At 34.2% G+C, this 72,089-nt stretch overlaps 1 protein-coding gene across 1 annotated transcript; it reads left to right on the top strand.

Moving 5' to 3' along the window:
* Positions 1 to 23,138: 23,138 nt before the first annotated feature.
* LOC131160499 (thioredoxin domain-containing protein PLP3B-like) lies at positions 23,139 to 51,433 on the top strand. Its single transcript, XM_058116265.1, has 9 exons — positions 23,139 to 23,881; positions 24,980 to 25,075; positions 31,657 to 31,731; positions 31,828 to 31,875; positions 31,979 to 32,121; positions 50,342 to 50,414; positions 50,647 to 50,708; positions 50,919 to 51,016; positions 51,089 to 51,433. The coding sequence occupies exons 2-9, from the start codon at positions 24,992 to 24,994 to the stop codon at positions 51,196 to 51,198; spliced, it is 693 nt and encodes a 230-aa protein (XP_057972248.1). The 5' UTR covers positions 23,139 to 23,881; positions 24,980 to 24,991; the 3' UTR covers positions 51,199 to 51,433.
* Positions 51,434 to 72,089: the final 20,656 nt, after the last annotated feature.

The raw sequence follows: 72,089 nt of genomic DNA on the forward strand, positions 1-72,089 counted from the left end.
AGAGCCAAGTCCTTTGTACTTGGTAACCTATTGAACTTTTTTCCCTGTCTACAAATGCACTCTCGGGGATGGTTGTAAATATCGTCACTAATATACAACTACTTGCAATGGTCTTTCTCTTCAAGAACTCTACCTAAAAAAATATGGGTTGCTCGTTCTATTTTATCTTCAACTCATCCAGATTCTCATTTGTGGTGTCAAGTACACTAGCAAGGTCAGCCATAACATCACCGGATACATATCCGATTTTACTCCTTGGATAATATCAACATTTGTTTTTATTTGTCCATTGCTACGAAAATAGTCTCTTATTCTGCAAAAAATATACCCCGAGCCTTCATCGAACTCTTATCCATGTTCAATAATTACTCTATAACATATTCAAGTAAATGGTGTTGTTTATTCCCTCATTATGTTTATGAAGCATGCATCGTGAATTATAAAATCAACCATCTTCAGTCTAAAGGGTACAGATCCTATCCCATTCAGGAATGTTGCATTTACATAGCAGTCAATTGCTTAAATTCCTTTGTTATAGACATTTTAAATTTCGGTAGCATCTCCCTATGACTCTCCAAGTACATAAGATAGGAGAAGTGAACATGTTGTTAGTTTTCTATCACTAACAAATTGTCATGACACTACGTACCTAAATAACACAAGTGGAGACGCGTTCTTAATTAATTAACTGTCCAATTCGGGCATACGAGGTCCAAACTGAGTTGGGTCAGTCCTGACACGTCTATCACATCGAACTGGACTATTATTTGGCAATGGACTTGGATGCATAAGGAACCCGTGATAAGTAGGATTTCCTTATGAAACTTTATTAACTTTACTAAAAAATGATTGAATTATATCACTTTAATATTGTTAGGAACAAATTTTCTCCTAGATAAAAAAAAAAAATTAAAACTACAAAGTTATTGATTTTCCGGGCACACAAAGTTTATACCTGGAAGTTTGACCTCCCATATTTAGTTGGTTCATGTACTATTCACTAAAAACTTCTAGACAACCATAAAATTTCTTATTATTAGTTTATATTTAACTAATTATTGGTAGAAGAAGAAGAAGATGTCAAAAAGAATTAAGTTCATGTGGGCACCTTGAATTATGCAATTAATGTCAATTAGTAGTTAATAAAATAGTAATTCAATTACTATTAATAGCTAAAAATCAAATTACAAATTTGATAAATTATTAATAATTCTTTTTAAAATCCCATGGAGTGAGCCTTTCTAGGCAATGACCCAAAACTCAGCTGCTAGATTGGTGTTAAAAGGTCACTTCATAAACAACAAATTCCTTTATCTTGTGTTTACAAGTTTGAAATTTGGATTTGTGTAGATTTGGATAAAATGCAATATAAACTTATGCTGAATTTTGTTCAAAACCTATACAAATTACAATCTAAAACTACAAATTCATACTCTCAAACACAATTTCACCAGCAGACTGGTGTGCTATACAATCGAAAATCAAATTACAAATTTCAATTACAACAAAATATAATCAAGTATTAATGAACCAAAATTATTAATTAAGACATTAATAAAGATTATTAATAAAATATTAACTCAACTATATTATCAATTTTAAAAAACAAATTACAAAATCATTGAACAGAATCATTTAGGTAAATTAAACCTAGCACAAAAAATTGATACACAACTAGCAATTAAATCTAAAGCGGCAATTGATACACAATATTTACAATCATGCATTAACAATCATATTTTTAATTAAATGTCTAATTATGTTCAATATTTTAACATTGCGCTATATTTATAATATTTGGGTTTTATTCAATAATTTATAAATTTTTGGTATTTTATTATCGCAAGGTAATTTATGGATATTAAAGCCGACATTACTTTGTAATCTAGGCATAATTCTCTCATCCGAGTTCCAATCAAGATGATTCAAAATGATATGGAAAGCAAATAAAATGCTCTACAACTTTCGTGTTTTGAGTTTTGAGAGCTATGAGCTATAAGAAGGTCAAAATCGATCTTGTACACTGGGAAAAAAAAAAAGAAACAAGAAAAGAAAAGGAAAAAAAAAAACACCTTTTGGGCCTCCGTGTGTGTGTGAGTGAGCTGGGTTGGGTTGATATGACTCGGCCATGCAGCTGTGGGTGTGTGTGCACTGGGATTGAAGCAAACGGAGGTAGCATAGGGTTTAGGGCTTCAATGGAGTCTTGGTTCTTTTATTTTCTTTTCTTCTGCTGGGTTTTCCAGTGCCTCACCCCTCTTCTCTCCTCATTCTTTCCCTCATTCTCTTCCTCTCAATCTCTCCCTGTCGGTTTCCTCTCTCTCTCTCTTTCTCTCTCTCTCTTTTTATTCTTTTCTTTTCTCTATCTCATCCTCTACTTCTCTCCCTCTCTTCTTTTTTGTTTTTTTCAACGTCTCTATCTCTCTCGTTTTCTCTCTTTCTTTGTTGTCTATTTCCCAGTCTCCTCTGTCTGCTGCTGCTCTTCCGTGTCCCTCCTGCTATGTGCCCCTACTACTGTCTCCACTGCCGCTGCTGCTTCATTCTACTGCAACCCAAGGCTCCTACTACCCCTCCTGACCCGAGAGCTGCTAGTACTGTTGGAGGAAAACCCGAGCACACGTCCTGCTATGCTGTTCCCATACCAGTTCTCCCACATACCCAAACTCAACCCACACGGCCAGCTGTTTACTTCTCGCTCCTTCTCTTTTATCTCTCTTCTTCACTATAAGTTATTTCAAAAGTTTAAACTTTTTTTTTTTTGAATATCATTAATTCCAAATTACTAAATTTTACTATTTAAGTTTATTTCATCTTGAACTTCTGCCATTTAAGTTTATTTTTTTATTTCTTGCATTAAAATAGTTGAGATGCTTAAATTTGTTGGGGATTGCTAAGTTGTTTTTTTTTTCTTCTTCTTCTTTAAATATTGTTTTAGGATTAACAATTTTCTTAGGTGTTTTATTAATAAAGTTGGTGCTTTTATTCCACTTATCTCGTCTATCCTAGTCTAGAATTTGGTATTTTCATTTAGTGCCTTTTATCTATTGTTTAGCTTAGTTGGTCTTTAGTTAGTTGGATGATTGCAAGGTTTAATTTTTTTCATCATTTTGATATTGAATCTAGTGTTTATTTAGTTATTTTATGCATGTTAAATTTTTAGTTAAAGTTTAAATTTCATTGCACAAATCTCAAAAAAATTCCAAGAACCCAAATCTGTACTGTGTTCAGTAATTTGTCTTTTCTTAAATTTCTTTGGAATTATACAAAATTTGGAATTAAACTGGATTCCCTGAGGAGACGATCTGACCCTTGGGCTAACGATTTTGCGACTGAACTCTTGTACTTGGGATACCTTCCGAGCTGCTCATTTTTAGAGTGAGTCAAATTTTTGGCATCATTGCCGGGGAGTGCCAGATGTAATTTTAAAATTTATGTTTAACCAATTATTTTTAATTTTTAAATAAAAATAAAAAATAAAAAATAAAAAAATAAAAAATAAAAAATAAAAATTTTGATCATGCTTGTTTGCTGCTATGTTGGTGAATTTATGCTATTTGCATTGATGTTTGATACCTTGGGTCCGAGATCTTTCGAATAGACTATCTAAAATCTCACTTAGCACTAGTAGTGACACACAGAGCACAAAATTTGATTGTTCTCCTGTTACTTTTACGAGTGATTCTAAAATTGATTTGAGTGATCTCTTTGGAGAAATTTTTTAGGGAGTTATGGCTACACCTGCACCATGTACACTTTAGGATTTTTTGTAGCCTACACGCACTTCTACACCTTCTTGCATTGTTTTACCACAAGATGCACCGAACTTCACAATTAAGTATGGTATGTTATCTGTGTAGTAGCCCAAACTCGAAAAATAAAGGAAAATGAATATAAAAGGGATAAATAAAATTAAACAAAAGAAAAAGAAGGAATTGAGGAAGTCAGAGCCAAAACTAGCAACGGTTTTCTAGACTGGAGGAAAAACGGCCACGATTTTGGGTCAACTAGGCCAGTCAACCACAAAATCGGCGACGGTTTTGTGGGAATAGAGTAAACCGGTGCCAATTTTCTGCTGGGCTGCTTACCTATAAATAGAAGTGAGCTTATTTTTTAAAAGAAACTCCAAAAACCCTCTTTTGGAGCTTTACTAGGATTTCGATATTTCTTCACCAAAAGGTTCCTATGGGCCCCCTAATGCTCCAGGATCCGTCTCTCTTCTTCCGGATCGCCAGATCTCGTACTTTCACCGGTTCGAAAAGCTAGGTTTTTTGGTTTTGCAGTTCATTTCGGTTTCTGTTTTGAATATAGGTAAGGGGATTATGTTAATGCATCATTTTTATGATTTTGAACCGAGGGGAATGTTTATAGGGTAGTTATATTTATGTTTTCAGTTGAGGTTTCTAAAACCAACCATTTAAAAGTCCCGTTTTCAAACCAAGGATATATGATATGATATTTTGAGTAGAAATGAAAGGTAGAAAGTTCGGTTTGAACCAAAAAACCGTTTATATGGTGTTCTTATGGCTTGCCTACGGGTTATTTTTTAAATATGGAAAATTATGTGGCGGGTGAATACTATTTTGAGAGATATGGAAATACCAGAAATGGGAGTGTTTGTGTAATACTGAACTGTTTGCAAAACATACTGGAACTATTTGATTAATGCAGGGATTTATATGATGGTCGCGAGGGCCAAGTTTTACCAAACAACCTAGGGCCGAAGTTTCATTCAGTAGCTGAGAGCGGAGTTGTAACAGAGGGCCAAGGCCCGAGTTTGTAGTAATTGACACGAGGTTGGGGTTTATAAAATGACAAATTTTATGTGAAATGAGTTTAAAGTACAATTTTAATTACTTAAATTGCATGATATGCTCTAGGAACCTTGAGAACCCAGTTGTTATGAGCACAGTACCATAGCTCGAGAGTGTTTCACCATTTGGTCATGTACGCCCACACTGTACTACGAAATTGGTGTTAGGTGGTCCTAGCCAATTGACCCAGGTAGAGGAGTTACCTTTGTTGACTCTATGAGTCCAATCCTATTTTGATAATGACAAATCACTTGGTATTTGACCTGTGCAATTGAGTTGGGAACAGGATCATGATTTAGAATGCACGAACGGTGATCTTGATGTGGAAGCCATAAGGAACCTAAAGTATATATCACTTGGCTTAATCCATGGATCTAGAAGAATAAAAGGATGGAGAAGCAAGCTTCAAGTTCGAGATCGTCAATGGGAATGGGTATTTAGAATTAAATGTATTTACATGTCATATGATATAATTTGAAGCACAAATATACCTTAGGACTCATGCTAACTCACTCGAAAAATGAACAGTTCGAAAGCTATCCTAAGTATAGGAGTTCAATCGTGTAATACTTAATCCAAGGGCCAGATCGTCTTCTCAAGGAATGCAATTTAGTTCCAAATCTTACGTAATTCCAACAGAAAATAAAAAACAAAAAGGTCACTAAACATAGTTTAGATTCAATTTCCTAGGATTTTTTAAATTTTGCAATGAAATTTAAATCCTAACTAAAAATTAAACACATGCAAAATAACTGTTTAAATACTATATTTAAATACCGGAATAACGAAATAAGTAAACCCTTCAATCATCCAACTAAATAAAAATATTAACTTTAAACGTAAACCCAAGCAAGAATACACTTTAAATAAAAACACCAAGTTTAATAATAAAAACACCCAAGAAAATAATTAAATCCCTATAAAAACTTTAAATAATAAGACAAATTGAAATTAACAATAATAATGCTCAAACAAGAATTTAAATACAAGAGAGAGAAAGAGGGATTTAAACAGAAATTTATTTAATAAAAAGAAAGTTCTTAAACTAAACAAACTATTTTTAAACAAAAGTTAATCCAAACTTTGAATAAATTAAAAACTTAACACTAAAATTAATTTTAACAAAATTGAGTTCAAAGAAAGAGAGAGAGATGGGAGAGTAAGGGAGAAGAGAGAAGAGAGAAGAGAGAGAGAGAGAGAGAGAGGGCAGGCCGTATGAAGGATTTTGCAGCCAAGTTGTTGTTGTTTCTTGCACAAAACTTGCTGCAGCCATGGCCTCCAAAGGCCCCCCTACGCTGCCTCCTTAAAAAAATACAATCCCAATCTAAAAGTTAAAAGTAACCCTACCTACTTGCTTCCTTTGACTTGTCAAAATAAATTCATAACTCCCCCTCTCTTTTTTACAATTGGCCCCTAGCACTAAAATGCCGCTTCCAGCGCCTCTTGTGTCCACTTGCATGGCCAGGTCACATCAAGACCCGGCCCACTTTATTTTTTTTATATATTTTCTTTTCTTGTTTTTTCTTCTTTTCTTTTTTTCGTTTCCCAAGGTACAAGTCTGATTTTGATAATACTGAAGCCTATATCTCTCAAAACTTAAAACATAAAAGTTGTAGAGCTCTTTCTCAGTTTTTCCCAAAATTTTGAATCGTCTCAATCGGAGCTCGGACAAGAAAGTTATGCCCAAAGTACAAAGTAGTGTTGATTTTAACTTCCAATAATTTTCCTACAATAAAAAATACCAAAAATTCATAAATTACTCAATAAAACTCAAATATTATAAATAGGACACAATGTTAAAATATTAAGAGTAAATAGACATTTAATTAAAAATATAATTCATAGTGCATGAATTAAAATACCTAATTATGCAATTTAAGCGCTTAATCACACCCCCTCCCCCAAAAAAAAACTAATATTTTGCTAGTCTCTAACTAATAACGTGAATGAATTTCAGGGCGGTACCCACAAATACTAATTCCAAGAAACATGAAATGAATGTACATGCAACACAACCATACCATTTCACAAACAGGAATATAACCAAATTTCACACAAGCTCATCATATACAATGCACGCAACTCCGAAGTAAGTCATTCATGCAAGTTTCATCTTTATATAGTCATTAAGAACAATATACTCACATAAAGTTAACTAGTAATTACAATTCATAGTTAATGTAGTCATATAAATCTGAGTATAAATGGGCTAAATCTCGAGGTATGCACAATGTGTATGACTTGTTACACCCAGGATACCAGTGGACACCTATAGAACGGTCATTTTGACTTGGTCTAACTAGTATACCCTAAAAAATACTCAAAAAGAATGGGTTCGCTCTTCATATGTGAGGAGGAGTGTCGCGATCAAACATGCCACATATTGTAAGGAACAAGCGCTAAATGTATGGAATGAACTAGTCTGAGAAGGATCTAGCCTATTTGTGAGGTGTCGAGTCCTTCACCCTAGCATCTTCTCACCTACTCGTCATATCCAATTAAGGCCACCCTAGATCAACTTATTCACAACTAGGCGTGGATACATCTGAGGTATTAAGTGGTTGAAGAGTCTTCATATGTGGAGAACATGTGGGATGTCCCTGACTTTTTGTAGTATTTATATGGAGCAGGTATTAATCTTTCACTTCATTTATGTGCATTTCTATTTCTTTTGTTCTTTTTTTTTTTTTTTTCTTTTTTTGCTCATTCTTCAATTTCTATCTTTTCATTGTCAATTAGGACAATCATTAGACTTTGTTTATTGTATTCATACCACCAATGGGAATTAAGATCGAATAGTAGTTCATGAACTAAGTCTATCTCTAGGGGTGGCTCGGCCTTCACATCTTGAGTAGGTTACAAGATCTAAGTTTTTATCTCCCCACTAGATGTCGCCTCTAGGCTAACAAGTCAAAAACAGAGACTAGTGTACAAAGAGTATCCAGAAAAGAAGGGAAAGTTGAGTTTCATGAATTCTGAACTGACGTCAAAAACTCAAAAGAACGATAAATGGCTCAATAGTACCTCACAAGGTGTCATAGTCGCAATGGGCACTCTCTTAGTGCTCACAAGGAACCCTAAGTGCTACAAGTCACGTGAACATGTATTTTTAGCCTTATGAGATACCATGTAAATACAAAAGTTTATATAACCAAATTAACACGAATGAACTACCAATCAACCTTCATGGAGTCACAAAGTCATATAAAGAGAAACTACCCATAAATTACTCAAATATGTAATTCTTTAATTATATGCAAGTGTGTGAAGAGTATACGTCAGTGTTAATCATCACATAATTGTCTATCCTCAATACCCTTTCTTTATTTCTTTATTTCTTTTTTCAATTAATTAATACAAAAATTAGCAAGTGGACGTGCACAGTGTCACATGTAAATTCTCACCCCCCCCCCCCAGCCCAAACTAAAGTCGAACATTGTCCTTATAGTGAAAGCATATGGGGGGAAATAGAAAAGATGTGCATAGGAGAAGTAGAGCGTACCTGGGTGTAGAAGTAATGGAAAAGAAAAACTGAAACTACAGAAAAATGTACTTGAAAATAAATTAAAAATAAAGTAAGGTAAAAAAAAATGAAAAGAAGGGAAAGAAAAACATCATAGTCTATCTAACGGAGGCTTTGGAGGAATTTCATCTGGTGGGTACAGGTCTACAAATTGAACCAGCGAGTCTCCAAATTTGAATTGCCATGATAAATCTGTCTTGTTACCTACACAAAAGTTAGCCTTAAATAAATCAATACATTTTAAGGTACCAGACAAAACATGTGCAGACTGTCTTCCTTGTTTTAACAAGAAAAGATCTTTATTCAGTATATTTTCCAGGAAATTCACTTCTTTAAGAATCGGTCTTTGAGGCAGAGTTGTCGAAGTAGTTACCTTTGGTTCTTTAGAAGCATTAACATTAAAATTTTTACCTGATTCTTTGAAAATTAAACTCTCACTAGTCTGCTCACCCTCTTTATCGAGCGTGCCCATCACCTTACCACTGCGGAGATTTACTTCACCATTGCACTCCTTGACATTTAATCCAGTAGAGAATGACGGTGCCACAGCTATCAATCTCTGAGGGTAAGGTACCACAGGTTGGTACTCCTTACTGGTCTCAGTATCCACATTAACTGACTTCTTCAATTCTGGGCTTACTTTCTCTAATTTTTCTTTGACCTCATCTATCTCAGTTGTACTTCAGGTGTCGGAACAACTATTGGTCTGTTAGTGAGTATCTCAGATTGGGGAACTTCTTTTCCACTTCTCGAAGTAATAACAACCTCTGTTGTCTCAAGAGAAACATTATATATTTGTTGCTATTGGTGCTGGTATTCTTGGGGATTAGGCTGAGGTTCTACTAGAAATTCCCCTTTTTCTAAGATATTCAACTGTCTGCTCATCTCATTAATGGTGTCCCGCAATTCATTTATGGCCTTAGTATACTGATTATGAGTTGTGACTTGAGTCTACATGAACTACTGAAAGGAATCCTCAAGAGACTTCTCCGATGGAGCAAGTGCTGCATTAAATTGAAATCCTGAAGGCGCATAGCTTTAAGAGATCTGTTGTGACTGATATTGATGCTGAAAGGCGTCTGGATAATATGTTGGCTCATATGTACCTCCACCACTGATTGTGCTGATAAGTTGTACTGCCATGGGTGTATTGTGTATTCCATTGTCGGACACTTTCAGCTAAGTAATCAAAGAATGATAATGTCTGATCTGACTCCTTACTGAAGAGTTCTCCATTGCACATAATTTGGACAAATTGTTTGCAATCAGGTGTAAAAGTTGTATAGAAATAATTGACTAACCTTCATATCATATCGTGTATTCCATTGTCGGACACTTTCAGCTAAGTAATCAAAGAATGATAGTGCCCGATCTGACCCCTTGCTGAAGAGTTCTCCATTGCATATAGTTTGGACAAATTGTTTGCAATCAAGTGTAAGAGTTGTATAGAAATAATTGACTAACCTCCATGATTCAAACCTGTGATGTGGACAAGTGCTTAACTGATCCTTGAACCTCTCCCAGCAAAATCGAAAAGTCTCGTCACCCTTCTATATAAACAGAATGATCTGTTCCTGTAAAAATTGAGTTCTCTGTGAGGGACAAAACTTGTGCAGAAATTCACGCTCCATATCAGCTCAATTAGAGATAGAGTGAGCTCTCAAAGAATTAAACCACATTTTTGCCCTATCTTTCAAAGAGGCAAGAAATAAACGAAGTCTAATAAATTCATTAGTTCTGGCACGAGAAAAAAAAAATATTGCAAGTCAACTCAGACTCCATCAGGTGCCGATAAGGACATTCAGATTTGTCCCGTAGAACTAAGGTATCATTGACTTCCTCCCGCGTTGCATCATGAAATTAAATTCATTATTATGTAAAGCAGTGTAAGATGGTGCAGTGGTGTATGTAGGCTGCAAAAATCCATAAGCATGCGTGGTGTAGGTGTAGCCATAACTCCTTCAAAGAATTCTTCAAATAGATTATTAAATCAATTTCAGAATCACTCATAAAAGTAATAGGAGAACAATTAGATTCTGTGCTATGTGTGTCACTACTGGTGCTAAGTAAAATTTTGGAGTCTATTTAGAAAGATCTCGAACCCAAGCCATCAAACATCAATGCAAATAGCAGGAATTCACTAACACGGTAGCAAACAAGCATGATCAATTTTTTTTATTATTTCTTTTTTTGTTTATTTTTTATTTTTTTATTATATCTTTTTCAATTAAAAATAAAAATAATTTAAAAAATACAAACTTTGAAATTAAAGCTGACATTTCCGGCAACAGTGCAAAAAACTTGACTCACTCGAAAAATGAGCAGCTTGAAAGCTATCCCAAGTATAGGAGTTTAGTCGTGTAATACTTAACCCAAGGGCCAGATCGTCTCCTCAGGGAATGCAGTTTAGTTCCAAATTTTACGTGATTCTAATAGAAAATAAAAATAAATAAAAAGGTCACTGAACACAGTTCAGATTCGGTTTCTTAAGATTTTTTAAATTTTGCAATGAAATTTAAACCCTAACTAAAAATTAAACATGCGCAAAATAACTGTTTAAATACTAGATTTAAATACCAGAATAACGAAATAAGTAAACCCTTCAATCATCCAACTGAATAAAAATATTAACTTTAAACATAAACCCAAGTAAGAAGACACTCTAAATAAAAACATCAACTTTAATAATAAAAACACCCAAGAAAATAATTAAATCCCTATAAAAACTTTAAATAAGAAGACAAATTGAAATTAACAATAATAATGCTCAAACAAGAATTTAAATGCAAGAGAGTGAGAGAGAGAGATTTAAATAGAAATTTATCTAGTAAAAAGAAAGTTCTTAAATTAAACAAACTATTTTTAAATAAAAATTAATTTAAATTTTGAATAAATTAAAAACTTAACAATAAAATTAATTTTAACAAAATTGAGTTCAAAGAAAGAGAGAGATGAGAGAGTAAGGGAGAAGAGAGAAGAGAGAGAGAGAGGGCAGGCCATATGAAGGATTTTGCAACCAAGCTGCTGTTGTGTCTTGTACAAAACTTGTTGCTACCATGGCCTCCAAAGGCCCCCCTACGCTACCTCCCTAAAAAAATACAACCCTAATCTAAAAGCTAAAAGTAACCCCACCTACTTGCTTCCTTTGACTTTTCAAAATAAATTCATAACTCCCCCTCTCCTTTTTACAATTTGCTCCTAGCACTAAAATGCCCCTTCCAGCACCTCTTGTGTCCACTTGCATGGCTGAGTCACATCAAGACCCGGCCAACTTTTTTTTTTTTCTTTTCTTGTTTCTTCTTCTTTTCTTTTTTTGTTTCCCGATGCACAAGTTTGATTTCGACCATGTTGAAGCATGTATCTCTCAAAGCTCAAAAAACAAAAGTTGTAGAGCTCTTTCTCAACTTTCCCTAGAATTTCTAATCGTCTCGATTGGAGCTCGTACGGGAGTGTTATGCCCAGAATATGAAGTAGTGTTAGTTTTAGCTTCCAATAATTGCCCTGCAATAAAAAATACCAAAAATTCATAAATTTCTCAATAAAACCCAAATATTATAAATAGAATACAATGTTAAAATAATGAAAGTAATTAGGCATTTAATTAAAAATATAATTCGTAATGCATGAAATAAAACATCTAATTACTCAATTTAAGTGTGTAATCACATGCATTCATGAAAAATTCATTTACATTAGTCCAGGTTGAATAAATTTTTCGAGGCAAATTTTAAAGGTCTCATCAATGAACCCAATGGCCTTGTTGATGAATGTATGAAGGCCAATCGGTGATGAATAATGTTGTCTTGTCGACAAACAAATACCGAGAGCCTAAAAAGTTCAAACAGTGCTCTCGTCGACGAACTTACCCACTCGTCGACGAAGATCGAGACGCTGATTCACGTTTCAACGTGAACACGGACGAAAACTTTTGTTTTTAACTTGATTCAATGGCCAGGATTAAATCTAGGGCTGAGAACACTTATAAAACTAACCTAAGAACCCTAGTGCCTCATTTTTTGCATATTATTGAGAGCCTTGAACATATACACATCTCTAGAAAGCATTGAACACATTGCTAAGCCCTTGCCTTTGATTTTAAAGCATTCACATCAAATCTAAGCTTGGGTTATGTTGATTCTCAAAAGGCATTCCTGCAAATATTGCGCAAACAACTTGGGTATTGAGGTTTGGTGATCAAACTACTTGTTGGTTTATTCTCAAAGATTTTTTTTTTACAAACGTATTCTTGAATATTTTTATTTAAGAGATTGATCTTGATTTATTAATTATATATACATTTTGTGAAAGATCATTATTTGAGAAAAGTTTTTGGGAATAGTATTCTAAGTGTTGAAACCTTGTGATATTCAAAAGTATATTTTTATTCAAAGAGACCTATTTTATTGGTGCAAAAAGTATTTGAGAAATATTGTTCAAATCTTTGAAAAACTATCAAGTTTATTGTTTACTCAAAGATTTAATCTTACGAGTTATTTGATAGCAAGAACTTAGATTTGCATAGTATTCAAGTCTATTTTTTTAAGGATCTTATTTGATATTCTTGCATAAAGTGATTCGAAATCAAACTCCAAGATCTCCAAAGTATTTATTTATAAAAAAACTATTTTTTGGGAGATATTGCTTGAAGGGTAGATTTGTAAGGCATATCATTCGACTTATAAAAGTCATATTTTTTACATACATACTAAGCTTCAAGTATTTATCATATGATTATGTGCTAGGTTTTATCTTGTACTCACAAGCTTTGTGTAGAAGCATTTGAGTGTATTTACAGAAATTCCAATTTTATATTGTAATCACAGTTCGGGTTGTGAACTGGGTGATGAGGAAGTTGTGCCTCTTGTAAGCAGCGGGTTATAAGGGAAGCTTCGTCCCAGTTAAAGGAGTGGATTATTTAGTGGAATCCTTGGGTGGATTACTCAAGGTGAAGACGTAGGCTGGGGTAGGCCGAACCTCGTAAAATCGAGTTTGCATCTCTCTTACCCTTATCTCTATTTAAATTCCCTATAATCATATTGTGTATGTGTTGATTAATAAAATTGATTGAAGTAGTAATTGGTAGCTTGCAAGTATAAAATTATCGTTTACAAAATTAGAACCTAAAGAACCTAGTTTTTAAAATACCCAATTCACCCCCCCTCTTAGGATAACACCGAAATTCACATTTGGTATTAGAGCTAGGTTTACTTAGACTTAACCATTTTTTTTTTTTTTTTTTTGTAAAAATATCACATGGCACATATTGGTGTAACCCTATTCGGTAAGGGACACTCGTCCACTAGACCACCAATTTTCTGTAGTGTAAATTACACCTACTGGAAACGAAGGATAAGTATATATCTTTTAAATGTAGATTGGAAAGTATGGAAAATAGTTTTTAAGGGAAACCAAGTTCCTATGAAATTAGTTGATAAAGTAAACGTACCTAAGACTAAAGATGAACATACTGAAGATGATTAATGAAAATTTGTTCAAATAAATGCCATTGCAATGAACCTTCTATTCTATGCACTAGATGTAAATGAGTTTAATAGGGTGATGGTCTATAACACTGCTAAAGAGATTTGGGAAAAATTAGAAGTTACATATGAAGGTACTAAGGAAGTAAAAGATAGTAGGATATACATGCTTACTAGTGAATATGAGGCATTTAAAATGATTGTTGATGAATCTATTCAATCCATGTACACTAAATTCACACATATCACGAATTCTTTAAATGCTCTTGGTAAATCTTACCTTACTTATGAGTTGATCAAGATAATACTCAGGGGACTACCGCCATTTGGGAAGCTAAGGCTACTGCAATAGTTGAAGGAAGGAATCTAAAGGAGATGTCAGTTGATGAACTGATCGGATCGCTCATCACTTATGAGCTAGTGATAAATGAGAGAGAAAATGAGCAAAATAAAGTAAGGAAAGTTACAACACTTAAGGCATTATCTAACAACTCCAATGAAGGAAGTGATTCAGAATCGGATGATAACATAGATCTTCTCACTAAGAAATTTGGAAAGTTCATGAGAAAGAACAAGAAATACACCAGAAAATTCAAGGGCTCAAAAACAGAAAAGGGAGAGACAAGCAAAAAGAAACAAAAGGAGGATCTTCCTATGTGCTATAATTGTAAAGAAGTTGGGCATATCAAGCCAGACTACCCCCAGCTGAAGAAAGCGTCTAAGAAGAAGAAGAAGGCACTAAAGGTCGGTTGGGATACTCATAGTACCAGTAGTTTAGAATCTGAATCCAGTGATGACGAGATTGCAAATCTGTTTCTGATGGCTCACGAAGACCACGAGATACAATCCTTTTGTTTTGCTTCATCTTATTATTCCAATGATTTAGAAAATGAAAATGGCATGCTCTCTTATGATGAACTGCAACAAGAATATTTGTATACACTTAAAATGCTTAAGAAAATGAATAAGAAAAGTTCTGTTTTGAAGTTGAAATTGAAGGAACTTATGCTTAAGAAAATGAATAAGAAAAGTTCTGTTTTGAAGTTGAAATTGAATGAACTTTCAAAGTAGGAAGAAAGTCAAAATGAATCTCATGCATCCTTAATGAGAGACAAGGATTTGAAAATTGAGGAGTTAGAAAAGAATTTGAAAGATAAATCTAAGATTATTTGTAAATTTACAGAAGGTCAAACTAATTTTGAAGAACTCCTTGGAGCTCAAAGAAATTCCCTAGATAAAGAATGACTTGGTTTTAATGGAAAAGAAAATTTAAAATAAAAAAACATCTTTACATGAGTTATTTTGTAAAAGAATCAAAAACTTATGTTCCATCAAAAGATTCTTATAAATATACCACATGCTTTAAATGTAAAAGGATGGGTCATATAAAATTTGATTGTCCTTTAAGAACAGAGATGTTAAGATGAAAGAGGTATGGAGAGTTAAAGGAGAGTCAAACACTAACTCTCGTGGACCCAAGAATATCTGGGTACCAAAAGTAGTTATCTGATTATGTCTTGCAGATGTGCTTGAGATTGTCCACTTCAAAAGATAGATGGTATATGGACAGTGGATGCTCACATCATATGACTGGGGATAAAACTAAATTTGCATCCATCACACCAAAGGATGGAGGATTTGTCACTTTTGGGGACAATGCAAAAGGAAGGATCACAGGTATAGGTAAAGTTGGTAGCGATTCATCACTTATTATAGAAGATGTTTTACTAGTTGATGGTTTAAAACATAATTTATTAAGTATAAGCCAACTATGCGATAAAGGTTATAAAGTATCTTTTGAACATGACAAATGCATTGTTGAACATAAAACTGATAACACAATTCTATTCACTGCTGAGTGTCATGAAAATGTATATACCACTAGCTTTGATAATCTTGCTTCTCAACACGTAACCTATTTTTTTGTTATGAATGAGATTAGTTGGATTTGGCGTAGGAGACTAGGACACGCAAACATGGACTTAATATCTAAACTAGTTAAGGAAGACTTAGTTAAGGGACTGCCTAAGACAAAATTCGTGAAAGACAAAATATGTGATGCATGACAATTAGGAAAACAAGTAAGATTCAATGTTAAAAAGAAGAAGAAAGTAATCTCTACGACTAGGCCACTTCAAATGTTATATTTAGATTTATTTGGTCCAAACCCAATTCAGAGTTTAGGAGAAAAATCATACGCATTTGTTATAGTTGATGATTATTCTAGATATACATGGGTGCTATTTTTAGGTCACAAAGATGAAGCGTGTGAACAATTCATTAAACTATGCAAGAAAATTCAAAATGCAAAAGGATATACAATCAAAAATATCCAGAGTGATAGGGGTGGAGAATTTAAAAATCAAGATATGGAAGAATATTGTAATTCAGTAGGAATATCCCATAACTTTTCAGCTCCTAGAACACCTCAATTGAACGATGTAGTTGAACGAAAGAATAGGTCTATACAAGAAATGACCATAACTATGTTTAATGAACATAAGTTTCCTAAGTACTTCTGGGCTAAGGCAATGAATACTGCCTGCTATGTTCTAAATAGAGTTTTGATTAGACCATCTCTAAATAAGACTCCATATGAATAATAGAATGGCTATAGACCAAACATCTCGTATTTTCATGTCTTTGGCTGTAAATGCTTTGTGCTTAGAGACAATGAACACTAAGGAAAGTTTGATATGAAATTAGATGAAGGTATTTTTCTAGGGTATGCCTTAGATAGTAAAGCCTACAGGGTATATAATAAACGAATATTAATAGTTGTAGAATCCATTCACGTTGTATTCAATGAATTCAATTCTTTTTCTAAAAAGACTGATGAGGATGAAATTGAGATAAATAAGAAGTTTGAAAAGCTGTCTATTGAAAATGATTCAAATAAGAGAAATGAAATTAAGGAACCATCTGTTGAAAACAATCAAATTGAAAATGAGGTAAATGAACTACCTAGAGAATGGAAGTACATAAAGAATCACCTCATTAATCAAATAATAGGTGAACCATCACGTGGATTAGCCACACAATCCTCACTTAGAAATATGATTAGTCATTGTGCTCAAGAAGAACCTAAGAATGTGAGTGAAGCAATTAAGGATGAATCTTTGGTGACGTCCATGAAAAAAGAGTTAAACCAGTTTGAGAGAAATAAAGTATGGACATTAGTTCCTAGACCTATGGATAAGACAGTTATTGGAACAAAATAAATATATAAGAACAAGAAAGATGAACATGGGGTAGTTGTTAGAAATAAGGCAAGACTAGTAGCTCAGGGATATAACTAGGAAGAAGAAATAGACTTTGAGGAAACCTTTGCACCTGTAGCTAGAATGGAAGCCATTCGTATGTTGTTAGCTTATACTACTTTCAAGGATTTCAAACTATATCAAATGGATGTCAAAAACGTATTTTTAAATGACTACATAAGTGAAGAGGTATATGTAGAACAACCCCAGGTTTTTGAAAACCATAAGTATCCAAAACATGTTTATAGACTAACTAAAGCCTTATATGGTTTAAAGCAAGCTCCTAGAGTTTGGTATGAAAGGCTAAGCGATTTTTTGCTGGGTAATGGATTTATTAGAGGAAAGATTGATACAACACTATTTATAAAATCGAAGAAAGAAAACATGCTCCTAGTTCAAGTATACGTAGATGATATAATTTTTAGAGCAACAAATGAAGAATTGTGTAATGAGTTTGCAAGTATTATGCAAAATGAATTTGAGATGAGCATGATGGGTGAACTCAATTTCTTCCTAGGACTTCAAATCAAATGAGCAAAACATTGAATTTTTATAAATCAATCAAAGTACATTAGAGACTTACTCAAAAAGGTTTAATATGGAAGATGGAAAAATACTAGGAACACCTATGAGTTCTTCTTTGAAATTAGACAAAGACGAACAAGGTATACTAGTAGATGTTAAGCTTTATTATGGGATGATTGGTAACTTAATATATCTGACTGCCAGCAGGCCTAACATAATGTTTAGTGTATGCTTGTGCACAAAATTTTAGGCTGCACCTAAAGAGTCTCATTTATTAGCTGTCAAAAGAATACTTAGATACCTGATTAGAACCATTGAACTTGGATTATGGTATCTTAAGTATACATCTTTTGAGATTATTAGCTATTCAGATGTTGATTTTGCCGAAAGTAAAGTGGATAGAAAGAGTACTAGTGGGACATGTCATTTGTTAGGACATTCGTTAGTATCTTGGTTTTTAAAGAAGCAAAATTCAGTTGCTCTGTCCACAGCTGAGGCTAAATACCTAGTGGCTAGAAGTTGTTGTGCTCAAACGCTATACATGATGCAACAACTTATGGATTTTGGATTAAGTTATGACATAGTTCCTATAAGATGCAATAATACGAGTGCAATAAACATCTCAAAGAATCCTATATCATATTCACGAACAAAACATATAGAAATTAGACATTATTTTCTTTGTGATCATGTGCAAAAAGGAGATGTGACACTTGAGAGTTTGTATGCACAAATGAATAATGGGCAGACATATTTACGAAACCACTTACGGAGGATAGGTTTATCCAAATTAGACGAGATTTAGGTCTGATGCATAGTCGAGAAGTTGCTTAGAATTACATTAGATTACATAATTAAGGGGGAGCAACTTACATTAACATTAATACTTGGTTAAACACTTCACATTTAGCGAATTTTTCTCACATTTGGTATTAAACTTAAAGCAGGTGATTACAAGTTTAATTTTTTTTTTTATAAATACATGACACATGTGGATGCTTAAATAAAAACTATTAGACTTTAATGGACTGATTTGCTTATCCATGTCTATGAAAATTGAAATATTGTGTATGTTTACAGTGACATTTAATTCAACTACACAGATACACATTAGAAAGGCGAAGAAGTAAATTAAATAACATAGGGAGATATATTTCACAATACAATTTTGAGATATAAAGGTAACATTTTTTTTACAAAGATGAGATATATTTTTGTTAGAACATTTTTATATTTGTACCTTTTTGTTGATGTCAAAAAGGGGGAGGAATTGAAACAAAAAAGATAAAATGATTTTTTTTGGAAAAGTTTGTAAGCAAAAATAAATTATGATTTTTCTTTTATCAAAAAGAGGGAGAAGTAAGCATCTTTTTTTTTTTTTAGAAGAGTATAGAATAGACATATATACTAGAAAAGATATTGCATATTCTACAATGTGTATGAACTTCATTGTGTGTAACCTATATTGCTGAATTCTAAATTATGCATTATCTTAGGGGGAGCCTTGTTAGGCGTAACCCATTTTTACTCTTATATTTGTCATCATAAAAAATGGGAGATTGTTGAATCTATGAGTCTAATCCTGTTTTGATAATGACAAATCACTTAATATTTGACCTGTGCAATTGAGTTGTGAACATGATCATGATTTAGAATGCATAAATGGTGATCTTGATGTGGACACCATGAGGAACCTAAAGTACATATCTCTTGGCTCAATCCATGGATCTAGAAGAATAAAAGGATGGAGAAGCAAGCTTCAAGTTTGAGATCGTCAATGGGAATGAGTATTTAGAATTAAATGTATTTACATATCATATGATATAATTTGAAGCTCAAATATACCTTAGGACTCATGCATTCATGAAAAATTCATTTACATTAGTCTAGGTTGAATAAATTTTTCGAGACAAATTTTAGAGGCCTCATCGACGAACCTAATGGCCTTGTCGATGAACGTACGAAGGCCACTCAGCGACGAACAGTGTTATCTTGTCGACGAACAAATATCGAGAGCCTAAAAATTTCAAACAATGCTCTCATCGATAAACTCATGGCCTCATCGACGAACGAATGCTATACACTTATCAACGAACTTACTCACTCGTTGGCAAAGATCGGGACGTTGATTAACATTTTAGCATGGACACGGACAAAAACTTTTGTTTTTAACTTGATCCAATCGCCAGGATTAAATCTAGGGCTGAGAACACTTATAAAACTAATCTAAGAACCCTAGTGCCTCTTTTTTTGCATATTATTGGGAGCCTTGAACGTATACATATCTCTGGAAAGCATTGAACACAGTACTAAGCCCTTGCCTATGATTTCAAAGTATTCACATCAAATCTAAGGTTGGGTTACATTGATTCTCAAAAGGCATTCCTGCGAATATTGTGCAAACAACTTGGGTATTGAGGTTTGGTGATCAAACTACTTGTTGGTTTATTCTCAAAGATTTTTTTTTTTACAAATGTATTCTTGAATATTTTTATTTGATAGATTGATCTAGTATAACAACAACATTACTACTTGGAGGAAGGACAACACATTTAAGATTTAAAATACCTCTTCGTCTTGATGCATCCTTGACTTGTTAAATAAGTAAGCAATCAGATTTAGCTAAGCTAAGGCATGCTTTAGTTATTATTTGAGATGAAACACCAATGACAAATTAACGTGCATTTGAAGTTTTGGATTTAACAATGAAGGATATCATTGATATTGATTTACCATTCAATGGAAAGATAGTGGTTCTTGGAGGAGAGTTTAGGAAAATATTTCCAATTGTCCTAGAAGGTATAAAAGTTGAAAAGTTAGATGCATGTATTATCAACTCCTCGTTATGGAGTGTAGTTAAAGTCCTTCATTTGAAGTAAAATATGAGATCAATTGAGGATTAACATTTTACAAAATTTTTAATGCATGTTGGGGATGGAACCGAAGCTACAATCAAATATGACATGATTAAAGCACCAAATTAATGAAATTGCTATACCATGGGAGGGATACAAATCATTATACATACCAATTGACAATGTATTTCAAAGTTACAAAACCATTTGAGTGATGCAAGATACATGGTTGAAAGAGCTTTACTAACAACTTTGAATGATGAAGTTGATCTCATTAGTGAAAAGATAATAAGTCAAATTTCAGACCATGATAACACTTTACATTCATATGATGAAGTAGAAGGAGATACGTACATGTCATCTATATCAATTAGGAATTTCTCAATTCAATATCTCCCAATGGTTTACCACCAGATGCATTGAAGTTAAAGAAGGGCGTCGTTGTAATGTTGTTAAGAAAATAAATCCAAAAGTTGGACTATGCAATGATGCAAGATTAATATGTCGTGGTCATTTTAATAATATGGTAAATGCATAAATTTTAACCAGCAAATTTGTTGGAACTAAAACCTTTTTTGCCTAGGATTCCTTTGAAGACCACAAAAAATGTTCATCTTCCATTTGTCATGATAAGGAGATAGTTTCCAATACATTTGAGTTTTACTATTACAATAAACAAATCATATGGGCAACCTATTAAAAAATGTTGGGTTTAGTTTCCACATCAAGTCTTCAATCATGGTCAATTATATGTAACATAGTCATGAGGAGTATTAAAATTGACCTCTAAAATTTTGATTAACAAAGACAACCTAAATGCAGAGGATGGAATCTATACACAAAAATGTAGCATATAAAGAAATGTTGTTACCTTCTAACTAGGTATATCTTTAATTTATTTTATTGCTTTAAACAACTATGTATACTACAAAATCTCCACTAATTGTTTAGAATTAAACTCTCTCAATGTCTTATCAATTTTATGCAGGACAACACCTTAATACGGTGTCTCACACCTTGAAGATATGTAAAGAAATAAAGGCAGTCAAAGTCCAACCATATGTAATTATCTATAATTTTTTACCTGGACATTCCATATTTACTTTTTAAACTTGATCATTCTTATATTTTTAAATATAATTTTATCATAGGTTTATTTAGATTTTCCATGCAAAAGAGATATTCGATTAAGTGATGTTATCATACCTCAACAAATAGTTCAAATAAAACAAGTTAGAAATAAAAATTCTCAAATTACTTCAAAAATGGCTTAAAAAAATTCATATATCATATTACTTATGTTTACAACTACTTTAGGTAAAACAATTTCAAATTTATATTTTTGGATGAATTTTCAGTGTTGGAATAGATAAAACACAACTTTAGAATATGATTAAACGAGTTACCATCTTAACGAAATACAATTTTCTAATGAGTCATCGAAAAGGTATAATACTCACTGACTATCATATTTAGTTTTTATATTCTAATTATTCAAAGTAACCAAGCTTACAAGATTACAAAAAATAGTTGAACAAAATATGTAAAAATGAAGATGCTTACATTAGAGGTATGCTTTCACAGTCTCATAATATGCCTAACTATATCTCTTAAATTTTAAATATTTTACTATGTCTTCTTGCATTTCATTTCTTCAAATCACAAAAAGAGTAGTAGAGAAAATGTTTGATGAACTATATAATACAATTACAAGGTATTATTTTCTCTACTATATTATGCAATACTAACTTATATTCACATATTTGTATTAATTTTTTGTGTATTTTTTAACAGGACGTTGCTAAAATTAGTAAGAAATAATTAGAAGCAGATTGAAAGATGTTTATATCTATATTGTATGATTGTTGAAAACTAAGTCATGAATATTATCCAATTTTTCTATCCATTAATCACAATAATTATATATCAATATCCCAATAATTATATTTTTACTCTAGTAATAATTACTATTATGAAAATAATAAAAACTAATAATCAAACATCAACAACAACAAATAGTAATATTAATTGTTATTATTATTATTATAAAAATAATAACAAAAAATAATAATTACAATAATAATAATAATAACAACAACAAATAATAATAATATTTATTTCTATTAAAATAATAGTAACAACAAGAACGATATTAATAAGTGAAAAAAAATAGTAATTATTATATATTTAAGGACAATAATTATTCTAAAAAATAGTGAAAAAAATATAATAGTACTAATAATTACAATGATGATAATATTTATTACCATTAAAATAATAATAACAAATAGAACAGTAATAATAAAAAGGAAAATATTATTAGTATTTTAAGGAGTATGAAAAACAAAAACTAATAATAACAACAATCAAAAAATAATATTAACACACAAAAATATTATATAAAATAAAAAAATTAATAAAAATTAAATAATTATGATTTAGGAGTTTTTATAGAAAATGACTTATTTTAATTTTATTATAAAAACCATTAAAGAATGTCAAATATGGAAAGAAATTTAAACTAAAATCCTATGATCATTGCATATTACTAAACAAAATGGAGTAATTATATTTCAAAAATGATTTTATTATTATTTTGATTTTATTTCTTGCTTGATTTTTTATTTTATTTTAATTTTATTCAGCAAATCAGACGATATATATATATCTACGATGATGTTACGTTTGACCCTATAGTTCGATCGATCCGACTAACACTGTGGTTTCAACGGGTTGGTTTTGGTCCGGTTTTAAAATCATTTTCCCTCTGAGATTTTCCTTAAGTTTCTGGGTCCAAAAACTAAATGCTGTAGGTTCGGTTCCTTCTACGAACAGGCCTGATTTTCCTTTGCTTTTCTTCATTTCTACGGCATCTTTCATTCTTTGATTTGATCGAATCTATTGCTAGGAAGCAATTGCTTGCGAGTTTGAATCGCTACCCTTCCATTGGGTTTTACAAATTCGTCCGGAATTTGCGAGACCTCGATCTGAGTCCGAATTGAGCATTTCGAAGGAGGCAAATCTTCGTCCCCTTTGCGATGGCTGTCTCAACTATGGCATTATATGCTAGTTATTGATTCCTTGTAGATGATTATAACCCTCAATTAATAACAAAATTCCAAAAAAGAAGAAGAAGGTGAAATCCGACTCAAGGATCAAACATCCCTCTCGTTCGAATTCCTAGTCCCTCTCAAGTTCAAATCTCAAACCCTAGCTACGGTTCTCCTCCCAATCCGACACCATCTCCTCCTCCGCTGCTGAGGGCGGGCCAAACGCTGCTAGGGCTGTGTGTTTCTCTTCCCGTTCCGCTAGTTTAACTGCACGAAGAGGAGGCTGTTCTGGTGGAACGCAGCAACCAAGTGATTGCCTTTGATTCCAGATCCATACTGCCAGGCTCCTAAATTCAGCCACACCGTCCGGAAGAATCAAGGTAAAGAGTTTTCCCATCCCACTTTACAGTCGGCATCATTTCATTCTTGTCTCAAATCTTCTCTTATGCCGTGATTGTGTGCACTCTCATGGTCTCTCTCGCGAAAGAACAATTTAGGAGTTATATTTCCGTTTTTACATAACGAATACGGTTGAGATTCTGTTGTTTTATGGCAATTACGACCACATTTGTTGAACTGGCTGTTTCTTACTCCTTTTTTCTCTCCCACCTTGATTTAGCTTCGGTTAATTCTGATCTGAAAATGAGAGGTTGCAAAAGTTTCTAATGTTGCGTTGGGAGCTTGAAGTTTGAAACTTGGCTTTGTAATTATGTTGATTTTGAACAAAATGCTATTTTGTATGGATCCAAATCTAAGCCTCAAATTCTATGCCGCTGTTGCCCCAGAGGCAGCAAGTATTGCAAGTTATCAGGCTTTGATATTTACGAGGCATTTTAGTTCTTAAAGTTAATTCAAGCTATATTTTTAATGGAAAGGCGTAAGGGTGTTCAGGACTCAGAACTGGGGTATATCAGACCAGTGTATATTCAAATTTGAAATGTACCCTCGAACTTTGTTGATTATCCTTTATTCCCTGGGACCCCGACTTGCAAGTACTTTTCCTTCAAAAAAATTTTTGTAAGTGTTTTTATATATGTTAATTCATTCATTTAATTGACTTTTAATACCCACCTGGTTTAGGATATTACCTGCTCAAGAATCCTATTCCTTGGAATGAGATGCCATTCTGGGATTCTAATTATGGAAAAAATAAATGGGAATGTTTCATGGACATAATGAATTCATAGGAAATCCAAGATGCCTACCATGTAGGATTCTTGGGATGAACCAAATGCATGCATGAAAAACTTCCAACTCCCATTTCTGGAATCATCATTCATCAATGATTTCCTGAACCCGAAGAACTAGTGAGTACATGTCATGAAACTTCATTAACTTGATGATTATTAATGGAATTTTATATAAAATAAGTTCATTTGTTCCTCTTATATTTTTGGGAAAATATAGCTATTGTGAGATCTTATTGTTTACTTGATTTATTTGAGGTTATTCTGCCATATCCTATTATTTTTGTTCAGACACATAGAGAGATGGATCCTGATTCAGTTCGATCAAAACTATCTAATTTAGCATTTGGAAATGTCATGGCTGCAGCTGCTCGTGATTATCAAAAGGTGCGCCCTTTTGTTTCTCTCTTTGATATTCTTTGTGTGTGTATCACAACTATATATTTATGATAAATATATTGTGATACCCCAATTCTGCATTTAACATTGGTTGTGAAGGGAAGACTTGTATTATAGGCAAGCTTGGCAACCCAAGTAGGCAACTAATGAGTAACATAAAGCATTTTAGAGTTTGATTACAAATAAAAAAAGCATTTAGAGGTTGTCCAACATGTTCTTGGGCTAGGGCTTTTGACACAGGGTATTGCATATATATATATTTATTTATTTATTTTTTTATGTATGTATACATATGTATTACATCCACTGCCTTTGTTTCTTGAATCTTAGTAGGGACTTTACTAGTTCATCAAAAGATTTTGCTATCTCAGGAATTTCTGACAGATCTGCTTTTGTTATGTAATTCAACAAATGGATCTGGCATTTTAATATGGGTGAAGTGGGAAAGACATCGTGGGTAACAGTGTAACACATTAAAGGTGTCAAAAACGAACATTTGTAGTGTCATTTTTATGTTATAGATAGATGAAGTTGATTTGAATATTATTATTTTTTTAAATTTTTTTTATTTTTAGAAACGAAGAATTCTACTAAAGGAAGAAAGAAAGATTACAATAGAGAAAACAGAAAAAAAAGAAAAAGAAAAAAACCAGATAGAAGAAGATATACAACAAAAACAACAAAAAAACCAAGCCTTAAGTCTCACTAAGCAAAAAGTAAATACAAGACAAGTCAATAAAATAAAATCAGCCAATCCTGCTGCAATTCATCCAAAGAAACATGGCAGAATACTCCTTGCCGAACGCCAAAGTGACGCCAAAAAGACCATTGCTCCAAAGCTTATCACTGGAAGTGGCAACACCTTTAAAGATTATGGCATTTCTTTCCAACCAAATGCACCAAATAATAGCCTGGAAATTTGAAATACTGTTTTTGTATTAGGAAATGCTAATTTAGTTTGTATACATGTAATGATATTTCAAATATTCAGTTGTTTTGTGTAGATTTTCAAAGCATTGTCATCACTCTTCTTTGTAGGGAACCACTATTATTTTTTTTCCCGATGAAAGAAGGAATTTCATTAAGGGGGCAAAAAGACACTGTTTGGAAGACTAGATATCCTCCTAAAACATAAAAGAGAAGAACACCAAATGCCCTAGAAAAAATGCGAATGCAGCACAATTCAACAATCCATTAGCACTCTTACTGCTTCCAAATCCTCTAAAATAGGTATGCAAAAGAGTCCATATAAACCCAATTATGGATTATTTTCTCTCTCCTCTGTTTCTTCTCTCTCCATATCCCTCTCCTCATGTCACTTCTCGACTTTTTTATGTTTCTGTTCTTCGCTTCCATTCTTTTTCTTCTTCTTACTTTTTCTATCCCCCCATATTTCTCTTTGTATTTTTTCCTTCTCGTCTCTTTATCTTTCTTCTTACCCAATCCTCTTTCTCCTAGTTTCACTTTTTTATTTCTAAATCATGCAAAAAATTACTTGTTCTAAACAAGCAATTATAATTACAAAAAATAAAAACATCAAATAGATAAATCTTCTTTACTTTTCCTGAAATGACATCAAAGTAATCAGGGTGTTTATGATATAAATAAGGTACCAGATGCTCCTTTTCCAACAACCTCTCCTGCCTTGTAACGACCACCCTGCCCTAGTTCTTTGACTTAGAATCATACCAATGGGGCTTTGAGCTCGTAAGTGCAATAAACTCCACAATGGTCTATTGGTAATGTTTGAGGCCTACTCCTAGCCTGTGACTCTGTGGTTGGAACATATTTGTAACTACCAAACCACTATGCTAAAGAAGGTGTATAATCTCTACAAGGAAAAACAAGATTTATTTGTTAGACCTATTGAAAAATAAGTGAACATTAAAATTTTCATGTTTGATCTCCAAAACTAGTTCGTCAATGCTGAATGATTGTTAGTGTCAACACAAGTGTCAACATCTCGTGAAGAAACATAAACTTTACTTGAAAAGGAGCATGGTTATAAATAGCGGTAGCGGATAGCGTAACGTAACGGTAACGGGTGTAATCATAAGCGGGAGTAGCAGGTGTTACATAATTGAAAGTGAGTGTGACATTTGTGAATTTTTTTCAAGCATGCACAACCTTGTGCAAAGTATTTGCATGTTTTAAGCTTTTAACCCTTCTTATAAAAAAAGTTTTAGTGTATTTTGAAAAATTACATGTGTTTATGTATTTATACTTTATCATTATTCTTATGCATGATAAATAAAATACATTATTCATTCCATTAATTTATTAAACACATAAGACATACAATTATACGAATAATACAAATAGACAATGACTAGAAAAGAAAAGGAGGTTGAAGTTGAAAAATATAGAACATAAATATCAAATTGTTAATTTTACCAAAATAAAATATTTTCCTAACAAGTTAATATTTTCAAATTGTTAATTAATGCATCTCCTATGAGTATTTTAAAAAGTAGTAAATTTTGTATCATTATCATCCTCATTATAATCTTTTTCCTCTCTTGCTACATAGTATATTGAGAATGATTTATGGAAAAAAGGGAGGGGGGGGGGGGGGCAAAAATGAGAAGAAAAAGTAAAAAATAAAATAAATTTTTTTTGGGCATAACAGTCCTATAGCGGTTTTGTAACTGCTGTAGCAGCCTTTAAGTTACGGTCGTGGTCCATAGGGGCCGTGATTTTTCTTCTCACCGACTTCGCGGCGTGTAACGGATTGGAAACCCAAAAAATCGTTACCTAACGAAGTTACGTAATGGTCGCGACCATTATTTAAAACCATGAAAAGGAGAGACCCCTTACCACATTATGAACCTAAGGTTTGTGAAATAAATCAATTGGAAGGTCTAAACATTCAAGATCTAAAATCTATAGGGAACTTGACTTGGTCAACTTAAATTACCAAACACAAAACGCCAAACACCTCCCATCAGTTATCAACTTATCATAAGCTCTAACAATCTGGCAAGGAGTAAGATAAGAGGGCCCATAACCCAACTGGTAACATTTGAGGCCTAATCCCAGCATATGACTTAGAGGTTGGAACATTTTTGTAACCACCAAACCACTATGCGAATAAGAAGGCATTTAATGCCTACGAGGCAAAACAAGATTTATCTGTTAGACCTGCTGACAAATAAAGCCATTCAAGTGAACATTAAAGTCCTCATGTTTGATCTCCAAAACTAGTTTGTCAATGCTGAGTGACTGGCAGTTTCAACAACATATGTCAACATAACATCAACTTTACTTGAAAAGGAGAGACCCCTCACCACATTATCAACCAAAGGTTTATGAAACAAATTTATTGGAAGGATTAAACATTCAGGATCTAAAATCTAAGCTGACTGGGTCAACCTAAATACCCAAACACAAAACACCAAACACCTCCTGTCAGGTATTATAAACTCATCATAAGCTCTAAAAATTTGGCAAGTGGTAAGATTAGAGGGCCCATAACCCATCCTTTCGTATGCAAAGGCCTCACAGGTAGCTCCCTTGTAGGGAGATCAATGTCTGAAAAAGAGATAGTTGAAGCTTTCTTTGACATGAGAAGGTGCGCTACATCATCTGGTGAGGCATTTAGTGGAATCTGAATTTGATTTAGGGTTTGGACTAGGCAAAATTACCAAGACCAAATCTACTATTAGTCTTAGACCTACAAGCTACCTTCCAACTAAGTGATATCTGCTCTCCTCCACATCCAACCTATGAAAGTCCTTCATAATCCCCTCTAACTTGCTTGCCATCCCAACAAGAAAGACAATCTTGAATCAAAATAATATTTTCCCCGGGGGGGGGGGGAGGCGAGAGGGCTATTGGAGTGTGTGAGTTCTTTTGATTTTCATATTGGAGATTTTTTTTTTTGGGGGGGCGGGGGGTGGGCTCTCTTTGATTTTCGGATTTGCACAAGAAAGAAGGGACTTCGACATGGAAGGATCTTCGAAGTCCCTTTGAGAAAGCCCCTCTTTTCTCCGAGCATGGATTTTATTGTTAATTTAAAACATGATGAATTAAATTAAATAGCGTAATATCAATTAAATATATGAATTTAATTGCTAAGATTATCATTAACATCATAGCTGTCAAATTGAGATATGAATTGTGAATTGAACTTCCAATTTTGGGAATCGAGTATTGAATTGAATCATAAGATTCAGTAGAAATTTCCAGATATATTGATATACAAACAAGCGACACAATAGTAAAATACATTTAAGTTTTAACAATAAAAAAAATATGTTTCATGTGTATGCTTTCCCTAAACAAGTGAAAAGTAAGGCAATGAGTTGAGAAATAGTAATAGAAAAATGAACTTTATGCTGTTCAAGGGATGGGACAAGAAAAAATAATAAAAAACTGAACTTTGGTGGTTATCAACAATTAAAGAAAAAATATTTCATGCATATTCTTTTTCGAATTAAAAAGAAAAGATACAATTAACTTAAACAATGATAATAATTGAACAAAAGCAGCTTTTAAATCTTTAAAAAAAAAAACAATGAAACATGGGTACCACCTTAGCCAGTGAGTGTTCTTCCTCTTCTTCTCAATTACAAAAAATTATACTCTTCCAAGAGTGAAGAATGGTTTTGTGAGCAACATAAGACCAAAAATTCTATTTTCTCTCATTTCTTTAGCACAAAAATGACATAGACGAGGATGGAAGGTAATTGTATTTAAAAATAAAAGCAATACTAGTCAAGTCTGTCAATATATGATAGGTCTAGAATCGTGTGAATCAATGAGTTCAGATCGATTTGTTAGATTCACAAGTTGAATTGATAGATTTGGCAAAGATATATTTGTTTTTAGATCACTAGTAAGATTCTAATTGATTTGGTATGGAATTGATACAAATTGTATGAATCGAATCGTGAATTGTAAAATCTTAACAACTTTGTTAACATAAATTAAAATTTTGATATATGTATTATGCTAAGCACCTATAATAATATTATTTATAGCAATGTCTTAAAAGGCAAAGGCGTAAGGTGAGATGTTTTAATCCTTAAGAGGCGAGGCGTAAGCCTTTTTGAGAATTTTTTTTTTAGATAAAAATATGTTAAATAAATTATATATATTTAAAACAAAGTAAAATTTAAAAAATCACAAATATAATGTAAAAAAGAAAAGCTAGATGTACTTTGCAAAATAACTAGTTGGCCATTCAAAAATTGCTAACTTGAATACATGACATAAATCATGACAGGAGATAGCAATACTATTACAAAATTCAAAATATTTTCATGATGTAAGATACAACTCTCAGTTATTTTGGAAAGGTTGAGGTTCAAGAGTTTTAGAAATAAACTCATATTATGACATTCCTTTTATACAAACATGTAGTTAAAATTTTATAGCCAATCCTAACTTGAAAATCACACACCCAAAATGTGTGAGCCTTAACTAAAAAGGAGCAAAAGGCATGTTTTTTTTTTGGTAAAAATGCATAAGCCTCGGCATGTAATGCGTTAGCCTTTTTGGAATTTGGTATTTTTGATTGAGCGTCAAGGTGTTTTAGGCATGCCTTGCCTTGAGGCGAGCCTCAATTGAGTCCTTTAAAACACTGATTTATACTATAATAATAATATAGATTCATACAACACTTATAATAAGAATGAATATCTAACACTTGTTATTTTATTACACTTATGGTAAACTTTTATTTTTACATACAACCGAACAGCACTTATGATTTTCAGTGTTCTCTTTTTTTAATTCAACTCTTTTTCAGGAAAAAAAAATGCTTCTTCATAAGTGGTTCAAAATGATCCCTTAGCAACTATAGGATCCCAAAATGTGAAGACCGAGAATTTCATCCTTGAAGAACCCTTAAGATTTTTAAGTTAAAGACCAACTCTGAATCGTTCAGCCAACTAATGAAGCATGCTCAGAAACCCTAGCCAACTTCTAATTAAAAGTCGCAACCCATTCTTACCCATATCAAAATCCTCAGGCTAGAAACCTTTACAAAATTCTGAAGTGTAAGAATATGGCTTCTTGATATTAATCACTGGTTACCTTTTCTGGTTTTGTGGCTGGGTCACTAATTACTACCTGTCAGTCACTAAACTCCATTTGTTCTAACAAAAAAATGGAATTAGGATGTTGGCTGAGGTTTGTTTCTTAATGTTTTTGATGATCTGGTATGGGTTGAATGATGTGTTAAACACCCCATTTTTTGGAAATAAGTGACAACCCATCTCAAGTGTTCGAAGTCACTTTTTACAATCTTGGAACATCTTTTGTCTTTAGCTAAAAACTTACTTAAAATGGAGTTCATTAGATAAATTTTTGGCAATGGTATACTTTTCTTTGGGATTAAAACAAAGGAAAAAAAAATATTTTTTCATGATGTTTTACGCTTTTAAAAGGTTCTGTATAATGGTTAATGTTGGTATAATTTAGTTAAATATTTCCTTGTGCTGCAACAATCTGTAGGCTGCAATTTACATTAAAATTATTAATTTTTTCAGCTTGTAGCAACTAGCAACCTGTATCTTTATGCAACTTGTGTGGTGTTCCATCGTTCTGTTTGTCGATCTTAACAGGAATTGCTAACTCAAGAGAAGACACAAGCATCCGCTTCAACTAATCAGGAGGTTGATCTGGATGAGTTGCTGGAGGTAAATTAGTGCTTTGAGATTGCTTTTATGGATTATTTATTAATTTATTTATTTTTTTTCCGTCATGTGATTTTAATTGCATTTGGTTCATGCCAGGACCCTGAACTGGAAAAATTGCACGCAGAAAGGATTGCGGCCCTGAAGGTCAGAAACTGAAGATTTCTAGATGTTCCCATCTGCAGTTTATCATTTAATATAAAATTTAAGTTTTCCATATAAACCATAAGGTAGGATTTTAATTGAACAGAAAGAAGTTGAGAAACGACAAGCATTAAAGAAGCAAGGGCATGGAGAGTACAGAGAAGTAACAGAGGGCGACTTTTTGGGTGAAGTCACTGGGAGTGAAAAAGTGATTTGTCACTTCCATCATCGGGAATTTTACCGTTGCAAGTAAACTTTTTCATTCTCTCTCTCTCTCTCTCTCATGCGCACGTGCACAAACACAGATTTTAATAATATCTTTAGCTTTTAGTTCTATTTTTTCTTTTTTGTCAAAGGTCTGTTTTCATATGCATGGACCCATTGTGCTTAATAGTTTCAGATTTAATTGAGTTTTAATGTCCAATATATATAATAGATGGTTCTACCAATTTGTTGAATTTTTTATGCTGTACCCCCCAACTTTCCATTTACCTTGAGACCTGAGTTGTTGACTAATAATAAAAAGTAGTGCTAAATAGACAAAAGACAGAGGAACACAACTAAATTTTAGAAGTTTGACTAAACTCTGTGTTTGTGGTTTTGTTTGTACAAGTAGAGGGAGGTTACTAGTTCTCGTTTAGGTGGTTGTATTAGTTAATTACATGAATGATATGTTCGGTGTTTGTTGTGGGCATGTGCTTGAATTTCCTTCATCAAACCCTCAATCTTGAGGAGATTGAGATGGATGGCTGGATGCTTAATGGCTTAAGGATCTATGATGATCATCATGATAAGACAAACTAAGCAAGATGGATACAGTCTTCACATGAGTGGTTCTAATGAGCTTGTGTACAAGTTTCCCTCAAATAAAATGGCAATCAACTTCAATGTGCTTTGTCCGCTTATGAAAGACAGGGTTGGAGGCAATATGAGTAGCGACTCGATTATCACACATCAAATCCATAGACTGAGAATGTGGAAAACCTAGTTCTTTTAACATGTTCTTCAACTACATAAGTTCACATGTAGTGTGCGCCATAGCCTTGTATTATGATTCAACACTCGACCTGGCCGCCATAGTTTGTTTCTTATTTTCCTAGACACCAAATTACCACCGACAAAGATACAATACCCGGTTGTGGATCTTTGGTGCAAAGGTGACTTGACCCAATCTGCATCTGTATATCCCTAAATATGAGCGTGACCCCGATCCTGATATAAGAGACCTCTCCTTGGTGCGCCTTTGAGATATCTCAAAATGTGAATTACTACATACTAGTGACTTGTTCTAGGGGAATTGAAAAACTGACTCACAACACTTGTTGTGAAGGATATATCTAGTTGGGTGACTCTGAGATAATTCAACTTCCCAACAAGTATCCTATACCGACTTGGGTTAGGCAAAAAATCACCCATATCTGGCACTATCTTCCTATTCGGATCCATGGGTGTATCAACATGTTTGTATCCTAACAGCTCCGTCTCATCTAAAAGATCAAGAACATACTTTCTTTGTGACAATACAATTCCTATACGAGATCTCGATACTTCTATGCCCAAGTACTTCAATGGTCCCAAGTCCTTGGTTTGAAACTTACTTTGCAGGAAAAACTTTAGGTCTTGGATGCCTCGATCATCATCAACAATGATCACAATGTCATCCACATACACAATAAGCAAAGTCCTGCCAGATGGAGTATGATGATAAAAAACAGAGTGATCTACTGCACATTGATGAAGGCCAAACTCAAGTACTACAACACTTAAACGGCCAAACCATGCCCTTGTAGATTGTTTTAATCCATACAATGATTTCTTAAGTCAACATACTGAGCTTGATTCCGCTTGAGCAACAAACCCAGGTCGTTGTTCCATAAATACCACCCCCTCATGAAGATCACCCTATAGGAAAGCATTCTTCACATCTAACTAATGTGGAGGCCAATGACAAGTGGTGGCTAAAGAAATGAACAAAAGTATTGAGGCAAGTTTAGCAATCAGAGAGAATGTGCCCAAAAAATCCAAACCATATGCCTGAGTATACCCTTTAGCAACAAGGAGGACATTCAAACGAGCCACAAAATCATCAGGATTGACTTTTACAGTGTAGACCTAGCGACAACCAACCATAGACTTATTAGGAGGAAGAGGTACCAAATCCCAAGTATCATTATCATGTAGTGCACGCATCTCTTCAACCATTGCTGTCCACCTAGAATGGGATAGGGCTTCAAAAACAGATTTTGGAAGTGCAATGAAAACAGAGTACTAACAAAATAGTAATAAAAGGATGACAAAAAATCATAACAAACAAAATTAGAGATTGGATGTTGGGTATAAGTGCGTTTACCTTTTTGAACAATTGTAGGAGGATCAACATCATGGGAAATAAGATCATTCGACAAGGGAACTAGAGGCACAAGATGGAGGAGGCACTTCTCCTTTGAGTCGCTGTGTGTATTCCTACAAATTGGGATGATCCAAGCGACGAGAGGGACCCAAATTGGATGAAGACACACAACCGAATATACGAGGAGGAAGGGAGAACAAAGGAGCCTTAGGGAAGATAACTTAATATGGGATTTTACTGGCAAGGAGAGAGAGTGACATTTGTTGATGAGGGAGCAAGCTGTGAGCACAACATCACCCCAAAAAATTGAGGACATTCTTGAAGTATGACTAACTTCAAGAATATTGATGTTTTTATGCTCTGCAACCCCATTTTGTTGTGGATCATATAAGAGCTAGTCATATAAGTATTGAATTGGGTATTGAAGTACTTTTTGGTAGTATCACTATGAAGTGCCTTGACTGTCATATCAAATTGAGTTTTTATTTGGGACAAAAGGCACAAAAGATATCAAACAATTCGGAACAATCTTTCATTGAATATCAAGTCACCCTAAAGTAGTCATCAACAAGTGTAACAAAGTACCGACACCCCAACTTTGATGTGACACGACTAGGGCCTCAAATATTGGAATGGACTAACATGAGAGGACTAACCACTCGTTTGTTGACCCGGAAAGCAAAGGGAACATGATGATGCTTGCCCAATTGACAAGACTCACACTCAAGATTAGACACAGAACTGAATTAGCTATTTCAACTTGTCCAAGGACGAATGATCAAGGCGACAATGGATTTGAAGTGGTATAGCTGCGACTATGCAAGCAATGGGCGGAAAAGGCGACTCAAAGTAGTAAAGTTCACGAGCTGCACATCTTGTGCCAATTGTATTTTTTGTCTTCAGATCCTAAATAACCACAAAATCAGGAAATAATATGACAGAACAATTTAGTGACTTGTAACCTTACTAACTGACAATGAGATTGAAATGAGATTTAGGAATATATAAAGCAGACGAAAGAGAGATGGAAGGAGTAGGATTTACTATTCCTATCACCTTAAAACAATAGTGGACCGATCAGCAAGGGTAGCTTAAGGTAGATTTTAGGATATTGGAGATCTAAAAAGAAGTTGGTTGCACAGATTATTTGGTCAGTGGCAGCAAGATCGATAACCCAAGGACTAGTAGGAAGGATACCAGATGACATACAAACTGTAGGATTACTTTTCAGGGCAAAAGAAGCAATGTGAGAAGATGCTTGTTGAGATGACTGATACTGTATAAACCTTCAATACTCCTCTGATACAGTCATAGTACGTGGTTCACTCAAACAAGTGATTAGTGAAGGAACCATACTTTTGGGATTTGAAACTCCCTCCCAACATTCACAAACTCATACCAATGAGTCGATGACCATAAGATTAATTGTTGGAACAATTGGAACTACCACCAAGGTGACCAACCAAGAACAAGTCACAAATAAATCAGTGCAAGACTGTCACAGCACCAAGAAACTCAGAGACAGCCCCCCGAAAGCAACTCACAGCACTGAAACCATTGGAGAAGTGAACCATTGAAACTACCATGGAGAAATCACCAACTTATTTAACACTGCCATAACCTCACAAAAAACAGCTTATGAGCATTGTCACTGCTCCAAGAAAGTCACCAATGACTGTTACTAACACTGAACAACAACTGGCGAATTACCATGACTGCATGGTTAAACAAAGATGGGATCTTTGAGCAAAACACATGACCAACAGCTTGATATTTTGATACATGGAAGGAATTAGTTCATTGAATAAAAAAACACAGCAAATCCCAGTGTTTCAGACTCAATAAACTCAATAACCATTGTAAACTGCTTCACGAATTATCAAACAACCATCTCTTGGGTGCTGCACTTGAGCAATTAAAAAAGGTGAGATCTTTGGGCAAAAATAATCATGAAAAACTCCAAAAAGGTTTTAACAGAGAGATTGGATCACTGTTGGATCATTTCGGGTCAAAACCATGCCTGAAAGTGGCTTCACGCGCTGGCGCATGGGGTCGGCCCTGGCAGCCTTCGTCCAGCGCATGAGGGTGCACGAGACACTGCTTGGAGGTGAGGTTTCAGTGGGGGGCAGATCGGCAGTGTCTCTGGGTGACTATGGTGTTGGTTTTGACAAATCTATAGTGGATTTGTATGTTCTCAAACTGGCAGTTTTGCCCAGGAAATTCCACTGACTGGTCTGACTTTCTGCTGCTGCTGGCTGTTTTCTAGGGTTATAGTATCGCTGAAAAATCTTCTATGATGATAGACATGCGGCGGATTTTGGGTGTTGGGCTTCAGTTTGATGGTGGTGGTAACACTTAGGGTTTAGGTTTGAGAATCATGCTTCCATACTGTGTTGAATAATTGGGTAAAATGGAAGACCTAGACTCCATGATAGGTCTCTCCCTCTATTTATAATATATATGTTAAGTACAATGGTAATGACCAGAATGCCCTTACTAACATACATTTATTACAAACCAAACTTAACAATTAATAATAATGCTAAATGACTGAATAACCATTAATATATATATATATATATATATATATATATATATATATATATATAGTATTTTACTGTAATATAAATTAATAATTTGCTTGAAGTATCACAACTTAGAAGTTTATGAGGGTTGATTTTATCAAGTTAGACGGAAGTATACATATTGACATATTGTTTTGGAAGACCCATGGCTTTCACCACAAGCAATAATATTGGTTATAAAAATGAAGATCATGGCAATGGTTGTAGATTTATAGATGTAGTTGCTTGGGCCATTAGAAAATAATTGATTAGTGTGAAATTTATGATTCATGCCAATTAAAGATATCCAGTCTTAGGCTATATGAGATACGTTTGGCTGTTCCTCAATCTGAATGCTGGCAGGCCCTCAAAGCACAATCCGCATTGACAATACAAGATCCTATAGGATTAGTCAGTATATCTCAATGCCAATTCAAAATTTTGCGAAAAGAATTGAAGAATCATGGCTAAAATCAATCTATTGTGGTTCTAGAAGATGCAAGAGAATTTAGTTGTCTCCCAAATTCTTGATGCAATAGAATTTGCAAAAATCAATTTATCATTCATGATGCTTTTTCTCCCAACCTGTCCATTGTCTAGATAGTGAGCATGGTGAGCCTGTTCTCTCACCTTCTTCCTAAACCCTATCACTTGAAATTTCTTTCTATTGCTGCCCTAACCCAGAAACCTAACCCTATTTCTCTTCTATCCACAGCAACCATCCAAACCTTCCTTTTTTTTTATGTCGACCAGAAATCCTTTTCAACTGCTAGAATACTTCCTCACCAATCACTCGTGTTCTCTAACTGTAAATCTTACTTGGTCGTAAGAGCGTGTTCGATCTCCACCAATGACAGCATACATAGCATCAACAGACCATCTTGCCAACCACCAACTGCTTTTCAGTATTCTCTCGTGGAAACTCTTCCTTGGTCGTTTTGACCTCCACCAGCATGCAACGTCAGCAACAACATCATACATAGCATCTTCTAACCATCTCGTTGACCACCATTGTGTAGTAATGATTGATAATATCAACGAGTGAGACTTAGCAGTTGAAGGCAACCCTAAACCCGACTAGTGATATGTTTCAGCAGGCGAAGGTCCTTCACAGCCTGAAAATTTGAGTTTGCCTCAAATTGGAAAAATTATTTCTTGAATGGGAGAGATCAATTGTTCGTTAAGTAATAAGTGGTTCTCATTTGCAGACAATGGGGAATTTCTCAAAATTTGGAACATTGGAATTAGACCTTTCATACCTTTCTAACAAGAGAGGAAAGGAGCTGGCTTTCTGAACAAGTATGGGCCATCCTATTTAAAAATTATTGGGTCCCTGGGCTAAGATTTTAAGAACATCGAATGGTTGAGAGCCAACAACTTTGGTCGTTTCTTACCTCCAGAAAAGATTACAAACAAAGGTGTAATGAAGATGGTTTGCATACTAGAAGAGAAGGAGGCAAGGGGATGGATAAGGTTCTTTGATATTGTCAAGGTTTTTGAAGAACACAAGCAAAACACAAGCTTTGACTCTAGGGAGGGGCTGAGAATATGCTGTCTAGATTGTGGATCAACAAATGTAGGAGTAAAGGTATGCGGATCAGGATTTTCGCGAGAACACAACCCGTTAGGAGTGTTGGGAAAATTACAGATTAGAAGGTAGGAAGGAACTTTGACAAAGATCAGCAGAGAGGAAGAAATTTCGGTGAAAGAAATTATGAAAGGAAAGAACCTGCACAAGGTAAGTTTAATCCCCCTTTAAATGGGAGGGGGGAGTGTTTAAGGGGAGATTTTAGAGACAATATCCAAAGATTTTCTCTCATAATTATAGAGATATTAGGAAACAATTAGAGATTTTGGGGGGTTGGAGCTTCCAATTGGGCTAGAAAAAAGACTAAACAAGTAAAGTGACCCTCAACCGAGGATATGGGGTTTTTTCTCCGTGGGCATTTAAAACATACATATATTAACGAATCTTTTTTCGTCACTCGGCATAAAGTGACGAGCCTAGCATCTTACTTCTTTCTTCGATTTGAGGCCATCTTCATTAGCACCAGATTCAATGGCTGGGTTCTTCCGATCCATGTCATTTGGCATACTAGCTTTGACGATTAGTCTGACTAAATAATTGGGCCAGAAAGAGTAAATCATATGGGTCCATTTTTTCTAGGCTTCAAAATAGAGTGTCCCAAGCCCTTGTACGGAAGAACTATATACAACTAGGCCTTGAAGACTGAGCTAGAGAATTTGGGTTTAGAGGAGGCCCATTCAAAATGCAAAATGGCTCAGGAACAATTAGAATAGGAGGCATCCAAGCTTTTTTCTAGTTCAGTGGGCAGGAGCCCTCCTCTTCTAGAGAACTTTTTTTTTTTGGGGGGATAGGAAGAAAGAGAACAAGAGGACATCTATGGTGCAATTGGAGGAACTACATTCAGGTGAAGAGGGAGAAGGGGAATAGGGAGGCTGAGGGAAGTTCAAAGAAGCAAAACATATTGAACTCCAAGGAGGAAAGGCAAGGCCAGTGATGGAAATGCAGTGAACTCCCTCTCGTATACTGAATAGATTGCATGAAGTCTATGAACGCACAAAATATGGAGGTAGGTCTTTTGGATAAGAGGAAGGGTAAACAAGTTGTGGAATTTAAGCGTCAAGACGAAGCTAATTTTGAATATGCAGAAGATGGTGAAGAGTCCTTATCATTTGAGTTCAAGGATGATAATTTGCCAATCAAAAAGCTGAGAGAAGGTCGAAGAAAAGAGTGCTGTATCTATAGAGAATCATATTGGTCTAGGTATGAGTAATTAGATTACAGAAGAGGTAAGGATTTCGGGTGGTACTTTTATACTCACAGCAACTACGAAATCCCAATCCTTTGATAAACTCATTCATTTACTTTTTGTTATTAAATTTTGAAGAGAAGACAAGCAAATTGGCAAACAACTCCAAGGAAGCAAAATTGGGGAGTGATGCTATTTTTGAAGGTATGCCATTTAATTCTATGTTTTTTGATACGAACTCTGAACTACCAAGCTGCCATAAGGAATCAGGGATTGAAGGAAATCTATTGATCATTGACCTTTCAGGGGATGAGAGAAGTAGGAGGCCCAAGAAATTCTTTGACAACATGGGTCTTAGCTTGATAGCTCCTTTGAGTGATTTGGTTAGGCTTAAGAAAGCGGATTGAGGGGAAAGGAAAAAAGCTAATAAATTAAGCAAGTAACTAATTAGATTAGCTTCCTCAGTGAACTAAAGGGGGTTGGTTTTTAGGGGGTCGATAGTGTCTCCAAATGAAGATTTTGGAATTTTAGAGGTTGTGGGGGGATTAAACAAAAGGAAGGTGGTCAAGGATTTGGTGAATAAAATCAACCTTGATATTTTGTTTCTTCAAGAGACAAAATTAGGCGAGATTAATTCCAATGTCTTTAAGATTATTTGAGATAATAGATTTAAAGAGTGGGTTTTTTTTTTTTCCCAATCTGTAAGAGCATCGGGAGGTCAGTTAGTGGCATGGTGCACTAGGTAAGCTACGTCTAAAGATGTCATTTTTGGTTCTCTCTTTGTCTTATTGAGCTTAGGGGTGTAGGGACTGGTGGTTTACCTCCTTTTGTGGTCCTACTCAACATTCCTTGCTTGGAGATTTTATCATAGATCTGGCTAGTCTGTACGGGCTTTGCAACTCGTGTTGAGTGGTAGGGGGTGTCTTTAATGTTATTAGAACCTTTAGGGAAAAGTTTGGGGGCTCTAGGGTGACTAGTTGCATGAGACTTTTTGACTCTTTTATTAGTGATTGTGGTCTTAGGGATATTCCTTTGAACAATGGCTGTTCTACTTGAGTGGCTTCTAGGGATAGATAGGCCTCCGCTCACATAGATAGATTCCATTAGTCCAACGACCTTTTCCTTAATATAGTTTAGGAGACTCTGGTTAGGCCCAATTTTGACCACTATTTGATTCTTTTTGGAGTCCAACCCTTATAAAGTGGGATCCAACTACGTGCAGATTTGAGAACATGTGGCTTATGCACCCTTCTTGTTGCGATTCTATTAGAACTTGGCGGAGAGAATGCCATGTTCGCAGTTGGGAGGGCTTTAAGTTGATGAGAAAGTTGAAATTTATTAAAGAAAAATTGAAAGTTTGGAACAAAGAAGTGTTTGGGGATATTAGGGGAAAGAAAAATGATATTTTGATGGAGATTAGTGGTTTTGATAGATTTTAGGAGTGTGGTTTATTAGGGGAGGAAGATAAGAGTTTGAAGGGTTCATCATAGTAATGATTTGGAGGTGCTACTTATGAGGGAGAAGAGGAGTTGGCGTCTAAAGTCTAGAATTAATTGGGTTAGAGAAGGGTTGTAATTCTAGGCTCTTCCATAGGGCCGCTAATGTGAGGAGGAAGAGCTTCATTAAGGGGTTGGAGTTTGATTCTGGGGATGTGGTGAGAGATCATAGTCATATCATGTAGAGGCGGAGGTTACAAATTTCTATAAAGGGTTGTATTGAGATGAGTTTAGGAACAGATTAATGATGGAGGGGTTGGATTGGAAACCTATTGGGGAAGAGATGGCTATGCGGTTGGAGAGACGGATTGATTTGTGGGAAATTAGGAGGGCTGTGTTTGATAAGGATAGGGACAAAGCACTAGGCCCAAACAGTTTCACTATGGCTGTTTTTCAAGATAATTGGGAAGTGGTCAAAGGGGTTGTCTTGAATTTTTTAAAGGAATTTCTTAGAGTGGAGAGGTGTGCAAGAGCATGAATTCTACTTTCAATGCCTTGATTCCTAAAAAGTAAAATGGGATAGGTCTTGAAAAGTAAGGGACTTTAGGCCTATTAGCTTGGTGACCAGTAGTTATAAGTTGCTAGGAAAGGTTCTTTCAAAAAGGATTAGATAGGTGTTGGGAGACATGGTGTCTTTGGCGCATTCTGCTTTTGTTAAAGATATGCAGATTTTAGATGCTGTTATGGTAGCCAATGAGGTGGTCGAGCATGTGAAGCGGAGGGACAAAAAAGGAGTGATTTTTAAACTGGATTTTGAAAAAGCTTATGATATGGTTAGCTGGGGTTTCTTGATGAATGTGCTCAAGAGAAAAGGATTTGGGAGTCTTTAGTGTAAGTAGATAGGAGCGTGGCTCAATTTTGCCAATATCTCAGTGATTGTTAGTGGTCAACCTAGGGATTGGTTTAACATCTTGAGGGGGTTGAGACAAGGGGATCCGTTATCCCCTTTCTTGTTCACTCTGGTTGTGGATGTCTTGAGCATGTTGGTATCCCATGCTCAGGATTAGAAATTATTAGTGGTATATCTATAGGGAAAAAGGAAGTGGAGGCGTCTCAACTTTAGTTCGCAGTTGATACCATCTTTTTTCTTGAGAATGATGCAGCGAATTTTGTAAGATTATTGTGTTGCTTAGAATTTTAAAGAGAATTTCGGGCTTAAAAATTATCTTGTCTAAGAGTGGCCTAGCGGGTATCAATTTGTGCAGGCTAGTATGCCATGCTTAGGATTTGAGAATTATTAGCGGTCTTTATATAGGAAGAGAGGAAGTGGAGGTGTCTCATCTTCAGTACACAGATACCATTTTTTTTTTCTTGAGATTGATGCAACAAAATTTCATAAGATTGTTGTGTTTCTTAGAATTTTTGAGAGATCGGGCTTGAAAATCAACTTGTCTAAGAGTAGCCTAGCGGGTGTCAATCTCTGTAGTAGAGATTTTGAGACTCTTAGATCTTTAGCAGGTTGTGAATCTATTTCTTGGTCATTTTTATATCTTGGTCTTCCTCTTGGGTGGGAATCCTCTGACTGATACTTTTTGGGATTTGGTGATTAAGAGAGTGAGCAATAGATTGGAAGGTTGGAAAAAGGCTTCGTCTCTCCTTAGGAGGTAGAATTACGCTTATTAGTGCCTCCTTAACCACCGTTCCCATTTATTACCTATCCCCCTTCAAATTACCTCCTAGGGTGTCTAGGAAGTTGGAAAAGATGATGTGGAATTTTTTTATGGTTTGATGATGGAGAGTAAAAGGGATCACCTGATTGGTTGGGATGTTGTTAGGAAGCCTAAGTTTGAAAGGGGCTTGGATCTTGGTTATTTGGTTTCTAATAACATTTCTTTGATTGGGAAATGGTTATGGATGTTTCCTTTAGAACCTAATTCCTTGTGGCATTAAGTAGTGTTCGCACAGGAATGGGTGGGATTCAAAAGGAAGTGGCATTGCTACTCAAGCAAGTCCTTGGAAGTTTGTTTCACACGTAGCTTGCCTTTTCTTTCCTTTTACTTGTTTCAAAGTGGCAATTGGGGACAAAATTCGTTTCTAGGAGGATACTTGGTGAGTCTTCATTGGAGCTGTTGGTGCCGCACTTGTTTAGACTTTTCTCTACTTGTGAAGCACCAATTTCAGCTTTTTATTTCAATGAGGAGGGGCTCTTTTTCTTGGGATTTCCATTTTTTTAGGAGTCTTGAGTTACCTCGTTTGCTGATTGTGTTAGATTCTTTCTTGCCAAATTTGCAGGAGGATACAAGGCTTTGGATTGGGGACACTTTGGGGTCTTTCTCTCAAACTCTTTTGTCTCAAGTCGTACAAAATCCATAAACCATAGCCCTTTCTTGTTAAATAAAGTTTTTTGGAAAGCAAAGGTTCCATTTTAAAGTCTAGGCATTTGTTTGGACTCTCATACTCAACAAGATTAATACAAATGATGTGTTTCAGATAATAGTAATATTATTAATAATATGTGTATAATGTTAATAATTATTACATATAATAGTAAAAATAATAAGATTAATCATCATAATATTTTTTCTATCACTCAAGATTTCAACCTAGATGAGCCCTTCGAACCTTCTTAGGCGGCACCAAACTGGGGGAGGGCATGACCGGCCTATAGCTCCCTCTTGATAAATCAAGAATTAGCCTTTGTGCAGCCTGTCCATGTCCACTTGAACCAACCCTTGAGGGAAAGACGAATTACCATAATATTATTAATTAATAAGACTAGAAATTTACAAGTTGAATATCTCTACTATTAGAAAGGGATTCCCCCTTTCCTTGGTCTGGTTTTTAAGATCTCCAAAATACCCCTTTAACCCCATCCATAAACATTCCAAAAGTACCCCATTACCACCCATAACTATCCTAAAATAATATTTTCCTTAAAACTAGTAGTCTTCTATTAATTTCATATATTTAAATATACATCTCTACTATTAGAAAGGGGATTCCCTCTTTCTTGGTTTGATTTTTAAGATCTCGTATAACTACCCATAAATTTATATATCAATATATTCATAAATTGATGTATAAATATATTATTTTGTGAACAATTATTTATTTATTAATTTATTATTTTTTATTTGTAGGTAATAAATAATTATCACTCAAAAGCTGTGGAAACATGCATCATACATGCTCGCGGCTAGTTATAAAATGATGATAATAATATTATTATTACACAAATGCTTGTACCAAGGAACATGGAGGTTTTTTTTATTACCAAATTAGGGTTATTAATATTCTAGAGATATTATTAATAATAATATAGTTGTCTTTATTATTATGTTATTGTTGTATTTAACTTATAAATATTTATTATTAGTTAATATTATAAATTGTTTTTTTTTGTTATTATACTTATTATTATATACTTTCCCCTATATAATTCTCGATTATGTATGTCTAAATATGCTACTTCCTGATAAATATATGATATATATTATAGTGACACATTGTTGTTAGAATCTTACGATACAAAATTCAGTTCATATGATTCATATCAATTCCACACCATATCTATTTGAATCTTACTAGTGAATCTAAAAAAAAGAAAAAACCCTAAATCATTGCCAAATCTATCGATTCACCTCATGAATCTATCAAATCAATCTGAATCTATCAATTCACACTATTCTAGACTTTTTATATCATGACAAATCGGACTAGATTAAAACTTCAAAGACAACATTATTTTCTTTTTTTTAATTGCTTTTATGTTTACACAATTTCCTTCCTTGTCTACATTAGTTTTGTGCTTAAAAAGAGGAGAAATAGAACTTTAGGTTGTATGATACCTTCACAAAGCCATTCTTCACTATGGGAGTGTGGTGTTTTGCCATTAAGAAGAAGGGCCGTGTCATGAGTTCAATACTTCACACCTTGTGAAGGGCCATGTAGCAGTAGCAAAAGCACTTTAGCTTAATTAGTTTGCCAAAGATCACCATGGTTTACCATAGAAATACATCTGCAGCAGCATTAAGCAATTCATGAAAACAAACGGCAAACGACTTAATTCATTAGCCACCACCTCTATAAGCAACGTGTGTTTAGGGAGGGAGGCAAGTAGGCTAAACACAATTAACAAATGCTAGTGAGTTTTGCAAACTGATGTATACTCACCCTCCCCTAAAGAGCTTTATATGCTATTTTAGCTTTGGCACTAGGAAACATCAAATTGTCCGTGGAGTCATGCTTCCCTTTTATCACAAGTCTTACACCTAGTCAAAACACAAAACTTATATTAGTATTTACATGGTGATAATCCATCCCTTGTACACAAGGCAAGCGGTTATATGCAAGCATAATGCCTTGAACAAGCTTGGCTTGGCTGGTGATAGGGCGAAACACTCACCAACTAAGGTGGTACTTATGTTTCTTTGTGTTGTTAAGATTCAAAAGCTAGTTTTTTAGTAGTTTGTTCAATTATCTTCATTTTTGTAGGTTCAGTATTTTTTTTAATTTTTAATTTGAGAAAGAATATATATATATATATATATTCACGGTCTTAAATTTCCACGAAATTGTCAAAATTTCTGGTTTCTGTTACCCTCAAAATCAAAATGGCAATCGAGTTCTGTCTTGCATAATATCTGTTGAAATCTCAACGAATAATCTAAAATTTATCGAAATCTCGAAATTTTAGCAAAATTTACCAAAATTTTAACTATACAACGAAATTTCCTCGAAATTCAAATGAAAGATTTAGGAGTGAAGTGAAATTTCTCTCTTAATTTATTTTATTTATTTTTATCAAAACAGAAGATTATTACAAGTGCTTTTGATATTATAGGAAAAATAAACTTACAGCAAAATTTTATTTAATCATTCATGTCTAAGTTATCATTAGTGCTTTTGAAATTATATGAAAAATAAACTTATAGCAACATTTTATCTGATCATTCATGTCTAAATTATCATTATTTGTATAATAAATAATATTTAAATGATTTATGAATTTCATTTATATTACTCAAATATGTTTAGTGTGCATCATCTTACAAATATGTTTGATACACATACTATATTATAACTTTTCCAGCTCATACACAACATAGATGTTTTTAACTTATAATATATTAGTCCAAAGACTCATTATTATGCTTAACAAAGAATTCCATGCTTTACTATTGATTTCAGTTATTTTTTTCGAATCGAAATCAAAATTGACATCGAATCGAAATTTCTGTTCTTTTGGAGCTTTGAAATTTGAGTCAAAATTGAAATTTAAGACCCTGTATATATATATATATATATATATATGATTATCTGAACCCTAGAGCAACCAACCTAGCACTGACACGCGGTGCTGGGTTTTTTTTTTTGCACCCAAGATTTTCCTTTTTTTTTTTTCAACCGTTTGTCCTCTCTTGCTTTACTCTCTCTGCCACATGGACGGGCCCAGGTGGCTCCACAAGCTTTTTTTACATGTCCTTTTTTTCCCTCCTCCCCCAATATAGGTAGAATGCTCCATGTGGGCCCTATTATTTTTTTTAATCATTTCCAATTTTTTTTTAAAATTCCTCTCTTTGGCCCAATGTAGGCCCTAAAATTTTAAATTTTGTCTTTTCTTATTAGACAAAATAAAAAAAAGCCCAACATGAATGAATTTCACTATATAATTTTTTGAAAAATATTTCAACTCAACAACTTTCCATCACTTTCTTTTTCAATACTTTTACATTATACAATTAATTTAAATTGTTAGTTCCTACTTTCTTTATCATTGATTGATATTTACATCTACTAAAAGTCTAGAATTAATTTCAATTTATATTATTCAAAAATATAGATATATATATATATATATATATATATATATATACTGTATTACATTTATGTTTATATACATTAAAATTAGCATAAATGATTGGAATTATTTTTAAAATATTCAATATAGTATATACAATACAATAGAATTTTTCTCCACTAAAATTATAGATATGATTTTCAGATTCATGTGCAGCTGACACGTGGCACAAACAAAATTTTTTTTTTCTCTCACCCATTTTAATGTTTGATGCAGGTGGACCCATCTTCTACTCCCTATTTTCTTTTAGGTTTTCTTTTCATCTGTTTTTTTTTTCCAAAATACATGTCAGTTGAACCTCCAGCAGAAAAAGGGAGTCCTACTGCTGGCCTCCCTTTAGGAATCATCTTCGGCAATTGATGGTGAAAACTTTCCCCTTTGATTAAACAGATTTGATTATTTCTTTAAATAATTCCTTCCTATTGTTAAAATTGTCGGCTGGTCAAGGAAGCTAAGCTGTTCTATTTTTTAAGTGATTTTATTGGCAATTAATCACGCTAAAAACATACAGAAAAGTTATACTTAAATATTGCTTCTATTCTATGTATTTCAACGTAATATTTAATTCCATGCTAAAATGATATATTGTTGTAATTTTGTATTTTCCAAGTTCTTCGTTGACCGAGGAAGTTAGGTTGATCTGTTTTTGTTGTGATTTAATTGACAATCAATCTCACTAAAAGCACACGAAAAATTATTCTTGAATATTTTTGTCCTATATGTGTTTTAAAGGTACTATTTAACGAAATTGTCTATTTCATATATGCTTTTCTTATACACCTTTACTAATAGTAAGATTGTATTTATGTTCAAGCTCCATACTAATTATATATTATTGTGATTTGTATTGTTAACATTGGTCTTAATATTTAGATTTATTTTTTAACTTATTTCATATGTATTTTATTTGTTTTTTCTTTTATATTATCTTGTTGCAAAGCGCAGGTAGTCTTTCTAGTACACACGAAATATGATTTTTTATTATTATCAAAATTTAAATGTATTTTATTATTTTGCGTGCTGTTTGTATGTCAATATATGCATTCCATTTAGAATTGATGATTTTGGAAATTTTATCGAATCTTACAATTCAATTCGATTCTCAAATCTTGATTCCCAAAATTGAGATTTTGATTCATTGTTTGAATATTGATTTGACAACTACAATTTGTACCTACATAACTGTTTTTATTATAATTATATATATAATTATACATGGACATATTGTCGTTTATATATATATATATATATATATTATATTATGTGTTATTATTATTTATGTATATTTATAACTACATAATTATATATATGAATTGCATGTTATTACTATATCTATACATTGTATATTATGTGTTATTTTTATATGTACTATCCCTAAGCGCCCCACCCCCCTCTCCCCTCATGATTTGACCGGAAATGAGCCCCCACTGCCTTTTTTGTCTGAGATTTGAAAATGTGTACAAGAATCCGATCAATTGTGGGTCTCATTCTTGTTTGCATTTTCAAGATGGGAACAACCCTGGTTTTGTAATATGTTTTAGCTTAACCCTATTTTTGTATTTTTATTTTTTAATAACTCTAATTTGGTAAAAAAAAAACTAGAAATATGGTGTTCAAAACTTGGGGCCACGACTGTAATTTTCAGAAAAATTGCAGATTAACAATGCTTCTTTTTTATGTTTTTTCCTGGGATTTCTGAACTCCACGTTCAGCTCAAGCCTGTGGAAGTAAATTCCAGTTTGGCGGATGTGGTTTGATATTTTTGTATGATCCTTCGATGGAGATTATTGTAGAAGTTAGAACTTTGATGGATCAGTAAGGAACATTGTGGATGAATTGAAGAGGTAAATTGATGTAGTACAGAAGTAGAAATTGAAATCAGAGAGACTTTTGGGAGAGGATAGAAAAGAAGAGAAGAAGTGGAGGAGGTGAAGAACAGAGAAGAAGGGAAAGTAGGCTGTTGGAGGGCAGAGAACATGACAGAATAGAAAGAGAGAATAAGGAGGAGGAAGAAAAAAGGAGGAAGAAGAAGGAAGAAAAAGAAGGAGAGCAAAGGGAAGACTGCACAAGAGAGAGGGAAACTGACAGGGAATTCCGGATTCAAACTTGACAAGTAATGCAGTAGTACAAACAAGTACTTTATACACCCAACAACACAATTGAAACAAATAATTAGGAAATAATCCTAACTTAAGCTAATAATTATGAAGTACCCAAAGTACTTAAAATATAAAAAATAACCCTGAATTGACTAAAATTCTAGAACATCTAGATTTACTAATTTGTAACAAAATCCCTAATTTCTAGATCTTCAAGGAAAATATGATCGTTAAGAATTATTCATAAGTGATCCTCCATCAACATGCTTACATACATTCGTTAAAAAAAGCTTACCAAATTAAGATAGTAATGAGTGATTGATGGAAATGCGAGTGTTCCTTTTTTATAATGATGGGTTGGTGAATAAGTTTCGACATAGGGATGGAATTTTGCTCACACTGATGGAGGAGATTTCCAAGGAGGAGTTAGAAGCTCAAATTCTTATGGATAAAATAGAGCTGAGTGATATTGGAGAAAATGAAGTGTGTTTGGGTGGTGGTAAAAGTCAAAAGGTGAAGGATCAAAGGGAATTAGCAAATTTGAAGAGTTTGGTGAATTATGATGGGAAGAGTTTGAAAAGGGGGTTTCTTGGTTAATTTCATTTAATTCTATTTTGGGATCTTGTGTGTTTTTTGATTTCTATTTTTTTTTTTTTTGTTTCTCTGTTTATTGTGGACTTCTTGTCCCTGCACATTGTACCTTCTTTCTATTGAATATAATTTCGATTGTTATAAAAAAAAAATTGTGGGTGTTCCTTCCATTAAAATATATATATATATATATATATATATAAAGGAAACAAACTAATATTTGACCCGTGAATGTTAATTTCCTTCATTTTTAATTCATATTTACATGAAATTAGGTTTAAGGTTTTGAAGGCTAGAGAAGGCCTATCATTTTATTTTTGTTTTTTCATGTATAATTTGAAATAGCTTGTGGCCTTGGGCATAGTTCTCGATTCTAATTTTCACCAGTTTTCTACATGGTCGAGAAATTCTTAAAACTTGATGCGAGCAAATGACATTGCAATCTGTTTCCATTGACCAGTTACTAGTATGAAAGGGAGCTCATTCCGCTTTTAAAAATGTTGTCATACACAATGCAATATACTAAGGGTTAGTTTCTGGTAATTTATCTTGAAAAAACATATAATTAGTTGGTTACATTTGAAGCTATTATTTTTGAAAGACATGCACAAATCAGCCATTAGGGAGCCTGAAACTGCAAATTTTGCACCTTAATGCAAAGCTGAACCTTGCATTTTGAGATACGAGCTTGTATAATCCTCTGTGTAGGAACTTCTCTTGAATCTTTCTATGCTTGCACATAAATTACCCACATATACTTTTCCAAATCTAATATCATCACTTTGTTCTGTTCAGAATAATGGATAAGCATTTGAAATGCCTTGCGCCTAGGCATATTGACACGAAGTTCATCAAGTTGGATGCAGAGGTAAGTTTTTGTGAGCACTTTTTTTCTCTTCAGTTGAAGTTTGATTTTGGTTTAATTAACAGCGGATGATCATTTGTAATGTTATAATTTTGGGTTTAACTATGGTCTTTTGCAAAATAGAAATTCACTTATTTTAATGAAATGCAGAATGCTTTCTTCTTCGCTGCCAAACTAGGGTTTAAAACTTTGCCTTGTGTCATTGAGAAATTCACTTACTTTAAATGAAATGCAGAATGCTCCCTTCTTTGCCACCAAACTAGGGATTAAAACTTTGCCTTGTGTCATATTGTTCAGGTTAGTACCTATCTTGCCTTGTATCTCCTTCTCTTCCATTCTTTTACTTTATTTGTCAGCACTAAGCTCATAGAATGGTAAAAAATGAAGCGCAAGTATGTGACTTCTTGAAAAAAAAAAAAAAAAAAAAAAAAGGAAAAATCATGAAGGTGTCATGGTGGATATTTTGCATTTATTATTGAACTTAGAAAATTACGTTCTTCGTCGCAGAAAAGGAATTGCTGTGGATAGGCTGATTGGGTTCCAAGATGTGGGAGGAAAAGATGATTTCAACACAAAAACTCTTGAGGTTTTATTGATAAAAAAAGGTACTACTTTTTTACCGTGTCGTGTACATTGCTCACTGCAGTGCAGCCTTTCTAAAGCATGTAATTTTACAGGTATAATTAGTGAGAAGAAAGAGGGTGAAGAAGAGGACGAAGATGATAACAATGAAAGTAGACGTAGAACTGTTAGAGCCTCGGTTGATCCTAATTCTGATTCTGACTGAAGAGGAGAACTAAAGAGAAAAAGGAAAAAGAAATGCAGGTTTCTGCTTTCTTTGTCAGTTTCATTTTGTTTTTCAAATTAATTACTTGCTTGTATAATATTGTGACAGCTCTCTTTAGTTTTAGGGAGCCTGATTTTGCACAATGGATGTATTAATTAAGAATTTAATAACATTGTTTTGTTAAAAGAAATTTATTTGGATTATAGTAGTAATCTGATATTTTTACATTGTTTAATTATAACCCCTCCCACTTTCTCCATTTCTTGTTTCTTATTGAAAATTTTAATACTTTATTTTTCAATAGTAAGTTTTATAATTACAATTTTATAATTTAGAGCTCAGTGTTTACAACTAGTGTGCCTTTGGTTTGCAGGAAAAGTTAGGCTAGGCTAAGGATTCTTAGCCCATTTTTTATGCAACTTATTATAGAATAGCATTGGACAAGAAAATGGGCTTCAGCCCATTTATATCAAAATAAGACTAGCCAATCCACCCCCACCCCCCACCGGCCATTGTTGGCTAGCACATAGTGGACATTGTCCTCAATTCTCCTCTCCACCCCGACACACCTTGACACTGAGAGGTGTACTCCATCCACAGCACAGATCTCCTCCTTACTAGGGCTGATCATCTTCCACAACTCATCATTCTTCTCTAGTAAGGTTAGTCCCTCTTCTCTCTCTCTCTCTCTCTCTCTCTCTCTCTCTCTCTCTCTCTCTCTCGTTGTTTGTTTGTTTGGAATTTATCTCTTTTATCAACTCATTTTGATAAAAATCATGAAAAAAAAATCAAATTTATTTTGTTTAGTTATATAGTTCTCAAATATCAGAGTTCTTAGATTCAATATAGTTGCAAAAGGAAGTATATGATTGACTAATTGAAGTTTGGATATGTTCAGGGGATGAAGTATATGATAAACTAATCTATTCAACACTATTATAAAAACCAAGAAAATGACATAGGAATGAAGGAAAAACACATTAAAACCTTCATATACAAAAACAAAGGCATATTCAAAATTGCAATAACTATTGCTCAATTAAGATTACGAGTCATGTGGTGAAATTGTGGGAAGGGTAATTGTTCAAAGAACAAGACTAGAAACGAGGGTCAATTAATCAATTTGGTTTATGCTTGGGAGATCGACAATAAAAGCTATTTATCTTTTAAGAAGATTGATGAAAAAATTAGGGAAAATAAGATGGACTTGCATATAAATTTTAGTAACCTAGAAAAAGCTTATGATAGAGTGCTTAAGAAAGTTCTTTGGTGGGTTTTTTTAAAAAAAGGGAGAATGTTGTAAATAAACTAAGATCATTAAGGATATGTATGATAAAGTATTGACTAGCATTAGGATTGTAGGAGGAGAATCTAGAGAATTTCCAATCACAATAGTTGTACATCAAGGTTCCATTTTGAGCCCCTATATTTTTGCCTTAATGATTGATAAACTCACTAGGAATATCCAAAACCAGATCCCTTGATGTACGTTGTTTGTAGATGATATTCTCTTGATTGATGAAAGTAGGAGTGGATTGGAATCTGAGTTAAAATTTTGGAGAACTGCGTTAGAGTCTAAAGGTTTTAGGATAAGTATAAATAAGAAAATATGGAATGTGTTTTCAGTAATGTAAGGAGGAGTGTTGGAAAGAAGATTAATCTTGACAATCAAGAAACTAATAGCAGTAGTAGATTTCAATATCTTGGATCTATTATGCAAGCAGAAGGAGGAGAAATTGAAAGTGGAGGAGTTTGTCAAGTGTGTTGTGTGATTGACTGATCGTATAGTACCCTTAAAATTGAAAGGGAAGTTCTATAAGATGATTATGGGTTCAGCCATATTCTATGAAAATGTTGGGAAATTAAGAAACAACATGTACAAAAATTAAAAGTTGCGGAAATGCGAATGTTAAGGTGGATGAGTGGTATAATAGAAGAAATGTTAGTATTTCTATCAATCCAACTAGAGCTACTGGAATAAAAGAAATGACCAGAATTAAAAGATAAATTTAAGAATGAACATATTCAAAATAAACTAGGTATAACACCAGTCAAAGGCAAGATACGAGCGGGGCGGCTTAGATGGTTTGAGCATTTGAAATGCAGGCCAAGCAGCGCACTTATGAGAAAGAGTGAGTTATTGTTTCTGGTATTAAAAAATGTAGAGGTACACCTAAAATGACTTGGAATGAGATAGTGAGGAAAAACTTAATAGCTCTTAAGCTACGGAGGAAAGTGTTCTCAATTGGGTGAATTGGTGGAAAAGGATTTATGTAGCTGACTCCATCTAGCGAGACTTAAGGCTTGCTGTTTTTTTTTTTTTCGTTGCAAAATCCTTGTTTTAGGATATCAGAGCTTAATTTGTTATGTCTCAATGTTTGCAGATTTTTTTGGATGGGTTTAGAGGGGTCTTGGTGACTAATTAGTTGTTTGTTGAAGTTTGAGATAAATTTTTTATCAGAATGAGATGGGATTGACTCTACTAGTTTAAGGCAGAGTTTTAGATTTGGGGAGTTCTATTTTCTGTTGAGAATTACGAAATTCAATTCAAGTGTGCAGGTGTTCAAAACAATGGTGCTGTGGAGCTGAAGTTGTTTTCCTCTTAAACCTATTGTCACCATTCTCAGCTCTTGTTTATCCAGTGATGAATTCAGATTCAATTGTTCTAGTTGAAATTTAGGGTTCTGTGAAAAAGGTTGAGGGAGGGATGCAAGTGTGGAACAGCAGAAGCAGCGTGGTCGTGGCGATGGAAGGAACTGAGTGAGGAGAAGCCATATTGGGAGGTTGTTTTGTGTTTAGGTTGCTGGAGAGTGTCTACTAGATGAATGTGCATTGTTCTGGTGTGGGTTGCTGTACTCCTGCTGTGCGCTATTCCACATGCATTTCTTGTTCTCCCTCCCTCTCTCTTTCTGACCTACAGGAATATTTGCCAAGGAAGGATAGCTTTTATTCAACTAATGGATGATTGGTTTTACAAGTCATATTCATGATTTTCAAAAATGGGTAATTGCTTTTAGGAATTATGGAATCCGTCATAAACTTGAGATTTCACGTTCCATGAATTGCTTTTGGGTTTGATTGATTTATTTTCTTATAATTTTGTTTTCCACGAGTGCTTACTGTAACTTCCCTAGTATTGAGATACATTTATTCTTCTAATTATGTGTTTTTCAAGATGATCAATCCAATGAGTAGGCCGGCTAGTGTGTCCTCATTTGTACCAATCAATGTAGCCACAGGGAAAATCTTAACCACCCATTGTAGGCAACCTGGCACATGTCCACCATCAAAATGCATGCATCTTTCTCATCAGATATATTGTGAATTTGTGATCAAACCACCACAGCCTCATGTTTACCTTCTGCAGGAATCTCCAAAACCAGTATAATTTGGACTATGCATGGTGATTGTGATACGTTTGCCTGGCACATGGGGGAAGGAGCTAAAACCTGTTGGACCCACTCTATTTGTTGGCAGTAGAGTAGAGGGAACCATTTGGCCATGTGAGGATTGGGCAGTTTTAGGTGGTGGTTACACTTTGAATTTTCCTGCATGTGATACATTTCAGTGGGAAGCTTGCACCCCAGCTATTTTCTTTTTCTTCTCTCCATTCTCTTTGTTTGTTTGTTTCATTATCTGAATTCCATCCATCATCTTTAAATTTCAAAACTAGCTAAAGTTAAATAATAGACTCAAGTCACTAAAAACCCCAGAAAAAGAAACCCAGCAAAATGGACATAAAAAACCAAGTGTTGAGTTTTTAACAAACTGAAGATAACAAGGAAAAGAAATGGCTATATTTCCGCAAGTTGATGTTCTTTTTCTTGTTTTTGGAACCTTATTGCACCTATTGGATGTGAATGTGGTACATTGATTGCTTCCCTAATGTTTAAAATGAAGCTGTACAGTTTACCACGACTCTGATCTTTGGGGCTGAGTATAGGGCAGTCAATTACTTCCAAGTTGAGGTGGATAAGTGGAATTATTAGGTTGCACGAGCTTTGAAATAGTTTAGTTTGCCATTAGATTCTTTGGGTGTGAAGAAGTTTGGATATAGCTTCAATATCTGAATTTGAAAGTGCAGCAAGTGGTATTAGTTGTCATTTAGATTCTTTGAATATAGTTTAAATGAATGAAACTGTACGATTGCTTCATCTCCATCTCCCTTCTCCTTTGGGCAATATTCAATGAAAAAAAATATAGCCTTTTCCCCCTGAATTCAATTCCAAGAATATGAACAATGTTCCAGCTCAAATCAGGGACTAGCACAAATCTGTATCTGGCAGAAGTTTCTGGAATATTTTACAACCATGAAACCTTGTTTTCTAAATAGCCATCACAAAAAATTAAATTATCTAATAAGCTGAAAGGGCATGGGAGACATAATGCTGCAAGGGTGTGAAATGTTTTTTATGCATGTCAGGTGCTTCTGAGAAGAAACGTTGTTCCAGAAACCAAAGCTTTCTGGACAACTCGCATTGTTCCATGTTTTGTAGGAGCAGTTGTTTGATTTGTTTTGCGCCTTTGTGAAATTATATATTTAAGTGAATGGAAGTTGGTTTCAATCAATATAGATCTCATAACTGAACTTCAATAGGTCATAACAAAATATAAATGCCAAAAAACAAACAATATACTAATGAAATAAGCCAAAACTACCCATATGAAGGTAGGACTTGATGCAATGAACTATAATTTTTTTGCCCATTGTTTAATTAGTTTATTTAGGTTTCTATTTTTTATTTATTTGGAAAGTCTTAAATGATGTACAATGTGATTGTAAATTTAAACAATTGAATATTATGTGTATAGTACCAGGCCTCTACTCGTAAACAGACACTAGAAAATGTGGAGACCTAAGAAGCCTCAGACTCCCAACTCTAAGCTTCTATAGTTTTTTTACTTTTTGAATTTTTTGACCTAAAATTTGATTGGTTAGAATATTCTATTCTCGAAAACTATTAGTTACTTTTTTGTTAAATTGTGTTTTTTTAAAAAGTAATAAAGCATTTCATAATCCTATTGTGTTCATCTTGCTAGTTTCACCTCACTTTTCTATCTTTGATGAAAATCTCTGTAAGGATTACAAAAAATTTATTGGTTGATTGATTAGAATATTCTATTCTTGGATACTACTGACTACTTATTATTAAAAGATTTTTTTAAAAATATTAAAATAATTCACTGTTGTATATCGTTAATCTTGCATACCCCATTAAATATCTATTACTTTGGAAATTTAGAAGTCAAGAAGAAAATTTCTCTTATAAGGAAAAATTATTTACATCTTCAATAAACCAACCTCATTTATTTTTGCCAATGTCCCTGCAAAATTTTTACCAATCCTAAATGAAGTTCAAATTTAAAATATACATGTGATCAACATTCGTCTCTTCTATAGAATTGGTCATGTATTGTCTTGGCCTCATTGACCATTTATCACTATAGCAACGATGGCCAATCGACAAGCCTTTGAATTTGTGCCTAAATACATTGGTAAGTATGTTTTCTTACCTTAAGTTTTCGCTTAGGATGTTGAATTAGATGTTGATTAAGCTTCTAAAGATCTATGAGATGAGTTGCAGCATAAATGGGCGAAAGGATTCCTTGGGCATTGTCTATTTTTAAACAATCTTATTAGTAAAGACACCAGTAAAGTCATTATTCTTATTTAATTAATGTCATTCTTTCAACTCCTCTTAAATTAAAAAGGCCAAATGCTCAAAATTTGTGCAAAAGATTGATTGTTGATGAAATTTGTTATGGATTTCATTTTAATTTCTACATTCGTTATTCATATTGTAAACGAAAGTAATCTTATTCATATTTTATATTTAATTATTTGATTGTTTTATTACTCTTTTAAGGTTTTGTTATGATGATATTTTGAACTTTTTCTGGTTTGACTCCATGCGATCTCATGAGTATGCATGCATTTGAGAATAAGGGAGAGAATTGTGGATTGAAGTTTCTTTGGCCGTAAGGTAAAGAGTTTCAAACATTTTTTGACTTTATGTGGTATCTTAATTTTTTTTCAGTATTCTATTTAGTTGAGAAAGCCATCATACCAAAAGTTGTGTTAACTAAGATAAAGATTTAAAGGTGAAGAAGAAGAGGAAGGAGATAATTGTTAGGAAATTTAATAAAATAAATAATAATAAAATATAAATATAAATATAAACACAATTCACAAATAGTCCGATATATGAATATCTCGCCTCTTTAAAGAGATTTAAGTTTTTTGTCGTTTTTGGCTTACCCTATGAATTGAAGTAGCAGAACTTCTCGGTTTTTGGTTTCGAATCTTGGCCCTCCCCCATTTTGCTCAAGTAGTCTCATGTCCTGACCTTACTTCGAGAGTAAATGAGTTACAGCCAATGATTCCTACCCATGAGACTACTTTTTACTGCTGCAATGCCTTTTTTTTTTTTAATTTAAATATAATATAGTAAAATTAATTTTTATAAATTTATACAAAATTACAATTAAAGATATCGTCAAAATCTGTATTCCTAAATCAAACTTAGATACTTGATGGGAATTAAATATGCAATGAAAAAAAATATATTCATATTTAACTTGCACATGCTAATTTTTTTTTTTTTGGTAGAGTCAGAAATCAAAACAAACCGTTTATTCATATCTATTTGTATGTGTAGAACCTCCAAACCTAGTAGGGTTAAGGTGCTACTTCATGTAAATATTTAAAACGAAAATAAAATAATAACAACGAAAATAAATAAACCTAGAATATTATTATATTATTATATTTATATATTAGAATATGAAATTTTGCTTATTGACATACCTAATTTGAAAATTAATTATAGATCACGTTAATCTCATTTCTTCCAATGTTACTATCTTTAGGATTCATTTTTAAATAATAACCAAATGTTATTTTAAATTCATAAATCTATTGTTAACACATAATAATATAATAGGCTGAAAGAAAATATCTTAAACTACCCAGTCCTACCTAAATCATGATTTATGCCTAAATTCTGGTAAAATCTATATGATAGAGTATGCAAGACTTATGTCCTATGCTCTGTTACCAATTGCAAAGACCCGAACCCAAGTGGGTTCTTACATATAAATTTTTTAGCGGATGCAAATAAATCTCAATTATTTTTATTACCTAAGCATTAATTGACTTTATTACAAATATACGTCTCAAATATTAAAATTAAAATTTCTAAAATTCTAAAATACACGAATATATTTTAAATTGTATTATACTAAATTTTTATTCTACTACGCTCTTTCTACTCCCGCCCATGCACTTGTTACGCCAAATTTCTCATACTCTTCAAAATTATCTGAAATGTAAAATAATGATTGAGGTGAGATGATGCTTAGTACGTAAATAAGATTATTATTAGTATGTGGCCAAAATGAACTTTCATAATATTATAATTTCGTAAAATAATATTTAATACTATAATTTCAAAACTTCTTTTAAAATAAATGTAAATTTAAAATTTTCTACATAAAACTTTTACCATCAACTACAGCAGTAAAATTTTATAACCATGTAATTGTTAAATTAAACTTTTAACTTTAAGAATATTTAATTATATACATATATACTTTTCCTTATACGTTTCCTTTAAATTATAATCTAGACACAAAAATAATCATGTTCACATAAACATATACTTTTCTTTCAAATCATTAATAATTTTGTACACGTAATTAAATATGTATATATACACTGTAAAAACAACCTTTAGGCCTATTAATCGCAAGTCATATTTACTCCCATAACTGGATTGTATTGTCTGAAGACTAGACTTAACTGACTGGCCCGACCAAACTAAATCAACCTACATCATCATAGAGTGAGATGTTTCCTATTAAACTCTGATCCGACTCAGGTGTGCACTCAAGATAAATCCACTACTGTATAAAATCATTATGTAAACACGGTGGGTGCACTCTGATCCGTTTAAACTTTAAATTGTGGTACCGAGCATTCGTAATTTTTTGTATCATCTGAGTCATAAGGGATTTTGAAAACATCTTATTATATAATTTATGAAATTAAAATAATATCATGAAGATTTCATTTTTACTCATATTTTCATGAAATACGTAACGTAAAAGTAAACTCATGTCATATTTATTCACATTTTCGTGAAATAATGCAACGTAAAAATAAACTCATGCCACACAATTTTCGTACTAAAAATATTTTCTTAAATAGAAATTAATGTTGTAAAATACTCGAGGGGTTTAAAATATTTATTAACTCAAAAATAAACGCAAGTATATTAAAGATAAAACTGGTATAATTAAATATGCGTAAAAATAAATTTGGGAAAATTTTATGAAAAATAACTAACATAATCAAAATTTACTTACAAATAAACTCGAGTATGAATTTTAATAAAAATCTAATATAATCAAATTTACTTGCTCTTACTTAACCTTGTGAGATGATTACAACAAATATCTCTGAAAAATGAGATTGGAAAGAGTGGGTGAGAGAGAATTTTAACTATAAAAAAAGTTCTCCCTTCACCATTAATTTTTTCATTCACTAATATTTCTTTTCCTTTGGAAATTTTTTTTGAAAAATGAAGATTGAGAGCTTTCTATTTATAAAAAAATTTTGGAGAAGAAAATAAAAATTTATAAAAGTGTGAGGAGAGGGGTGGAATTATAATTTTTTTAAAATAAAGAAATGGACAACAAATGAGCATGTGATGAGTTTTGGATGGGAGGTATGGGATGGGGAAGGGGGTACATGTGAGGAAAATGGGAGTGCTTGCCGACACTCCCATTTAATTAATTTTTAATTAATTTACTTAATTAATTAATTGACTAATTATTTTTTTTGAAATTATTATTATTATTATTATTATTATTATTATTATTATTTTAAGTTATGTTTTAGTATTTTTTTATGAAAAAGAATTATGTTCAAATTTGAAAAACTCATGTGAGTTTCACACGGTCTTGTGGGCCCTACACCACTTTGAGACGCAAGTGGGTCCTATGTAACTTCAATAGTCTTCACATGGTTTTATGGGCCCTAACAGTTTCGGGATTCATGTGAACCCCACACGGCTTTGGGACTTATGTGGGCCCTATACGATCTTGTACGTGTCATATGTGCTGGATGTGGGAATGATCACTTATATTACGAGATTTATGAAGTGTATACAAGGATACTGATGTAGAACGGAATTGGTCAACCTATGTCCAACGGTTCAACACTCACACAAGCACATACACTCAAAACACACTTCAATTCATAACTCTTTGTAGGTACATATAGATTACGTAAAGACTTGCGGTGCAAAAAAATCACAGTTGATATGCCGAAGCAAGTTCGAGTTTGAGACTCGTGTGGCCCCACCCAATTATGTGGGCCCCACATAGGATACTTATATTATTATTATTATTATTATTATTATTTCTAAAAATTATGTCAGTCAAAACATTTTTTATGTATACGTACTTATTTACGTATATAAATAATGTCTACCCTGTTTATCCTATGAAATTTCATTTTGACCAGATTGACCTCCAATGAACGACTGAGCCACAATAGTCTCTAAGCATTCACTAAGATAAAATCTTTCTTAAGCATCAAACATGGAATCAAAGATCTTAAGAGAGAAACACTTTCGTATTGATATTAATTTAATGACCATTTATTATTATTATTATTATTATTATTATTATTATTATTATTATTATATTTTAATCGTATATATATTTTTAGGGTCATTACATCCTCCTCTCATTATAAAAATTTCGTTCTCGAAATTTGCTAATTTAAAATGAGTACTATACTTGCGCTCTTGATTTGAAAGATTTGGCTAAGTCTTCTTATAGGACCAATTTTGCAAAATATTTGTCTGAGAGATTGAAGTGAGAATCGTTGCTCTAATAGGGATTGAAGTGGAAGAACTTAGAAAATGTGGAAAAGGATTGAACAAATTTTTTTTTGTTTTTTTTTCTTATATATATATTATACATATCTCATAAATTACAAAAAAAAAAAACATAAAATAAAATAAAATAAAATCTGGCCCTTCTCCCCCATGTGTGTGCTTAAGTTAGAGCCTTAACTCAACGTCAATATCTATTGAAATGTTAGTGGTGTCACAGCTATCTGACTAGGTTCTTTCTTGGCGGAGTTGACCTCTTGTAATGTCGTCGGCTTGGATCAGAAAAAGGGAGAGTCCATTTGTTCGGCAAGGGAGGAAGAACTGTCCTCTTCCCCTTGTGGCCTCTGGTGGGGATGCTCGTAACAAGCCATCAGTTGCTCGTATATGAGTATCAACGCATTTTGAATTTGTTGGCAATGGTAGAGTAGACCAGTATTATCAGAAACCTTAGTGTGGTGACTGCGGTGTTAACATTGTAAGGGGTAGGGCTCATTGGAGTGATGTTAGTTGTAAGTTTTATAGACGGAATATTGCCGATAGGGATGAGGGTACAAGTAGTTATGAAAATGGTGGGAGCACTGCTTGGGGCGGTAGTGGCGGAGGAGGTAAGATGGATAATTTGTAGGAAAGTAGTTTAAATAGTGACTTCTTCAATTGATCTTTGCTTATACCTATGGTTCTCAAACCAAAAGCATACATTTTTCGGCTCGATCAAACCATAACGTCGGAGTCATGCTGCAAGCAAGATAGCCTGCTCCACAGAAGGGAGTTCTCCTTGACTACTGTGGAAGGCCTCCTATTGAATTCCCATTTGTTCCTTACTGGGTTTCCACCTTTAGATTGTTGATCTAGTGCTGCTTTCTGCAACCTGGAGAGTTGGGTGGTTTGACAACATTTTTAGTTGAGCAATGAGACAACTAAAAGGAAAGTTGGGAAGATTTAATCTTTGCGAAATGAAATGCGGTTGTTCAAGATGGTAGAAAGTTGTGATGCTTAGAGCTCGAGGAGGGCAGACCCTTTTTATAGGAGAATGGCCTCGTATTGTGTAAATTGAGAGAGAGCGATGTGTGCTGCGAAAATCGAGGGTGAGCGATGTGTGCCATGGATATCAAGCGCGTGGTGCATTTTGCAAAAATAGAGAGAGAGCAATGTGTGCCACGAGAATCAAGAGAGAGTGACGCGTGCCGCAAATGATACGTTTTTCAAAAATCAAGAGAGAGTGACGTGTATCACAGAAATCAAGGGAGAATGATGCGTCCCGTAAGCGACATATTTTGCGAAAATCAAGGGAGAGCAATGTATGTCATGAGAATTGAGGGAGTGCGACACGTGCCGCGAGTGACGCGTATTGCGAAATTAGCGGAATCAAGGTTATGTTCATGTTTCTGCATCCTCATTAATGCTTTAATTATAATTAATCTCATTCTTAGGTCACCACTTAGGTGGGTGGCCTAGTGGTAGGGGGCCGGTTGTGCCTCCATGAGGTTACGGTTTTGAATCTTGGCCCTCCCCTACATTGTCCAAGTGGTCTCATGCCGTAGCTCTACTTCAGGAGTAAATGAGTTACAACTGATGATTCTCATCCATGAGGCTACTTTTTACTACTACAATACCTTTTTTTTTTAATTTAAATATAATATAGTAAAATTAATTTTTATAAATTTATACAAAATTACAATTACAGATTTCGTCAAAATCTGTACTCCTAAATCAAACTTAGATACTTGATGGGAATTGATGTAAGGACCCGAATCCGAGTGGGTTCTTACATATAAATTTTTCAATGAACGCACATAAATCTAAATTATTTTTATTACCAAAGTACTAATTAGTTTTATTACAAATATATGTCTCAACTATTAAAATGAAACTTTCTAAAATTCTAAAATGCACAAACATATTCTAAATTGTATTATGCTAAATTTTTATTCTACTCTTCTCTTTTTATTCCCGTCCATGCACTTGCTACACCAGATTTCTGGTATACTCTTCAAAATTATTAGAAATGTAAAATATGATTGGGGTGAGACGGCGCTCAGTAAGTAAATAAGATTATTATTAATGTGTGACTAAAATGAACTTTCATAATATTATAATTTCGTGAAATAATATTTAATACTATAACTTCAAAATTACTTTTAAAATAAATGTAAATTTAAAAATTTCTACATAAAACTTTTACCATCAATTATAGCAGTAAAATCTTATAAACATATACTGTAATTGTTAAATAAACTTTTAACTTTAAAACCATAACTATAATATTTAATTATATACATATATACTTTTCCTTATACGTTTCCTTTAAATCATCATTTAGGCACAAAAATGACCTTATTCACATAAACATATATTATTCCTTCAAATTATCAATACCGTTGTACACATAATTAAATATGTATATAAATATATTGTAAAAAATCACCCTTAGATCTGTTAGTTTTAAGTCATGTTTCTATTAACTGTAAATCATGTTTCTGTTAACCATAAGTCATGTTTACCCCAATGACTGGGTTGTGCAGTCTGAAGACTGAACTTAACTGGTTGGCCGGCCAAATTAAATCAACGTACATAATCACTAAGTGAAATTTTCCCTATTAAACCCTAATCCGACCCAAGTGTGCATTCAGAAGAAATCCATAACCATATAAAATCATTCTGTAAACAGTGTGGGTGCACTCTGATTCGTTTAAACTTTAAGCTGCGGTACTGAGCATTCCTAATTTTCTGTATCGTCTGAGCCATGAAAGATTTTGAAAACATCTTATTATATAATTTATACAATTAAAATAATATCATAAAAATCTAATTTTTTACTCATATTTTCATGAAATACGTAATGTAAAAATCAACTCATGTCATCTTTACTCATATTTTCGTGAAATATGCAACGTAGAAATAAACTAATGCTATACAATTTTTGTGTTAAAAATATTTTCTTGAATAGAAATTAATGTTGTAAAATGCTCGAGTGGTTTAGAACATTTCTTAACTCAAAAATAAACACAAGTATATTAAAGATAAAACTAGTATAATTAAATATGCATAAAAATAAACTCGAGAAAATTTTATGAAAAATAATTAATATAATCAAAATTTACTTACAAATAAATTCGGGTATACATTTTAATAAAAAATCTAATATAATCAAATTTACTGACAAATAAATTCGGGTATACATTTTAATAAAAATCTAACATAATTAAAATTTACTTACCTTGATTTACCCTTGTGAAATGGTTCCCGCAAACTTTTAACTAATGAGATTAGAAAAAGTGGAAGAGTGAGAATATTTAAGTGTAAAAATTCTCTTTCTACTACTAATCCTTTCACTCACTTTTCCTTCTCTTCCTCTGAAAACTTTTTCACGTAATGGTTGTGAGAATGAAATAGGATGATCTCTAGCTGGGAACTTATGGCCGCTTGCATGTATTATGGTGTGTGAGTGGCAGCTTTCAATTCTTGCATAAGATAAGGCATGGTGAGAATGGGCCATGCATGGAATGTAGGGACATATTTTACTTTTTATTATTAAATTATTATAGTGGGAAGAGAATGATAGCTTATATAAGAAAATTTATTATCTCATATAAGTAGTGCATGCTTTCATCTAATATTATATATATATAATTTATTATGTACATCTTGAATGGGGAGTGTTGGCAGTAATATTTGTTTAATTGAATGAGTGTCGGCTAGTATTATTTTATTATATTAAATATATTATTTAATCTAGATGTAATGGGATATGGATGCAATGCCCCAACCTACGTTTGTCAGGGAGCATTGCGTCTCTCCTTCTCCACTTGAATTAGACAACAGGGGGCGGGTCTTATTGGACTAATGACTAAACCCACAAATCAACACGTGTCCTTTTTAGGAGTTTTTTACAAAAAAATTATATAAAAAAATAAAAAAACACATATGTAGGGGAAATGAGAAAAAATTATGTAATTGTACCAAACCGACTTTTCAAAAGTCGGTTTGGGCTTAAAAAAAAGCTACCGAGTCTCGTCATTGTCAGAAATTAAAAAAAAAAAAATTGATTTGTCAGCTCATTTAAGAGGGGAGAAAGGAGAGAGGGGGGGGGTTAGCAGGTGTGGGGACTGATAGGCGGGGAAAACAGAGAGGGGAGAGGGGAGAGAGAAGAGGGGGGAGGGTCTAACATGCTGGATGGGACCGGGGGGGGGGGAGAGAGAGAGAGAGAGAGAGAGAGAGAAAAGACAAGGGGAGGGGGCGGTTTGCATGTAAAATATTTTTAAAAAAAAAACTGAGCAAACTGACATTTGAAAGGTCGATTTGGAAAAAAAATTAATTTTTTTTAAAGTGACTAAATTTTTTACCCTATAAATTCACATTCACGTCCAATTGATTTAATTCATATCACCCTCCAACTACTCACCAACTGATAAATATTTATTCTGTCTGCATACTTCCTACTATATTTAACATATATAGATAGAGTTTGGTCCACTTGATTCATCCATATTGACATTGGGGACTGTACATCCTTCGTACAAGGCATGGGATAAGGATCATTCTAACGCCTTTAAAGGGCGTCAGTGTGTGCACACATTAGAGACTATGTGGCATGCCCATTCTAGAAGTATTTCGTGGATTCAACGAGCAGAGTTCTATCCATTGTACCAGATTCGGTGCATTCGCTTAGACCATCATTTAATTAGTGTATTGTTAGAGCGGTGGAGGCCTAAGACGCACACATTTCATTTTACTTGCAGCGAAGCGACGATAACGATGTAGGATGTCACAGTCATCACAGGATTACCCGTTGATGGTGATGCTGTTACGGCCATGATGCAGCAAAACTGGGATATGCTTTGCCAAAGCCTACTTGGATGCAACACCCCCCCCCCTCTGGCCGGAGTGGACAAACGGCGTGTCCTTGTCTATGATATGGATGGATGGGAACTTACCTAATCTTACTGATGAAGCATTAAAGGAGGTTGTATTGTAGTACGCTCGAGGGTACATACTACGTCTAATGTGTGGTTTGTTGTTCGTAAACAAGTCGCAATACTATGCATCGTTGATGTTCCTCCCGCTGCTGAGTGACTTGGAGAGGGTGTCGACGTATAGCTGGGGTAGCACTGCCCTTGCATGGCTGTATAAAGAGATGTGCCAGGTTGGTTATGGGCAGGTGCAATCAGTTAGAGGTCCCCTATTCCTCCTATAGGTTCGAGCATAGGAGCACATGCCCTTTCTTGCTCCAATTAGAGTTGGCCTGCTGATGTCGACGATGACCCATTCCCACTTGCTGTCAGATGGCGAGCTTTATTTCATGCGGCACACGTCCCTTAGCATACTCTATTGTCATATCGATATGACATTGATATGATGTGTGATGACTAGGTAATACCGTATTTAATATAGGTTTGAAACATTTACTATTTGTAGTAATTTTCTAACCTAAATCCATTGTTAGTAGTTTAAATGGATGTCGTACACTACGGATGTCTACGTATTTACCCTCTATATGCCTCATAAGTGTACAAGTTTGGCTAGTTCGTACTCTTATGATTTGCTTTTAGATCACGGAGTGGCACTTGCCGAACCTTTTAATACGGAAGTTTGGGCTGAGGTAGTAGATCCCTCGTCCGTCCAGCTCATACAGGTTACGACCCCGACAACCATAATTCGGATCTGCACGATTGTGCCCAATGCAGCAGTCATCAAATCAACTGGCGCAATAAGTACGATCGTACTGTCCAGATGTGGCAACATAAACTGGACAATGTCGTCTACATACTTCAGGAGCTTTCACTCCTATGCAATTGAGGACTGAAGATGGATATAATGACTGGTATCGGTCCATCATGATTCGCTTTGTGAGCAGAACTGCCAATTTAAACATGACAGTGGTGAGTGAAAAAATTACTGAATGCATGTAAGGAATAGACCCCAAATTTATCATTACCTTATTGGTACTTTCAAAACATAATTTGATGTAGGAGCACATGATGGGGAGCATCCACTTGTCAGACTGTGTCCCTACATGTCTCACTAGACTGATTGCGGAAGTGTGTATGCAGTTTGTTGCTGAGGAAGCTTGTTGGTCAATTCATAGGTCTCCCCGCGCCGACGCAGAAGGCCCCAAATCGAATAATGATGTTGCAGCAGCTGGGCAGGTGTCGTAGAAGAGAGGTCACGGTGGACCTCGCCGGAGCTATAGGGGGGTCGTGTTCAAGTTGAGGGGGGAGCTCCCACCCAACCATCCTAGTGGACGCAAGATGATTGGGGATCATCAACACCGCAGTTCACACAGACACAGACCTCTATCTGGCACGCACAGGATTCTTCTTCCCATATGCCATATGGGGGGTATCAGCATCAGTATGGGGCATCCACCAGTACACCATACCAGCCAAAGGCTCTGCAGTCCACATAAAGTGACCCACCCCCAATGTATTAGGAACAACAACAATACCACCAATTCCTGAGCTCATTGTCGATCCCATTTGATCTTTTCGTTGATGGCGAGTCGGTTGATGCTAGACTAGAGGAACATATCCCACCAACAATTGAAGGTAACGATGGTGCGGAAGGGCCAGCTGGACGTTGCAAAAGGCAACATCAACCATCACAAGAACGACGCCAACAGCCACCCAGACAGAGGAGACTGCGACCATTTGAGAGTTAGTGACTTAGGCTATTTCAGGATGCGTGTATACTTTAATGTTTTTTTTTTTTTTTTTTGCGCAATGAATAATAAATTTTTATAATTATAAATTGAGCACAACTTATAAATTAGTAACGAAATAGAACTGCGAAAAAGAACTCAAGTACAACTCACTATTTTCGAAAGCTAAAAAGCTTAATCGTAACTCATAAATTTCAAGTACAATACACATTAAGTACATATTTGGAAGTTATTATGATAGTCCAACATGGTCATGACCTCCTCAGCAACCTTGGACACCGATTGCGATTGTGACCCTCTTCGTGGCAAAACCCGCACCGTATCCTTCGCCCGCCCTCTCGTACATCCATTTCATTACGCAGTCTCGAAACTTTTGGGGCGTCCTTTCTGCCTAAGCAACTTTTGGTTACTGTATAATGTTGGCGCTAATGGATCTATCCAATATTGTTCATGAAGGACTGGGATGAAGTCCATCGTATATGTTTCATAATGCTCCTGCACCGTGAAACAAGAGTCAACATAACCATTGTACCCCAATCTCCTAACACCACAGACAACTAACAAGTGAGAACAAGGGTAGTGTAGATTCTGCCACTTCCCACATGAACACTGACGTCCCTTTATGCCAACTGTTTGAATATTTCGACCCTTATTTGGTTGTCATGGTGCAGTTTGAATACTAAATAACTTCCTTTCAATGTTGAAGTTGATAACCTTATGTACAACATACGTCATTTCCCTCCTCTACATTTGCAACAACATATGTGGCATGTAACCATTCCCCGAATCCATTGCTTGCCGAGATGCCTCCCAGCGAGCACTAAAGTACTACACAACTCGATAAAATGTCATCTAGACAATGGCCATTATTGGTAGATTGCGAGTTCCTTTCAAGACAACATTAAAACATTCAACAAGATTCGTGGTCATGTTTCCGTACCTGACGCCACCATCATGACATTGTGTCCACATGTAAGGAGGGATCTCTTCAAAAAAGGACTTTGCAGTTGGCCCACCCTCTATTAGGATTCTTTCCATCCTACTATTAAATTTCCTAACTTGTTGCTCCCTACCAGCTATTTCAACCATCCACTTGAGCATCGTATTGTGCACCCTCTGGTTGAAGTTGCTAACAACATGATGCAAGCAAAACCGATGGTGCACACGCGGCGGTTGGCAATCATCGTTCTAACGAACGACAGCAAGAATACTTGTATGTCTATCTTATATAAGACACAAATTATTGCGACTAGTCACTTCATCCCGAATGCGCTCAAGGAACCAAAACCATGTATGCGTGCTCTCCTCCTCAACGATGCCAAACGCTATAGGAAAAATTTGTTGATTTGCATCAGGGGCTGTTACAATTAACAATTTACCTTTATATTTGTTGTACAAGTGTGTTCCGTCCACACAAAGAACTGTAGGACAATGACGAAATCCCTCTATTGATGCGACGAATAACCAGAACACACATGTCAAAATAGCAGCATTGTTAGCATCAGGGATTTCTGTCCACGCCAACTTTACCTTTGTACCGGGATTTGTTTCACATATAGCATGCATCCACTTTGGAAGCATTTGATATGAAATATCCCAATCTCCAAACATCCTTGAAACTGTCATTTGCTTCCTAAGTCATACCTTCCTGTACGATACATGGTATTGGTACTTTGACCTCAAGTGTGCTTGCGAAGCTGCAATGGAAGCACCGGCATCACTTTTGATAATTTCTATGATTTCATTTGCTACTAAGCTGGACTTCAGTTATGGGTGGTCTTGCAAGAGAGTCTTATTTATGCATGTATGTGGCCCTCTATATTGTGCAATTTCAAACATCCTATGCTTTCGGCGTTGAGTTGCACGCAACCGCCAAACACAGCTCTCGTCTACACTGCACCTAACCATCCACGTTGTTGGGGTGGATTGCACCACTTTAAAATTGTGGTGTGTTTGCGCATGGTGGACGCGCACGGAGTGCATAAGGTCATCCTTCGTGTCGAAAATCATATCTTTCCAAAATTCCGAGACACCATCCCATCGTCTGCCCTCGAGTGAACTTTCAACTTCAGTTCTGATATGACCGACTTCGACATCGACCATGTATGCTAATAGCGGCATGTCGCGTACACTCATGTGATTGACAGGTGTGCTCCGAGGAGGCATGACAACTTCTTCATAGTGAACCTTATATGCACTTTGTGCACCGACTTCATCTATTCCTCAGCCTGCCTCTTCTAAATCCTCTTCTTCCTCTAATTCACAGTCATAGTCCATATCCGGTTGCATTGGATGGACCGTGTATGCCCCCCTCTCATTCATGACAATAAAGGGAACCGTTTGGAAGTCTGGTATGGGGATAGCTCCAGTTGAACTTCAGTCATGCCTATACTCTATTGATGGTTGTGGTTCGTGATGATAATTGCTTCCCACATTGAATCCTTGCAAAGTAGACTGCTCACCTCGGATCTCGGTTGACAAGAATTCTAGCTGAAATGATGTACCAGAGACATCATTCAAATCTAATACTGCAGTCACCTATAAAAGATTATCAACTAGTCTGTTCGTCTCACTAGTATCATATTCGGTATATGGTTGAGAATGGATGAATGCTTCACCCCGCAAACTTGGGGCTCCGTCCATACTACTACGAGGAATGCATTTAACAAAAATCTCAACTACATATACGTCTGGACAAGAACTCTGTGGGTCCAACGCAATTAGGACGTCTCCATCAATTTTTATTGGGACGTCAATGTAATACGAAATTTCCACCACCCCCTCGTTGTGGATATCTTGATGTCAGTTCTAACATGTACTCATTTGGATCAATATCTAAGCCTTCATATATTTTGCGTTTTAAACTTTCTAACTTCATCCTCCTTCGAACTCGAATGACTTTCGTTGGCCCAGTGTTGTATTCAATACTGGTCGATCCATGAAAAATCTCACTGCCAATGTATAATAAGACCGTCACTTTGTTAGCCAACGAATTTGACGTCATTATGACTTCTAAAAAAAAAATACTTATCTGCAAGAGGTGATGAAAGAGGTTGGACGATCAAGGAATAAACAAAAGAAGAGAAACCTTGAGCGATGGCTGGGAGATGGTGAACAGATATATAGGGGTAACCAAATCGACTTGTGGAAAGTCAGTTTTGATTTTTTAGTTATTTTAATACCAAACCGACTTTCCAAAAGTCAGTTTGGACGTCAGAATTAATTTTTTTAATACCAAACCGACTTTTGAAAAGTCGGTTTGCTTAGTTTTTTTTTTTAAAAAAAAATTAATTTGGCAACATGGTCATGTCGCATGCATGCAAACCAGCCACCTCCCCCTAGGCATGCCCCCCCCCCTCCCCTTGTCTTTTCTTTCTTTCTCTCTCTCACTCTCTCTCTCTCCCTCGTCCCATCCGGCGCATTAGACCCCCCCCCCTCTTCTCTCTTCTCTCTCCCCTCTCCCCTCTCTATTTTCCCCGCTTGTTAGTCCCCACCCCTGCAAACCCCCTCCCCTTCCTCCCCTCTCTCCTCTCTACCCTCTTAAATAAGCTGACAAATCAATTTTTTCTTTTAATTTCTAACAATGACGAGACCCGACAGCTTTTTTTTTTTTTTTAAGCCCAAACCAACTTTTGAAAAGTCTGTTCGGTACAATTACGTAATTTTTTCCCATTTCCTCTATATATGTGTTATATATATATATATATATATATATATATATAATATTTTTGTAAAAACCTCTCCTTTTCAGTATGTTTTGTCCTCATTCACACATTTCTTGAGAAAACTTCCCAAAAGATCACCCATCCTAAGATTACTCCAAGTCAAACACACTGAACCGTGAACTTCTTATGGGAAGGCTCCCCAAAAGAAAGGTGCACCTTATTTATATGGATAGTAACATCTAATCCTTTTAAATCTTTCTTCCACAGAGTATCACAATGGATGTAGATTATTATATACTGTTAGTAGTGAGAATAAAATATATAATGAGTCATTTAATTATTATAGGTTGTACCAACTGTTGGGCCTAAGCACTCAACGAATTATTTATTTATTTATTTATATTATATAGATTAGCTTCTATTATATTATGCAATATTAGATGTTAGATGCATATTATTATCCTGCTCCTATACATATTATATTACTAAGTATACATATTTTTGGGATTATTACATTCTCTGTGCCTACTCTGTTTATCTTATAAAAATCTAATTTTACCAGGCCGACCTCTAGGGAGCGACTGAGTCGCAATAGTCTTTGAGCACTCACTAAAAGGTCTTTCTTAGGCATCAAACATTGAATTAAAGATTCTACAAAAAAAC

The sequence above is a fragment of the Malania oleifera genome, chromosome 1 (genome assembly GCF_029873635.1).
Source record: "Malania oleifera isolate guangnan ecotype guangnan chromosome 1, ASM2987363v1, whole genome shotgun sequence".
NCBI lineage: Eukaryota > Viridiplantae > Streptophyta > Magnoliopsida > Santalales > Ximeniaceae > Malania > Malania oleifera.

Excerpts from the sequence above, each read along its gene's own strand:
- LOC131160499 (XM_058116265.1), top strand. The coding sequence starts at position 24,992 with ATGGATCCTGATTCAGTTCGATCAAAACTATCTAATTTAGCATTTGGA. Across the intron at positions 50,415-50,646 it reads TCATCAAGTTGGATGCAGAG|AATGCTCCCTTCTTTGCCAC; the intron begins GTAAGTTTTTGT and ends AATGAAATGCAG. Across the intron at positions 50,709-50,918 it reads CCTTGTGTCATATTGTTCAG|AAAAGGAATTGCTGTGGATA; the intron begins GTTAGTACCTAT and ends TCTTCGTCGCAG.